Genomic DNA, 69,951 nt, shown 5'->3' on the forward strand with positions numbered 1-69,951 from the left:
CTCCAGCTGATATAAAGCCATTCAGTTTCCTCGGTCAGACAAACAAATCTTCAGTGAGCCAGCTGATGAGTGCAGCAGATGACATAAACATTCCAATGTCCAATGAAAATACTCCACAAATCATACTCCAGCCAACAGGAGGCATAAGCACAAGGAACTGACAGATTCATCCACAACTGTCCCAAAGTAATGTTATTTAACAAAACAAGCTCCAACCACTAGGCGGAACCAGCACAAAAGGAAACGAAACACGCATCCCGGTTCCTCGGATAGTCAAGAGTCAATTCACTCGGAGGCCGTATAAACTTTTATGATTTACACAGTCCGCCAACTTTATAAAAGACATCCTTTGTGTGGGCATGTAGATATTTTGCGGTCATCCATTCATTGTAAAAGTGATCTTCCGTCAATGCAAACATTTCTTTAAGGAAAAGTGTTAATCCTCAAAACAAAACAAACTCCAACCACTTGGCGGAGCCAACGCAAAAGGAAACAAAAATGGCACCCAGCTTCCTCCGAAAGCCAGAGTATGTACAGTGAGTCAATCCACTCACAAGAAAAACAACCAATGGTTACTCACCCATTGTTTCAATAAAAGACATTGCCTGATTGGGACATGTAAATACTTTGCTGCCATCCTTGGTGTTTATTCTCAGTCTGACAACATCTGTCACTCTCGTGACTAGCTCAGAGAATTTTTTTTCCATCACCATAATCGATCGACGTATTACAGCGAGATCCTCCAAGTCCGCAAGTACCTTCGTCAACATCACCGACATGTTGGACAGTTGACACTGGATTCCTTCTCCCGCCGCGCCATCAGAATCGAGTCCCCGGTCCACAGGCCTGTCTGGGCTTTCATCTTGAACCCGTAAGTGTCTTTTAATGTCTCCAGAGCCCGAGGATTTTGACTTCTTTGCCATGTTTACCTCAAACAGTAAATGTGTAACTGGGTATATCGAATTTCACTGGATTATATCATGAAAATAATGTAAAAAATTAGCAAAGTGTGCAGAGCTGTCTCTCACATGTCTGCCCTTCACACGGTGTCGCCCATATATGTACCATTTTTAAAGAAAACATGAGTGAGCAGGCAAAACACATTTCTTTTATTTCTTATGGGATTCATATTCAACTGTAGGTTATAACAGAATGGCACAATCATAAAACAAATCATGGCAACAAAGAAAAAAATTAAATGACCCCTGTTCAAAAGTCTACATACCCTTAGTTCTTAATACTGTGTATTGCCCCCTTTAGCATAAATGACAGCGTGCAGTCTTTTGTAATAGTTGTCTATGAGGCCCCAAATTCTTGCAGGTGTTATAGCTGCCCATTCGTCTTGGCAAAACGCCTCCAGGTCATGCAAAGTCTTTGGTCATCTTGCATGAACCGCACATTTGAGATCTCCCCAGAGTGGCTCGATGATATTAAGGTCAGGAGACTGTGATGGCCACTCCAGAACCTTCACCTTTTTCTGCTGTAACCACTGGAGGGTCAACTTGGCCTTGTGCTTAGGGTCACTGTCATGCTGGAAAGTCCAAGAATGTCCCATGAGCAGCTTTCATGCAGAAAAATGCAAATTGTCTGCCAGTATTTTCTGATAACTTGCTGCATTCATCTTGCCATCAATTTTCACAAGATTCCCCATGCCTTTAGAGCTCACACACCCCCAAAACATCAGTGAGCCACCACCATGCTTCACAGTGGGGATGGTATTCTTTTCACTATAGGCCTTGTTGACCCCTCTCCAAACATAGCGCTTATGGTTGTGACCATAAAGCTCTATTTTGGTCTTGTCACTCCAAATTACAGTGTGCCAGAAGCTGTGAGGCATGTCAGGGTGTTGTCATTTGTGGCATTGGCACAGTTAAGGCTTCTTTCTGGCAACTCGACCATGCAGCTCATTTTTGTTCAAGTATCATCATATTGTGCTCCTTGAAACAACCACACCGTCTTTTTCCAGAGCAGCCTGTATTTCTCCTGAGGTTACCTGTGGGTTTTTCTTTGTATCCCGAACAATTCTTCTGCCAGTTGTGGCTGAAATCTTTCTTGGTCTACCTGACCTTGGCTTGGTATCAAGAGATCCCTGAATTTTCCACTAAGTGATTGAACAGTACTGACTGGCATTTTCAAGGCTTTGGATATCTTTTTATATCCTTTTCCATCTTTATAATGTTCCATTACCTTGTTACGCAGGTCTTTTGACAGTCCTTTTCTGCTCCCCATGGCTCAGTATCTAGCCTGCTCAGTGCATCCATGTGAGAGCTAACAAAAAAAGGAGCCAAACAACTATGTGATGATAAATGGCTACATATGATCACTATCCTTAAATAAAAGGAATAAATTTTTTTTGCATGATCAGTCATTTTTCAAAATCAATGCCAAAATTTCACAATTTCTGCCAGGGTATGCAAACTTTTGAGCAAAACTGTATATATACACCGATCAGCCACAACATTAAAACCACCTGCCTTTGTGTAGGTCCCCCTCGTGCCGCCAAAACAGCGCCAACCCGCATCTCAGAATAGCATTCTGAGATACTATTCTTCTCACCACAATTGTACAGAGCAGTTATCTGAGTTACCGTAGTAACCGTAGTAGTACCATAGTTCAAACCAGTCTGGCCATTCTCTGCTGACCTCTCTCATGAACAAGGTGTTTCCATCCACAGAACTGCCGCTCGCTGGATGTTTTTTTGTTTTTGGCACCATTCGGAGTAAATTCTAGAGACTGTTGTGTGTGAAAATCCCAGGAGATCAGCAGTTACAGAAATACTCAAACCAGCCCATCTGGCTCCAACATGTTAGAGACCCCTGCAGTTTTTTTAGATTTATGTATGGTTTGAGTAAAATGAACATTTTTGTTTTATTCTATAAAATACTGACAACGTTTCTCCCAAATTCCAAATAAAATATTGTCATATAGAGCATTTATTTGCAGAAAATGACAACTAGTCAAAATAACAAAAAAGATGCAGTGTTTTCAGACCTCGAATAATGCAAAGAAAACAAGTTCATATTCATTTTTAAACAACACAACACAAATATTTTTAACTTAGGAAGAGTTCAGAAATCAATATTTGGTGGAATAACCCTGATTTCAAATCACAGCTTTCATGTGTCTTGGAATGCTCTCTACCAGTCTGTCACATTGCTGTTGGGTGACTTCATGCCACTCCTGGCACAAAAATTCAAGAAGCTCGGCTTTGTTTGATGGCTTGTGGCAGGGGAGATTCTAGGATTTCAATCTTAGAGGGGCTCAGTCCCCAAGGACACGATGTGCACATTTAATGTATTTCACCCTTTAAAATAGATTGTGCTTTTTGTGTTTACATCATTCAAAATATCCATCTAATATTAATACAAATATTTCCATTTTCTATAATAAGCACATTTAAAGTAAAAAAATTATAAGAATAACTGAAGCCGTTTAAAGAACCATTCAAATAATGAAATTAAATGTATTTTCCATTTATTAACAAAAACATTTTCTTTAAATCGTTTATATAGATTCAAGTTCAATCAAATTCCACAAAAACCTTTTAATACAATAAATGTCACTTTTAGCTTGGTCATTCTTTAGTAGAGTGAATTAACTCCAGATGATGTTTCTCTAGATGTCATTATTTCCTGACTCGAGTCTTTTGAATTTGTTCAAAAGAGAAAATCACACCGAAATGAGAAATGCTGTCCTTTTCTGCATATCACTGCCCCCTTCCGCATATCGCGGCGGCTCATTTTTGGCCGGCCCACCCGGTTCTCCCAATGGCCAGTCCGCCACTGAGCCTTGCTGAAGCACCCACAGATCATCACCGATAAGAGAAAGAGCAAGAGTTGTCCTTCCGCATCGCTGTTCCACACTCCAGTTCAGTTGGTGGCGGTAATGCACCAAAAGCTGGTTTGCCAACCGTCAAAATTCAGAAGAAGAAGGTGATCCTTTTTTACGGACTGTGATGACACGTTTCCGCCTTATATAGCATCGTAAATCTAACAACCTTTTTTTTATTATTTTTTTATAATAGCCATTTTTTAAATATTGATTGTAAATTGTATTATTATTATTATTATTTTATATAGTTACCACAGCTGCGAGGGGGGTTCTTATACAGCTGCTGAGAGAATGACAGTACACGCATTGCATTTTCTCTCATCTGACTGTCTCATCTGACTGACCTCCCCTTTCTGTAGTAATTGAAAAGTAATAGTGGATTTTTTCGTTTGCTGTTGGAGCAAATGGGTAAGTTAAAATAATATTTGCTGTGGTCTCCCATTCACCGCTGTCGAAGTTTACCCTGCAAACGTTTATTTCCGCGTTTCAAAACCCGGATGGTGAAAAGGGTCTGTTATTGTATAAACTCTGACGTTCGGCGCTTCTCTCTTCGCTGTTGTTCAGTGTTGTAGTTGGTCTTAAAAATGCAGCTGAAGAGAGTTGTGATCCTGCCGGGGAACGGCGCAGGGAATATCGAGCACTGTAACTGGTACGGATGGTTAAAGAAACGAATAAATGAGGTATGATGATTCAACCAAAGTATGAAATCATACTGATACGTTTGGGCTTTTATTATGTCGGAGACGATTCATTTCACCTTACTGTTTGGCGTCTATTGTCATATCTAGATATCCGACGTGTCTTGTGTGCTGAAGAACATGCCAGATCCTGGTAGGCAGAATTTACATTACTCTAGATTAAATGAGGTCTGAATCATATATTTCTCTGCTGTAGTGTATTTTGTTTGAACAAACAGTGACGGCCAGAGAGAGCATTTGGCTTCCGTTTATGGAGAAGGATCTGAATTGTGATGAAGAGACAGTAATTATCGGACACAGTTCAGGGGCTGCTGCAGCCATGAGGTATTGAACGATTCATCAGCGATAAATTATTCAGATGAATCTTTATTCAGTGATCTTATCAATCTGAATAATTGTAAATAATTCTTCTGAGGACATTTCTAACCTAAACTGGAGTAATGTGTTAAAGTGATGTTGGTGTTTTGTGCTGATGTTCAGGTATGCAGAAACACACAGAGTGTATGCCCTTATTCTGGTGGGTGCTTACACCACAGATCTGGGAGATGAGAATGAGCGTGAAAGTGGTAAGTGTAAATATCAGTTTATATGTGATTTAAAGTGTTAATGTGCTACTGACACACATTTTTCTCATCTCAGGATATTTCAGTCGGCCATGGGAATGGGAAAAGATTCGAGCAAACGTGAAACACATCCTTCAATTTGGATCCACAGACGACCCCTTCCTGCCTTGGGAAGAGCAACAGGAAGTGGCTGATGGATTGAAGACCGATTTAAAAAAATACTCGGACCGTGGACACTTCCAGAAAACAATCTTCCCAGAACTCATTGATGCAATAAAAAGACTCAAAACTGACAGTTAAAGTGATAGTTAACCCAAAAATAAAACTTCTCCCATCATTTACTCACCCTCACGCATCCTAGATGTGAATGGCTTTCTTTCTTCTGCAGAACACAAAGATTTTTAGAAGAATAGCTCAGCTCTGTAGGTCCACAATGCAAGTGAATGTGATTTTTTTTTGGAGCTTGAAAGGTCTGATCACCAAAGGCAGCATAAAATTAATCCATTAAGACTCAAGTGGTTTAATTCATGGCAGCAGAAGTGATATAAGTGTTGGTGAGAAACTGAAACTGGAAAATGTATGGTAAATAAAAAAAAGAAAGAAAAAAAAAGACTTCAATATTGATCTTTTTCTCACCCACACCTATAATATCGCTTCTGAAGATATGGATTTAACCGGAGTTGTATGGATTACTTTTATGTGACATTTATGCGCTAAACATTCCCTTAAATACAAAACACAGGAATGAGACCACAATGATCATGGATCTTACATTTGAGAAAGAAACAAAGTAACAATGCCATTTTAGTGGCAGATGTTGGGTTATAAAAGACACTGATGTTTCAGAATGTGTAACAAGACTTTTCTATCTTTTATTTTAGATTCATAAAAAAACATCATGTAAATCCTCAAAACTCAAGTTTTATATATAGTATTATGTAGAAATCCAAACTTCTAAAATAAAATGCCCATAGTGTGTAAACTTGGACAAAATTTCAACAATCAGTGCAAAAAGTTCCAACAATAAGTGCAAAATCTGAGATGTACAAGATAACACTTAGAGCAGTCTAAACATACACAACATATAAACTGCTAGCACATCTTTGCAAACATACGTTTGACTCGGTTCAAGTTATTTTTTTATAATTATAATTGTCAATCATAGTCATGATTTCCACTTGTGAGGTTTTGTGTCTTGCATGTACATAGCAAGTTACAATGTAAAGTATGATATTAATTTGTTATAGCACCAAAATTAAAGGTCACAATAAAAATTTCTTTTTGAAATATTCTTATTTGGCAAAGGAGCAATAACTCTAATAGTGGATTACATTTAAATGACTGCATTAAGCATACATTTTTACTCAATCCAGTAACACTGACTTGTTGTAAACAACTTTATTCTCAAAAGGAACAGTTCACCCAAAAATGTCAATTAAAAAATAAATAAATCTACATTTCCTCTGTGGAACACAAAAGATGTTAAGCACAATGTTCATGCTGCTCCTTTAAATTCAGTGACAAAGCTCCAAAAAAAGACAAAACAAACACATTTCAAGCACCATAAATGTAGTCCATACATTTCGTACAATATATTCCACGTCTTCAGAAGTCAAACAATAGCTTTGCGTGTTGAACAGACCCACATTTTTGATATTCACTTAAAAACTTCCTATCTGCTGCAGCTCTAATATCTCTTTCCCATGTGTATATTATTTTTATAAATACTTTTACAAGATATGTGCAAACTAATGGTTTTTGCTGTCAGTGATGTCAAAAATTTGGGAAAGATTATTAGTGAATAATGGCCTAAATTTGGATCTGTTTCTCACAGGAAGCAATCAGAAGACTTAAAATATAGTGCATGATTCATATGGACTACTTTTATGGTGCTATAATACTATTTCTGGAGCTCAAGATCCCCAGTCACCATTATGTAAGGAAAGAGCATTCTAGACATTCTGCTTAACATCTCTAATTGTGTACCATAGAAGAAAGTCCTACGGTTTTGCAAGAATATGAGGGTTATCAAATTATGTCAATAATAATTTTTGGGTAAACCATTATAACCAGGCATTTAAAATAGCAAAAAAATAAAAATAATTAAAAAAAACTTTAGTCTGCTGATCTCAGCAATGTGGTGTTCAACTGCTGTCATGAGAATCATATATTGATTACTGTAAAAACCTGAGAGCTGAGTTAAAGTGCACCTAGCAAATTAAACCATCATTGTAAACCTGCCAAACTGCTTACAGATAAACCTCTTCCCGAGTCCACTGAAGAGGTCTTGCTCTGCTACAAGTTTTCCTTTTCAGGAAAGCAGCTACACTTGGCCCATGTAGTTGTAACAACACATTTAGATCTGTAATGGCCTATCAAAAACATTTAGCCAGAGCTGTTAAGAATGCTTTGTCTTAAGCAAACATATAACAGTGTTTGAGCAACTGTGTGCCAAGAGGTTTTAGGAACATGTCCTGCTTTTCAGCTTTATTACATTGCTTTCTTTTTTTTCCTTGCTTTGGAGTATCCTCTTCCAAACCAGCCACCTTGAACCACTACAATGTCATCTTGGACCTGTGGGTCTTGTGAAACATCCTCCAGAGCAGGAGGTGCTATCTCTTTACGACTATGACTGTCCTTCTCCTCTGCACAGAGTGGCGTGGCCAAGCTGAAGATGGGGTCTTTTGATCTGTTATTTATGAAAAATACAGGGACACAATGTTAATTATGCAACGGATAGTTCCAATCCTGCTGATTGGCCAATACAGTGATTAAGTCATGTTAAAACATACAATAACCTTTATTTGTCAGGTACTATATCTTCTAGCAGAAGGATGACACTTTTTGAATTTGCTTAAATATTCAATGTATACTTTAAATGTTTTATTAAAATGAACAAGGCACTCTACTGCATTTCGTGCCAAACAACACCCTTAAACTGTAACTATATTCATAATACAGCACAGCTTCTCGTCCCTTAAAGCTTAATTAACAGTATCTTAGGTAAATATATTAGTGATGCAAAGCAAACTCATGAGGTGAAAAAGGTGAGATAATCATAGCGGGAGTTTCTGATGTATATTTTCAGTTAATTTGTTGTATTCCAAGACTTAACCAAACAATTTTGGCAAATTAGCTTCAGAAAAGGTAACTAGCTGAAAGGTGAGTAGTCTGCATCCTTGATATATTCTATTTCTAAAGACATGGTCTTGCCTGTTGTAGACTGGAATCTCAAAGCCCAGCTCCTTCATGAGTAGACCCATCACAGCATCACACTTCCCATGAATCTTCAGAGTAGCGAAGTTATCTTTCGGTGTCCACTATGATAAAAAAGAAAACTGTATCAAGCTGCTGGATAATGTTAAAAGTCTCCTTTGACTTGATGAAAAACAGAAGAATAAATAGGTTTTATGAACGGAGACGTCACCTGTAGATTTACAATGTACAACTTTGGTCTTTTATTTGCTGGTCTGTTCATGCACCATAAGCAGGAATATTTCTTCAACACCTAACAGAGAAACACATAACACATATTACCAGCACAATAAAAAAATACATATACACTGTTGAGATAATTTTGTGATTTGAACTGTGATATAAATAAATGAAACTGTGACGTCAATGAGCAGTGCTGCAGTTCTAATGATCTGTTATACATTATATAAAGTAATAATGTTCATTCTTGTTAATGAGCGTTATTATCTGGTTGGTTTATAATTAAAACAAACATACGTAGGTTCTTTATTGAAAAGTGGACAAAATACGTTTCAGCCTTTTCTCAGTGTTTGAATTTGTCAGATGTGTAATAAGTTTTTCAAAAACAAATCCTCACATGTATAACGTAACACTTATTAAGTCTGAGAATTGTGCCCTATAGAAATATAAATATTTAACTGCTTAAATACACATTTCACATAAATAACAGTATTTGGCATTGATCAGAAATATTAGCAGCTGCTTTTGATTGTACAAGTTACCTACTACATTAAAAATAAATGACAAACTGTACAGGACAAAATTGATCAGTTTTAGATCACATATCTTTTCACAAAGAGCCAATACCCACTGCAGAAAGGAGATGTTGGTCCCATGTGATCAGGGGTATTGAATTAAAGTTCCAAGAAGTCCAGTCTCGATATTTCCTTCCCACCAAAGGTCCAAACAATAACAACATATTTCGTAGCCATACTGACTACTGACAATGTGTAAGAAAAGCAAATTTTTGGGGGGGAATAGTTATAAATTCCAAGTTGGCAGCAATAGTACTTTGTAAAATAAGAAAAAAATTCCACCAAAACAGTCAAAAACATCTCTTAACTGTTCAAGGATTTGGACATTGGAGGCCCAGAGACAACCAAAGTAGTGGGGATCTTCTATATGTTTACATTCAGGCCTTGTAACTGATGAAAGAATGAGGGTTCAGGGGTAACCCCCAAGAGAATATTTAGGCAATGTAAAAGTCTGAATGGACCATTTTTATATTTTCCTTAAAATGCAAATCTACAAAAAACAAAGTACAATATGAAAAGTACAGTAAGTACAGTATCAAAATAGTGCAGTTTTAAAAAACTGTTTGCTATAGTTAAGTATACAGTATAAGGTCTGACTATCAAATAATGGAAATGTTTTTCATCACAAGCAGAGAACAAAGTTTTGGTTGTCTTTCCCTTGCCATCCATGCCAGAGATGATGACATAAATAATAAATCTTTCAAACATAAATCTCTTTGATTATTATCAAAAGGTTCTAGACATGTTGATTAATACAGCTAATTTTAGACAGAAGATAATTATTACAATCTAAAGGCGCTCTGGAGCAACGATGAATTGTCCTGTCACAAACTTGGCTTAACTGAACCGTCGGAGTCATATCAGACACATGAAGATTATTTCACTTTGCTACATTCTCGTTTTCTGCAGTGCGTTTTAGCGAAGGGTGCTGGTATCCATCTATGCAGTTGCTCACTGTATTCCTCCACTAGAAAAATATTAGAGGATAAAGCACTGAAAGATCAGTTCTATATTTGCCCTGGAGCGATTGCAGTGTACAAAACTCTATTGTTTTGTTGGGCTGCTAACTTAGTGTAGAAACGGTGAGATGGGACAACCATTATCATGATGTCTCGATGCCCAGATGGAACCAATCGTGGTCCGCTAATTGGCGACCACTGCATTAGATCATCAATAATTGTGTATTTATCGTTAAATCTGTCACCGCTATTATGTGTTATAAGTTTAAAATCAGCCGTTTGGGACTTCAGGGTTTGTACGATGCCTTAGTAAAATGCAAATCTACCGATGCCAGCCGCGGAACAATTGGATCACATTAGAGCAGGATGAGTTTGTCCTAATGCACCAATAATGACGGGAATTTACAGCTCAAACTTACACCAATCTTTTGAAATCAGCATGTTTTACCATCTTACCTTCAAACTGGATCCTAAACAGAGGATCACGTCAGCCTGTTTTGCCGCTTCAGCCGCTCCCTTCCAGTTGAGTGGTTGTTCCAGGGTGCCACGTTCACCGAAATGCACAATGGTGTCTCTGAGCTCCAGTCTGCAGTCTGGACACAGACGACTGGTACCGTGTCTATGCAGAGCTGTATGCTCGGTCACGTCAAACAATCTGATGAACTCTCGTGCTGGAGTGCAGGAAACACACACCTGTGTGACAGATGGAGATTACAGAGGGTCAGAACGTGAACGTATTACACTGTTACACGCAGATGTCATCCTTTTATAACATTTATAAACATCTATAAATACTTTCTGCTGAACAGCATGAATCAGTATTCTCTTTGGTTAGGGTAATACTAGGATTTCAGGATGATGTTCCTTGTAAACTGTATGAAAGAGCAGACTGTTTTCCTAAAAGTTGTCATTGAGAGCGGGTAGCATTCCTAAAATTTGTTGGCGGGAGCTGGAGGTATTCTTAAGAGTTGTCGGAAGGCGGAATTCCTAATTATTTTCTGTGGGAGTTGCGGGCATTCCATAAACTTGTTTGTGGGAGCGGGCTTTATTCTTAGACTTTTATAGACTTGAAGTAGGGGGCAAGCGGCGTTCCTAAGAGTTGTTTGCGGGAGCAGGCAGAATTTCTAAGCACTGTCTGCTGGAGCAGGCAATATTCCAAAGAGTTGTCGGTGGGAGTGGACGCCATTCCTAAGAGTTGTCTACAGGAACAAGCTGTATTCCTAAGGGTTGTCTGCGGGAGTGCCGGGTATTCTTTAGAATTGTTGGTGTAAGCAGATGTTATTCCAAAAAGCCCTGTACACGCTGTCAGCAATATTGTCTCTAAATGTCGCTAGTCTCTGTACTCGGTGTCGCTAGTAGCCATTCCTACTGCAGTCGCTCTAACATTATTGGTCGGCTGTACAAATGGCCATATCTTTAGAAAATATGATCACAGATTAGATTTAATGCTGGTAAAACTAAGATATCATTGTTACCTCTAATAATAAACATTCTGCAGGGGAGAGTGTTTTTACATAAACTGCAGCTGTGCTCAATGCATCATATCATGAACAAGACAAGACAAACAATCTATTACTGTATGAATGAAACTCACAATGCCGACAATTTCTGGTACATGATCCAATTTGATAAGAAATCAGTTTACTTGCCGCTAAAAATGAGAATTCTGGAGGGAAAAGTGTTGGAAACTGCAGCAATGCTCAATCATATCAATGAATGATCTTTCAGTGTATCAAACTCACTCAGAATGCTGTCAATTTCGAACACGGTTTTCCACGCATCGTTTTATTACATCCATGTATGTGGATACAGACAAATGATATAGAACAGTGAAATCGATGACAACAACAACTCCATGACGTGAGCTCCACTGTCTTCTCTTATTTGTAGTCGCTAAGAAATACCTACGCTTACACTGTAAGCTGACGTTTACCTCTTAAAAAACGTCATTGCGCGTCGCATCGACAAAGACCACAACAGCTGTGACTGGTGCACTTTGTAACCAGAGACTGCCTCCCAGGATGACAACAAGGATGTTTATTTAGTTTTAACGCCATGTCAGCAACTAGGCTATTCACATGGCAAACAAAGGTTCGTCAATACATATTTGCAATATTAGATAAGACACTAAGTTTATACAAGATAAAAACTGTAAAAATCTGTTCAGATGGTACTTTTCCATATTGGTTTAATCCATATTCCAAAAGGTTTGATCGCTTTAGGTCTAGTTTCATACAGATGAGAACATTCTTGTTGGAATACTGGTGTAGAGGCAGGATTACTTAAATTTGCTTCGAGTTTGACTGCGTATTGTAAGGCCAGTTTCAGACGCCTATTCTGGAGGGAAGGTTCATCGGCTTCTTTATAAAGGCTTTGAATGGGACTTGTTCTGAAGGCTCCAAGAGCTAGACATATTCCCTGGTGGTGTATTGTGTCAAGTGTTCGAATGTATGACTTCTTTGCCTGACCATACACAGTACTCCCATAATCCAGTCGGGATCTATTTAATGTTCTGTAGAGACGTAAAAGAATAGTAGTGTCCGCAACCCCATTTTGTATTGGCCAGGACTTTTAAAATATTGATTGTATTAAAACTTTTTTCCTCAACATCTTCATATGTTGGATAAAGGTGAATTTATCATAGACAAGGCCTAAGAATTTGAAGTCATTCACTACTTTGTTGGGTTCTCCCTCCATACTCAACTCTGGGTCAGGGTGTAAGGATCAGAGAAGGCAACAATGCATACATACTGACTTTGTTTTGGAAAATCTGAATCCGTTCTTTATTGACCAGTTGTTTATTTTATTTATGCATAGTTGTAGCTGTCGTACAATTATATTAATATTTTTCCCCCATAGCATATGCATAGGTCATCAATGTATAGGCTCCGAAAAATAACTGTAAATAACTGGGTCAATAACTTTACTATTTACTATTGACTGTTGTCGGAGAGGGACTCCGATTGCGGGGTTCTCAGATCTCCGCCATATCTATATCTTTTATATGATCAGAAATACTATTGATTTTGATGCTGAATAAAGTCACTGAATGGATGCTCCCTTGTGGAACTCCCAGCTCTTGTACATGTGGGTTTGATAGTGTAGTTCCTTCTCGAATGCGAAAACGTCTGTTTGTCAAGAAATTGGAGATAAAGATGGGTAGGTTGCCTCTGAGCCCAAGTTCGTACAAGTCTTTGAGTATTCCATATCTCCAGGTGGTATCATAGGCCTTCTCAAGGTCAAAGAAGACAGCTACAAGAAATTCAGGAGTTTCTGTTCCTGTTGTGTACGTATCCTATTGAATTTTGGTCGGCAGTTGTCTAATGAAAGATTTTGCTAGAATGTTGGTTATTTCTTGGATCGTAGTTACGAGAGTGCCTTGATGCTTGATGTGTCGAATTTGAGTTTCTTCATCTTTGTTTTTCATCTTACGAATCAGGTTCCAGATTTTTGGTGATGGTGTATTTGCTGTTAGGTTAGATACATATTTTCTCCAACTCTGCCTTTTTGCATCATTTATAATCCATCGTGCTTGTGCTCAGCATATCTTAAATCTTACCAGATTTTCTACTGGTGGATGTCTGTTGAAGATTCTCTCCGCTTTTTTCCGAGCTTTTATGGCTTTTTTGCAGTTGTCATCAAACCATGTGTTATGTCTGCTACTTGGTTTTGGTGATGTCTTAGGGATGGTATCATTTGCTATTTCTATCAACTTGTCTGTGAAACTTGTAACTGGGTCTTGGCTGTCTAGGGTTGCTGAATTTAGTTTATCATAACATTGGGTCTGGAACAGGTACCAGTTGGCTTTCTTGAGATACCATCTTGGAAAATTATGTTGGATATTTAATATTCGTTACTTGCAGATGTAATGGTTAGGGGAAAATGATCACTTCCGCATAGATCATCCCAGGTGTGCCATGAGAAATCAAGCAAGAGATCAGGTTTGCATATTGTTAAATAAATTTTTGCATATGTTCCATGTCCTGGGTGCAGGTAAGTGTCTGAGTCGTCGTTGAGGATACATAGTTCATTGTTACTAAAGAAGTCTTCAAGTATTTTTCCCTTCCTATTTGTGTGACGTCCTCCCCATAAAGGGCTGTGACCGTTGAAGTCGCCTGCAAGTATGTAGGGTCTTGGGAGTTGATCAGCAAGATTGCTCAGATCTTGAAGTGTGACAGGTGTATCTAGATGCAAGTAAATGGAACACAATGTGATGGCCCTATGGAGGGTTAAATGTACAGCTATTGCTTGGAGATTAGTGTCTATTTTGACATGACTGTGAATTACGTTGCGGTGAACTAAGATGCTTACTCCTCCTGAAGGACGTTGTATGTTTGGTCCATTTGTTTTAAAACTTAAACTTTTTAGGGATATATGACTATTTGGTGATAAATGTGTTTCTTGGAGACAAAATGCAAGAGGGCTGAGTAACATAGCTAGTTGTTGAAGTTCTGCAAAATTTGCTTTGACACCTCGACAGTTCCATTGAATGATACTGTTGCTTGTCAAGTTGGTAGCACCGGAACTTGGACTCTACTCCTACTCTTAGTAGAGGGACTCCGACTGCGGGGTTCTCAGATCTCTGCCATATCTATATCTTTTATATGATTAACTTTCTGTGGCCTGTTCTCCTGACTAGCCTTTTGTGGCTGTGCTTTTGTGTGGCTTCTTTCCTTTTGATATTAGGGAATGTTCCATTGTCGGATTTGGTTCTTCGCCAACACTAGGATGTGTGTTTGACTGGTAGAGGTTTGAGTGCTTTGCGCTTTCTTTTTTGACGAAGGTGGGTTTTTGTTGCTGATTAACTGAGGTTTGTCTTTTGTTAGCCAGGTCACAGATTACCAACCAAACATACAGTTGAGTGCCAGACAGTGCCAGACTCAACTGTATGTTTGGTTGGTAATGTTACAGATGCAAAGGATTCCTCAAATTTAAATTTGGGAGCTTTTCCACCCCTTTGCATGCTTCTACATAGTTAACTTTTTTTTTTTGACAATTTACTCTTTGAATTTCTTTTTCTTTAATCCATACAGGACAGTGTTTTGATGAGGCCAGGTGATCCCCTGAGCAATTTCGGCATTTTGATGGTTTTAAACAGGTTTCTTCATACCTGTCCTCTCCGCAATTGTAACGGAGCACCCAGTGGAGCAATGACCAAACCTCTGACAACTGAAGCATCTTAGGGGGTTAGGGACGTATATGTCAACAGGGAGCCTCAAGTACCCTAACCAGATCCATTCAGGTAATTGAGATTTGTTGAATGTCATAATATACGTACCGGAAATGAACAAATGAACTTTTCATTTGGTCTCCTTTTTTTATTATAATCCTCTTTACACTTGTAACACCTTGTTGTGCTAGTTCTGAAGCTATTTCAGTCTCATCTATGTCATGTAGTTCTCTGGTTCTTATTATGCCTTTGCTGGAGTTTAGGTATGGTGTAAAGATGCCTTCATAGGGACATGACAACAAGGATATCTGAGGTAGCATCGCATTTTACCAAGATTATTATAATATCTATGCTTTACATCACTGTAATTGTCTCAATCGGGAGCATCTTCTGTTTTTATGTTTAAAGTTACAAGCGAAACATGACAAAGATATCTGTTTACAGTTTATAAACTTTAAAACGTTTACTTATTAATTTGATATGTAAGTGAAATAATATATGTTGTATTCTATTTGCGAACTTTCCGATCTGCACAATGATTTGACCATATGTTTGACAGTATTTTGCAAAGTTAGTAATCATATTTCATAAGTTATGGAAATGGAACACTTCTAAATTTGTCAGCTAATTAAAAAGCACCTGACAGGAGTTGTTTATATTGCCTATATGCATTGTAAAGTCTTTAAAAAGACATCTATTTAGTGTTCGCCAAGCGAGGTATAGTTAATAAACTTGATAATTTCTTTTTCAGCACGGAACATCAAAAGTATGCCAAAATATTTATTATAAAGCTACTAATTAAAGAGCAAGCATACAGTATTTTTCACATTTATTTGCTCCCTGCAATACAGGCAACATGTAGCCTATAATAAATAATATGTAGCCTACCTAAATTTCAACATGTTCACATACTTTGTAATTTTTAATGCTACAATATTTAATAAATTCTTCTGAATCCACGGATTACATTGCTTTTGTTTATAAATACATAATTAGCATTTTGGCTGTGTAATCGCAGAACTATGCAGAAGCCAATGCAGAATTATAAATGCAAACCAACGCGTTGGCCACTACACAGAGCCTATACCGTAGGTTGAATGATAAAGTATAAATCAGCCTTAAGAGTTGTCTGTGGGAGCAGTGGATAATACTTGTTGGCGGGAGTGGGCAAAATTCCTAGTTGTTGTCGTCTGTGGGAGCGGCAGGTATTCCTAAAATTTGTCGGCAGTTGCGTTGGAAGTTTGACAGATTTCTGCAAACAAGTTCTTGTAAACTTTATTTAAATAAATCAGTTCATATTCAGTGATTCGGCAGGAATGGGCAGGCAGGAAGAAAATTATTTTACTAAACTTGCTTATTACACAGGTCTCTGGAATAACTCTATTCTGATTGGTCAATGGTGCCATCTAGTGGTCTGATATTCCTAAGTAACAACCGCACATCCGGGGATTAAGACATACCAGATCGGTCATCCAGGTATGGTGAGTCATCTTTCCTACTTCTCGGATCACTATATGATTTATACAAGTAATCTAATAAAATAATTTAAACTCAAACCAATGTTTCATGTCCATTTATTTATTTACACCTACTTATTCATGTGATTATCTAATCAGCCAACTGTTTGGCAGCAGTGCAATGCATAAAATAATTCAGATACAGGTCATAAGATTCAGTGAATGTTCTCATCATCTATCAGAATGAGAAAAAAAGTGTGATCTCAGTGATTTAGACTGTGGCATGATTGTTGGTGCTAGTATTTCTGTAGACAACGATCTCTAGAGTTCATTAAGAATGGTGCCAAAGGGGGCCTGGGTAGCTCAGTGGTAAAATACGCTGGCTACCACCCCTGGAGTTTGCTAGCTCGCTAGTTCGACTCCAGCCAGGTCTCCTAAGCAACCAAATTGGCCCGGTTGCTAGGGAGGGTAGAGTCACATGGGGTAAATCTCCTCGTGGTTGCTATGTGGTTCATTCTCGGTGGGGCGCGTGGTGAGTTGAGCGTGGTTGCTGCGGTGGATGGCGTGAAGCCTCCACATGCGCTATGTCTCCGTGGCAACGTGCTCAGCAAGCCACATGATAAGATGCACGGCTTGACGGTCTCAGACGCAGAGGCAACTGGGATTCGTCCTCCGCCACCCAGACTGAGGCGAATCACTACGCAACCACGAGGACTTAAAAGCACATTGGGAATTGGGCATTCCAAATTGGGAGAAAAAGGGGAAAAATAAAAAAAAATAAGAATGGTGCCAAAAAAAAAGAAAAAAAAAACATCCACTGAGCAGCAGTTCTGCAAACAGAAATGTTTTGATGAGAGACAGAGAATGGCCAGACTGGTTTGAGCTGACAGAAAGGCTACAGTAACTCAGATAACCACTCTGTACAATTGTAGTGAGCAGAATATAATCTCAGAATGCACAACACATTGAACCTCACACTGGGTCTATGCCACTCTGCTCAAATTTTTCTCTGTCCACTCTTACTCCCACCAGTCCTCCTGTTGTTAGTGATCTGATAAAGTCTAACTCTACATCCTGTCAACTTGACCCTGCTCCCACCTCTCTTCTCAAAACTTGTGTTTCAGATATCTTAGCTACTAAAACTGCATATGCTGCAGCAAGAGTTCTCACCTTCACTAAGCGTTTCGATCACATTACTCCTCTTCTATATAATCTTCCTGTTTCATCCCAAATTAAATTAAAAATAATCCATCTAACATTTAAGGCTTTGAATGGTCTTGCCCCAACTTATATGTCTGATTTACTCAACATATATCTCCTAACTTGGTCTTAGATCCTCTTAACTTGTCCTCTGTGGATGGTAGGTCTTTCAGATGTAATAGTTACCTGTAAATGTAAAAAAATAAAAAATAAATAAAAATGCATTATTGTATTGTATGTATTGCACTTAAATGTATCAATGAAGCTCTTTATAAAGCGACCAAGTTTGGGAAAGGCAATATAGTATAAATTAGTGCTGTCGAAATTAACATGTTAATAACGAGTTAAATTTTGTGTGACAGCACTAATTTCTTTAATGCCGTTAACACGTAATATGACCCATTTGATAAACTGTAGTGCATGAGAAGCGAGTCAATTCGTGCAAACGCCACTAATGTCACATGCATTGACCGTTGGGAAAACAGACGTTGGGAGATATTATGCTGATACCTGCGCCAAGCATTTTATTAATGTAGCACAGCAGTAGAACATGCCCGCAAAGCACATATAGAGCTTGGAACTTTGTAACATGATTGCAGCGGCAAGACAGCTGCCATCTGAACACCTGCCTTGCACTGTGAGGCGCGGTACGAGCGCAAAGTGAAAATGCGAGCGCGAGGCAAGGCGAGGCTGTTCCGTGATTGCTACCGGGTCCTTGACTAACATATAACGTGCCCTACGCAGACTGCGTAATATGCGTATAGGGAGCGGCGGTACTGATTACTGACTAACGGAAACCCTGCTGCTCTCTCCAAGGTTCTGTCACAGCATCTCTGTTTGATAGTGCATTAGCCAATGCAGAAGCTGAAGACATTGCTGTAACTCTGCAGGTGATCTACACTGTCACATTTATTCCCACCGGTTCGAACTGTGACCGGGGTCTAAAAGGAGTTTTTGATGTATTTTGCACAGAGTTGTCAATTGTAAATGACAGTGCAGACTTTTTTGCACAAGTGGTGCAAATAGTCACATGACCAGAGCAATTTAATTCCACTGTGCTCCTGGAAAGATTGTCTGTCAAAACTCCATAAAAAGAAGCGAATAAATTCTGTCATAATACACTTACAACTACCATATTTTGAAAACAACTCGATTCAAATTATGTACATTTTCTGTTATTCAACTCTGTTGGTGGGGTAGGTTTTGTGTGGATGACTGAAAAATACATCTGGATGAAGCATATTTTGTCCACTCATATTTATAAAGATAATGAGATTAATCACGATTAACTACATAAAATTATGCGATGAATCGCAATTAAATATTTTAATCGTTTGACAGCCCTAGTATAAATACAACTTCTTCTTGAGTGTTGGGTAGATAATTTATTAAATGTAATCTGTTACAGATTACACTATTACACAAATTACACATTTAAAATTTTAATCAGTAAGGTAATCTTTTAGACTACACTTTTTAGGTAATCTAATTATAAAGTGTATCGAGTACCAATCTGCACTCCTTTCATTAAACATTAGTAAACATGAATCTTTATTTGACACCCCCTACCTTTTTGAAAGATAATTTAATCCATATGTAATCTGTCAAAAATAACTGTAATCAGATTACATATATTTTTTTAAAACACATTTGGCACATTTTTTAAAATTCCTCAATTTTGTTATCTAAATACATAGATAAATGTAGTCCATTACTACCCAAAACTGACCATATTTTTGTGACTAATTGAAAATGCTACAAATCTCATCAGCAAACCTCGATGAGCATGTTTCCATGGAGTTCAGAGAGAGCTTGTCTGGGCAGTCCACTACGCAGGTGAAGACCGTCACAGTTCTGTGAAACAACATGCTGGACCTGCAACAATGCAAACTGTTATTCTAATTCTAGAACTGATCATTTATGTCACGTGTTTGAACTGTGTGCGACATCACTCACCATTTTCATTTTGTGTAGCATCCAGATGCACATGTGTGTGAGAGTGGGCTCAGCTCGACTCAAGTCTGATGTACTGACACACATACACACACACATTAGCATGTGGCAACAGAACACAAACAATAGTGCTGAAAAAATTAAAAAATACAACCCACATTCCAAAAAAGTTGGGACAGTATGAAAAATGGAAATAAAAACAAAAAGGAGTGATTTGTAAATTCACCCTTTGTTATATTGAAAACACTAAACATTATATGATGTTTTACCTTGTGAATTTCATTGTTTTTTTAAATGTACAGTAATTTAAAATCAGATGATTACAACACACTCCAAAAAAGTTGGGACAGTCGAGTGTTTACCACTGTGAAACATCACCATTTTTTTTAATAATAACACTTAAGCATTTAGGCACTGAAGATATACGTTTGTTGAGTTTAGAAAGTGGAATTTACTCCATTCATCCATTATGCAGGTCTTCAGCTACACAATTGTATGGGGTCTTCATTGCCGTATTGAGCACTTCATAATGCACCACACACTTTCAACTGGAGATGGTCAGGACTGCAGGCAGGCCAATCTAGCACCCGCACTCTCTGCTTATTCGGCCAGTATGTGGTTTGTCCTGCTGAAAATCCCGGGATGTCCCTGGAAAAGATGGTGCTGGATGGCAGTATATGCTGCTCCAAAATTTTTACATATCTGTCTGCATTAATGGTCCCCTCACAGATGTGCGAGTTACCCATGCCATGGGCACTGACACACTGCTGGCCCATACAGACACTGGCTTTTGGAACTGATGCTGATAACAGCTTGGTTGGTCCTTTTCCTCATTGGCCAGAGAACATGATGGCTGTGTTTTTCAAAAACTATTTGAAATGTGGGAGGGCCTGGGTAGCTCAGCGAGTAAAGATGCTGACTACCACCGCTGGAGTCACGAGTTCGAATCCAGGGCATGCTGAGTGACTCCAGCCAGGTCTCCTAAGCAACCAAATTGGCCTGGTTGCTAGGGAGGGTAGAGTCACATGGGGTAACCTCCTCATGGTCGCTATAATGTGGTTCGCTCTAATGTGGTGAGTTGTGCGTGGATGCTGTGGAGAGTAGCGTGACACCTCCACACATGCTGTCTCCGTGGTAAACAAGCCACATAAGATGCGCGGGTCGACGGTCTCAGATGCGGAGGCAACTGAGATTCGTCCTCTGCCACCCGGATTGAGGTGAGTCACTATGCCACCACGAGGACTTGGGGAGAAAAAAATATATATATTTGAAATGTGGACTTGTCGGACCAAAAAGCACAGTTCCTTTGTTCTACTATCCATCTAAGATGAGACCGAGCCCAGAGAAGTCGGCAGTGCTTCTGGACAGTGTTGATGTAGGGCTTCTGCTTTGCATAGTAAAGTCTTAACTTGCATCTGTGGATGCAGTGGTGAGTGGTGTTGACTAACAAAGGTTTACTAAAGTAATCCCAAGCCCATGTTCATGATATCCATTACAGATGAATGATGTTTTTAAGACAGTGATGTCTGAGGGATCAGAGATCACACGCATTCAGAAATGGTTTTTGTCTTGCCCTTTATGCACTGAGATTTGCCCAGATTCCTTAAAACTATATAGTGCTCTGTACTGTAGAGGGTGAAATGGCCAAAATACTTTTGGGGAACATTGTTCTCAAAATGCTGGATGATTTGCTGAAGCATCTGTTGGCATATTGACAAGTCTTGAATGATCCTTGCTCTTGAAGGACTAGGCAGTTTCTGGAGGCTCCTTATGTGCTATGACACGACTGCCTCACCTATTTAACATCTCCAGTTTCACATTGCCTTGTTATTTTTACTCGTCAAATTTGTATTAGTCTTAAAACGCCACTGTCTCAACTTTTTTGGCGCGTGTCGCAATCATCTGATTTGAAATTACTGTACATAAAAAAAATAAAATAATAATAAAAAAAAGGAAATTCACAAGGTAAAACATCAAATAATGTGTAGTTGTAGTGCTTTCAATTTAGCAAAGGGTGAATATAATTTACAAATCACTCCTTTTTGTTTTTATTAGCATTTTTCATACTGTCCCAACTTTTTCGGAATTGGGGTTGTAATACAAAAACAGCACATAAACCACTTATCTATTAAACATTTATATTTCTTGACACAGGAAGTTAATGTCATGTTCAAACAAACTGGACCCCTCACCTCACAGATCGGCCCTTCTGCAGCTGAGTCCAAACCCCATTGGGCCCCCGATAATCTGGGATGGAGGCGGCCTGAAGATGACATGAGAAAACACAAACTTGATAAATGATGACCATAAACTTACTATACATGTCAGATGTGTAGATATATAGAAACTGAAAACTTTTTTTTTTCTTTTTCTTTTTTATTAATTGGAGTGGATAGTGGAGAAAAAGCAGTCAAAAGGTGTCCAGCATACATGGGAACTCCTTCAATGCTATTTAAAATGTATCTCAAGATGCACCTCATGATGTTGCTTGAGAAAATGATCAGACTGTGCGGAGCTGGAATCTAGACAAAGAAGCTCAAATAAAACATAGTTTTGATTTGTTTAACATTTTTTGGTCACTACATAATTCCCATACTTCCACTTGAGTTATTTCATAGATTTGATGACTTTATTATTATTCTAAATGTGGAAAATATCAATACTATAGAATGAGTAGGTGTGCTGAAACATGTGACTGGTAGTCTATTTTATAATGGGTAATATTTAGGATTCACTCAGTATAATTTTTTTGGCAAAATAAATTTAACCAGTATCATGAATATTAAAAATGATTTTGATGCGTTTCGTATTTGGCCATTGAGTTTCTAAAAGAACGTCACCAGTAGACCAGTTTTAATTCCACTCCTTATGTTCACGACTCTTTGTAGCTTCTCTGATTCTTTTTTTTCTTTTTCTTTTTTTTTTTTTTTACATATATCAGCAGCCCTACAGAGATGAAAGATCCAACACATACAGTGCTGATTCCTGCTCCAGTGTAGATGACAACATGCTTGGCCTGTTGTATCGCCTCTGCCAGCTGCTTCACTTTAGTCTTCAGATTATCAACATCATCAAACACCTGTGACCATCAGAACCACATTCACACTATCAGTGACAGTGAAAGAGAGTGCAAGACAATATGAACAGGGTGAGTATCTTTATCTTCAGCTATAAAGGAGTCTACTATAGCAATCATAGTAATACTATCTGTATTAGTGGTCGAATTATGTTTTTTTTTCCAATTGCCAATGTAGGGTCCTATGAAATCCTTTTTTTTTCCCTTCAAATTCTGTTTTATTTTTTTCTTAAATTCTGTGTTTTCCATTTTATTTCCTCTGAATTACAGGCTTTTAATTACACTTTATCAATAAAAAAAACAACAACTGTCTAATCAAATTAATTGATAGAATTTTAATCAAATGAAAACAGAACAATTACTTTCAACATACAAGTATTTGCGCTAGAAGGACGTCACGCAAAGTCTTGATGTTTTTACAGTGTCTTGTGCAGGAGCGCTGCATTTTTAGATGCTTTTAGAGGTTGCGCTACAAATAATTATTATCCGTCATTTTGACAGAAGGGGAAGATTAAACTAAAATCATGGAAGACTGACAAGCATAAGTTTGGAGCAACAGAAAAGTTCTATTCATTAATTTGGTCGAGAAATTTGAAAAGTCAAAAGTTTAAATCATCGCATCTATAATAAACAACTGTTATTGTTCAATACAATTTTTAGTATCCATCTGATTTACTCATTCTGTAATGGAGCAATTTTGAAAGCACTTTTTAGATTTTATTTTTTTGTATTTTTTTCCCCCAACAATTTTCTGGTAGGTGGAAATATTTCTCATGCTAAAAAATTTTAAGCTATAAAACACAGATTATTTATATAATAAACAAATATTATAGGTCAACTATAACACAATATCTGTAGATAAAAGCTTTTCGATAACAAAATATCCTGGCTTGGCCTGCGTACCCCGAAAAACTTTCCTATCTGGCCCACTTGTCGATGAAGTTAAATAGCCCTGCCCTAAAGGCTAAGATTTAATTATATAAATATATGGTCTGCATGAGCTACATGCTTCACAGTGAATAAAATAATCTGCTCTTTGTCATTAATACCCACACAGCACACGTGATGTTAATGATGCTGTTAGTGTATAAGCAGTGGCTTCTTGCATTCACTTACTGTTGAAGCACGCAGCTCATGTAGGCTATTTAATTAAATCTCAGCCTTTTATGGTTTAATCATAACACTAGGACATACCATGATTTTAATTTGATTAATCGTGCATTTATACATTAATTTCATCCCAAATTCGTCAAATTCCATGACATTTCACGTTTTATAGTTAATTCCATTTTTATGACTGGATTCCATCCGTGTTTTCTGCAACGCGGAAATCATAGGGCTCTACCAATGTACACGCCGATATCTAGAGAGCAGGGTCACAGATGGCTTATATAATGCTAATATACACTATATCTACATTGTATATCATAAAACATTAAATTATGTATTACAGAACAAATATATACAGTATATCACATATAACATACACTACAGGGTATATATACAATTATACATGTTAAATGTACCCAACATTTATTAAACTACATTTACTTAAAATGTACTCAAATATTTATAACTGAAAATGTATAATCAGCTCGGGCTTCTGTTAATCTGTTAAGTAGGTACAGTTATAGACTAGTGCACTAATCTCAAAAAGACTATTTATTTACAGCTGATTAATTTGCCTGGCCGATACATCTGTATAAAATGTACCTCCTCTTGTTTTCTCTTTAGCAGAATCCTGCGCGTCTGTCGCCTGCTTAGCTCCTGTACGGTGTCCTGATGCAGCTGCAGCAGTGCACGTTCCTCCTTCGTCCGCTCACCCATACACTTCAGCAGAATCCTGGAGATCTGTGATCACACACACAAAAACTGTGATTTTTAACCTGGAGGGCCTTGAGCATGCATTAACTGTGCCAATGGAGCTAGCACAGCCTTAGCCAGCGGGTTGGCATGTATGGTCGCATGAGGGGTTAAATGCTGCACAGTGAGTATGGTATAGTATGTGCAGCAGACATCCACATAGCAGAGGCCATAGGATGATTTCTCGTCCACATGTTATGACCTATAAAGAAAGAATGTCTTAATGGGAAGGCAAGAATAAGAGGAAATGGAAAAGATCCGATGTCCAGCTGTGGGGGGAGGCATGGAGATGACCCTGACCACTGGCCCACTACCAGGTGTGAGATTTAATTGGACAAAACATCTATGATGGGTGGCTCCTGGCTGATGACCCCGCAACTGGACTGAAGGCACTGGTGGAGGTACGGCAGGCAATAATGCCAATCAGGTTTTGACAGCTACCTGTTCACCTGTCAACTGTTCCTAGTGGTCGACCGATATGGGTTTTTTAATGGCCGAAGCTGATATCCAGAGAGCAGGGTGGCCGATACAATGCTGATATATCACACAATTTAATACAGTAAATAACAAACATAAAATTGTTCAAAAAAATTAATTTTTTGTAATTTATTTGCACATGAAGAAATTGTTAATATATTTCGAAGAAGGAAATAACAGTACACACAGCAGTCCAGCAACCATGATAAATACAAAATAAATACTGAATCAAACCAACTGTACATACAGTTCATAGTGAATATGACATTTATCTACAGTACACGTGAAGCGCCTTTTACCTTTACGTAGGCAGCTGACTTTCTACCTTGCTGTCTAATCAGTTCATGGCTTAACTGACATCTGCTGTAAATGAATGGAACTCTTAAGGAAACTGGTCTCCAAACAGTTTGAAAAGCACCTTATTTTCATCGTACCACCGTATACAGCCTCCGGAAGCAGCATTTTCCTGGTTTCGGACGCAGCCTTAAAGTTGCACTTACACGTTCGTGCAAATCCAGTGCAAGCAGCACCAATCTCCTGACAGTTTAAACGGCCTGGGTCACTTGCTTGGATTGTCACAGGTCAGACCGTCATGATTTGTGAATGAGAGGAACTTTTGATCCTGAAGTTTTTGATTCTGGCAAATAGAATATGCGGTTCAGAGGAATATATTATATGAGCGCTCGACGGAAAGAAAACGCTAGATTTTCGTGAGGTTCGTGAATTACATCCATTTAAACAAAGTTTCTTTATATTTGCAAACGGTACATAATAAATGTATTGATATTTGCCATTTATCATTAGAAAATAAAGTTAAAGGTGACAGGGATCTGCTGAGGAGAGACTATTAGAATATGTGCTTCAGAGGAAGATTTATGAGTGCTCCACAGGATGCTGAAGCTGTGTGAGGTTTATTATATCTGTTTAAACGAGATATGCGCATATTTGCAGACGGTATATATTAGTTTTATTGATATTTGCCTTTTATCATTAGACAAGACTGTTAAAAGTTACAGGGAACTGTTGAGGAGAGAGAGGGAGAATGAAACAGGCGAGCACTTGAACACTGAGCTCAAACGCGTCTGCCACAGCTCTGATATGTGGACCATTTAAATATCAATGTGTTGCACACCGGTCTATGATTGTAGTAACACGATGGCACGTAACAAAACGAACCGTGACTGGTCGTTTACATGTTCACATGCAAGCAGGTGATTTTCGGCACCCTCAAAAAACTGACTCAGGACTCAGTTTGGCCGGTGCAGCGGGAGAAATTCCATGTCAACTGTCCAGCATGTCCAGGGTTGGTTACAAGAATCGGGGACGTCGAGAAATGGATCGATTATCTGGAATCATCGGAGAGGGATTTAGCTGCTAACCTGCTAGAGACCAAAGTAGATATGGAGCGCGTTTGGGAAAAGTTGGAAGACCTTGAGAATTGTAATCGGCGAAACAACTTCCGAATTGTTGGAATTCCTGAACATGAGCAAGGCCGAGATATGGTAAAATTCCTAGACGAGCTCTTTCCGAGCCTGCTCGACATCACAGGCCATAAGCTGGAAATCGAGCGAGCTCACAGAGTGCCGGTTTGGAGATCCGCGGAAGGAGACAGGCCCGATCAATTCTGGCCAAATTTCTGAGATCATCTGATAAAGATCTCGTGTTATGTGAGGCGAAGTGTAAAGGAAGGCTTTCTTGGAAGAACCACATAATTTCCTTGTTCCCAGATTTAGCAATTTCGACAAGAGAGAAACTTGATAGATTCAACGAATGTAAGAAACTCTTACATCAATGGAATGTCGTGTTTGCACTGAATACTAAATTGAAAATAGATACTAAGCATGGCCATAAAATATTTACATGCCCATAGCAAGCATTGTTCTTCATAGAGACAATGGGGTGAGTAAGCCATTTGGTGATTTTTATGTTGCTGCCTAGTGGACCTGACTCACTGAACATTCACTTGACTGTCTGAGGAAGCTGGGCACGTTTTTGTTTCTTTTTGTGTTGGTTCCACCTAGCGGCTGGAGTTTGTTTTGTGGAATAACGCTCCTTCAAGAAACTTCTGCATCAATGAAATGCAAGAAACTCTTACATCAATGGAAGGTCGCTTTTGCACTGATGTTCCCAGCCAAATTGAGAACAGATACTAAGGATGGCCGCAAAATATTTACATGCCCACAACAAGCGATGTCTTTCATAAAATCAATGGACTGAGGAGTGGTGTGTTTCTTACGTTGCAGTCAAGTGAGCTTGACTCAATGAACATTCACTTGACCGTCCGAGGAAACTGGGCACCTGTTTTGTTTATTTTTGTGCTGGTTCCGCCTAGTGGCTGGAGTTTGTTTTGTGGAATAACACTCCTTCGGGACAGTTGTAGATGAATCTGCATGTGCCTTGTGTTTATGCTTCCTATTGGCTGGAGTTTGTTTTGTGGATTATTTTTTGCAGGACATTGGAAGGATTAGGTCATCTTCTGCACTCATGAACAGCCGGCTCACTGAACATTCATTTGACTGTCCGAGGAAACTGAACTGATTTTTTTTTTGTGCTGGTTCCGCTAGCGACTGGAGCTTGTTTTGTCTCTCTCCACGTGGAATGCGAATGGGTTTGGGGCACCCCATAAAAAGAAGGAAGGTTATTTCTTTTGTTAATCGTAAGAAATATGATATAGTGTTTCTTCAAGAAATGCATCTTTTCCCGCAGGAAGCTGAAAAATTTGGGAAGATATGGAATGGACATGTTTTCTTTAGTGCTGGCTCAAGTAAGAGCAGGGGAGTCATTACATTAAGTAAACATCTACAATTCAAATGTCTCAAACAGATTAAAGATGAGTCATTATTGTTTTAGCAGAAATTCAGGGGCAAAGGTTGATTTTTGCTAATATTTACACACCTAACGCTGATGATCAGGGCTTTTTTATAGATCTTGAAGAGATGTTGCAAGCCATTGGCACCCCTCATGATATAATATTGGGAGGAGACTGTAATATTTTGATGAATTCAATCCTTGATCATAGTGAAGCAAAAGTGTGTAAGCCCCCTAGAGCAACAGTGACGCTTCACAGGATTTGTAAAAAATCTTGGTCTTACAGATATTTGGAGACTTTTAAACCCATCTGGTAGGGACTACACATTTTTTTCATCAGTCCATAAGATTTATTTTAGAATAGATTTTTAAAAAATATCTAAGTCCCTCATTTCATCTGTTGTTGAAATTTTGCCTGTTGCTGATGGCACGCTGCACGAGTCTGCTTAGCATTGCTTATTCTCATTGTCATCAGTTCATCGTTTTATCCTTTGTCATTTTACCGCGTTTCGGGTTTTTTACGCGTTTCATCTGTGTGTATTTTACCTGTTGCTGCTGGCACCTAGCTCGAGTCCGTGTTTGTAGCCTGCTAGCTTTTTTTTTTTTTTAAGCATCGCTTATCTATCTGTTTTCAGCTTTTAATCCTTTTTTGGGGGGGGGGGGGGTTTTCCCCTTTTTCTCCCAATTTGGAATGCCCAATTCCCAATGCGCTGTAAGTCCTCGTGGTCGCATAGTGATTCGCCTCAGTCCGGGTGGCGGAGGACGAATCCCAGTTGCCTCCGCATCTGAGACAGTCAACCCGCGGATCTTGTCACGTGGCTTGTTGAGCGCGTTGCCACGGAGACACATGTGGAGGCTTCACGCCATCCACCGCGGCAACCACGCTCAATTCACCATGCGCCCCACCGAGAACAAACCACATTATAGCGACCACGAGGAGGTTACCCCATGTGACTCTACCCTCCCTAGCAACCGGGCCAATTTGGTTGCTTAGGAGACCTGGCTGGAGTCACTCAGCACGCCCTGGGATTCGATCTAGCGAACTAGCGAACTCCAGGGGTGGTAGCCAGCGTATTTTACCACTGAGCTACCCAGGCCCCCGTCAGCTTTTAATCCTTAACATCTGCCATTTTCCAGCACGCATCGGGTTTTCCCCCGCATTATTCTCTTATCGCAATTAAACTGCGTGCATTTTACAGCACGCACACGTTTTTTTCCTCCGTGTTACACGGATTATTGCATCGATCTCAAAGCACCGCTTATCAAGAACAACCATAACAACAAACAATTGCGTGAGGGATTCACATCGATCTCAAACCCTCACCGCTCAGGAACAACCAACAACAATCAATTGCGGTAAGTCATGGCATCCGCTCATGTTATTTCTTCCTGCATTGCATGTCACATGTTTACAATGGCTTCTTCCATCAGCAGTGAGGGACTCACATGTGATATATGTAAGGAATTAGTCAGGCTGACGGAGAAGGTTAATGAGTTAGAGACACGCATCCAAACGCTAGTGGAGGTCAGTGAGAAAGAGAAGTCGGTAGATACTGTTTCGGATGCGAGTAGAACAGCGAGCAACACACACACTTTGGTTCAGGCTGTAGAGCCCCCGCAGCAGGATGTTTGGGTGACGTCTCGGCGGCATACTCGCTCAGCAAAGCGACACCACTCTTCTGTTCCTGTTAGGGTTTCCAATCGATTCTCTCCACTCAGTGATGCACCCACTGAGAATCATGTTGAAAGAGCCTTAATATTTGGTGATTCTATTGTAAGGAACGTGGAAATAGAGACTCCAGCCACTACTGTTAAATGCATTTCGGGTGCCAGAGCATCTGACATCAGATCAAATTTAAAAGTGCTGGCTAATGCTAAACGTAGATTTTCTAAAATTGTTATATATGTCGGCACCAATTATGTCCGGCTTTGCCAGTCAGAAATCACTAGAGATAATGTGTGTGAACTTGCAAAAATTATGTCAGACACTGTAATATGCTCTAGCACCCTCCTTGCTCGTCATGGTGACGAGGTTTATAGTAGATTAGCGTCACTGAATGGCTGGATGTCTGAGTGGTGTCTGGAGAATAGCATAGGATTTATAGACAATTGGAAGAGTTTTTGGGGTAGACCTGACCTGCTAACGAGAGAATGACTCCATCCCTCCAGGGAAGGTGCCTTTCTCCTCTCTAGTAATTTGGCTCATAGTCTTAATAATGATAGTATTTGACTAACTGGGGCCCAGGTCAGGAAGCAGACAAACTGGTTAATCCGAACGCCTGCTAGCTGCCTTGAGACGTCACACAAGTCACATAAACTACAACACATAGAGACTGTATCACTTAGATATCACATAGAGACTGTGTCTGCTCATTTAGAAAAAATCTGATTAAGGTCAAACGTACATTTTTTTGTTCAAGATAAACATCATATGAAGGTAGGGCTACTAATCATTAGATCTATTTCTACCAAAGCACTATTTGTAAATGAAATTATTACAGATCATAATTTGGATGTGCTCTCTTTGACTGAAACCTGGCTTAAACTGGATGAATATATTAGTTTAAGCGAATCTACTCCCCCAGGTTATTGTTATAAACATGAGTCTCATCTGAAGGGTAGAGGAGGAGGTGTTGCTGCAATTTACAGTGAAGTTTTTGGTGTTACTCAGAGGACAGGATAGAAGTTTAAGTCTTTTGAACTAATAATGCTTAATATGACACCGTCAAATATAAATAAAAAACTCTGTCGTCTTTTGCCCTTGCTACTGTATATAGATCACCCAGGGCCTTATTCTTATTTCCTTGGTGAATTTGCTAATCAGATCTTGTAGTTACTGTAGATAGGGCTTTAATTGTTGGTGACTTCAATATTCACATAGATAATGAAAATTACACATTGGGATTAGCATTTATCGATATTCTCAACTCTCTTGGAGTCAGACAAAATGTGACAGGACCAATTCATCGCCATAATCATACGCTAGATTTAATTCTGTCCTATGGATTTCATGATACTATAGAAATTCTACCGCAGAGCGATGACATATCAGATCATTACCTCGTCTCTTGTATGCTGCGATCAGCTAATGTTACTCAATCTACACCACGCTATCATTCAGGTAGAACTATTCTTTCGACCACTAAAGATAGCTTCACTAATAATCTTCCAGATCTATTTCATACACTCAGTAAGCCACAAAGCCTAGAAGAACTTGATGAAATAACAGAAAATATAAATACAGTCATCTCTTGCTCTCTTGATAGTGTCGCCCCTTCGATTAAAGAAAATTAAACTAAGCCATACTGTGGCTAAATTGGTTAGGAATAAAGCCTCAACTGAACCAGATATTCCATCGCAGCACAAGAGTACTGACTTCATGAATTTCTTTGTTGATAAAATTTAAATAATCAGAAATAAAATTGGAATTATGCAATCATCTGTGCAACTTCAAACCTTCGCTGTCATAGCTCACAAAGAGCTAACAATACTTATCGAAACATCAAAAGCCACAACATGTATGTAAGATCCAATACCAACTAAGCTCTTAAAAGAGGTACTCCCTGTAATCTCAGAACCTCTTCTTAATATTATTAACTCCTCACTATCCTTAGGACATGTCCCAAGAAACTTTAAAATGGCAGTTATCAAACTGCTTATTAAGAAGCCACAACTTGATCCAGGAGAAATGGCTAATTAGACAGATTTCAAATCTCCTGTTTATGTCGAAAATACTAGAAAAGGTAGTATCCTCCCAACTATGTTCATTTCTACAGAGAAATAGTATACATGAACAATTTCAGTCAGGATTTAGGCCCCATCACAGTGCAGAGACTGCACTTATCAGAGTTACAAATGACTTGCTCTTATCATCTAATCGCGGCTGCATTTCACTTCTAGTGCTTTTAGATCTTAGTGCTGCATTCGACACGATAGATCACAACATTCTCTTGAATAGGCTAGAGAATTATGTTGGCATTTGTGGACTTGCATTAGCATGGTTTAGGTCCTATTTAGCAGACCGCTACCACTTTGTCTACGTAAATGTGGAATTGTCAAACCAAACAAAAGTATGGAGAGCCACAGGGATCAGTTTTAGGGCCTCTGCTTTTCTCCTTGTATATGCTTCCCCTGGGAGATATTACCAGGAACCGTGGAATAAGTTTCCACTGTTATGCCGACAATACCCAAGTTTATATTTCTTCAAAACCTGACGAAATTTCACAATTCTCCAAATTAGCAGAGTGTATCAATGAAATAAAAGATTGGATGGCCAGACATTTCCTTCTACTCAATTCTGACAAAACAGAGGAACTAATTATTGGACCAAAAACCTCAAAAAACAAGCCGCTAAAATATAATTTGACTCTCGATAAATATACTGTTACATCGTCTTCAACAGCGAAGAACTTAGGTGTTATATCTGATACCAATCTGTCCTTTGAAAATCAAATTACCAATGTTTGTAGAACAGCATTCTTCCACCTAAGAAATATTGCTAAATTATGACACATGCTCTCTGTTTCTGATGTTGAAAAACTAATTCATACGTTCATGACCTCAAGACTAGATTATTGAAATGCATTACTGGGAGGATGTCCAGCAAGATCAATAAATAAACTTCAATTGGTTAAAAATGCAGCAGCCAGAGTGCTGATTAGAACCAAGAAATATGATCATATTAGCCCCATTTTATCGTCATTACATTGGCTACCTGTTAAATTTCGTATTCATTTAAAAATGTTGTTAACTACGTACAAAGCTTTGAATGGTCTAACTCCGCAGTACTTGAGTGACATTCTACCAAGCTATATTCCATCACGTTCATTATGATCGCAAAATTCTGGCCTGTTAATAGTTCCTAGAATATAAAAATCCACAAAAGGAGGTAGATCCTTTTCATATTTGGCTCATAAACTATGGAATAGTCTCCCTAACGCTGTTCGGGATGCAGACACACTCAGTTTAAGTCTAGACTAAAGACTCATCTATTTAGCCAGGCATACACCTAATTTATCCTTCAACTCACAATTAGGCTGCTTTAGTTAGGTCTGCTGGAACCAGAAACATTGATCATGATCTATAACTCTGCAATAAACTGGCATCTATGCTAATATTATTCTATTTGTTTCCCTGTCTCAACCTCGGGACTCCTATCCTGAGGTCACCAGAACCAGCTGGATCCAGCTCCATTCCTGCTATGTCTCTGGGTGATGACGACTAATAGCAGCCGGTGCCAGCCAAACATCACTTCAGTCTAATACGATGGACTTCAGAGGATGAACTGATGCCAACTCCAACCATAAGACATGGGATGCATCATATGCCATTGCCTAAACCTTGGATTTAGGACAGACCTCACCAAAATTACCGGCCGGTTGAACTGCGATGCACCTCACTGATCTCTGCCTGCATCACCTCGGTTTAATGATGGACTACACTCTTATGATTTTCTGTAAAGCTGCTTTGAAACTATGTGTGTTGTGAAAGGCGCTCTACAAATAAAAATGACCTGACTTGTTGATTGTTCAATTGGAAACATCTTAGTCTCAGATCACGCCCTGGTGAATTTAGAGGTGTTGCCACATATGGAGAAAAAGAAATCATATAGTTGGTGCTTTAACATTTGTTGGAAATCAGGATTTTGCAAAAGGGATACATTAAAGGCTGAAATCAATCCTCTGTGGGCGTGGCTTGGGAGGCACTTAAGGTAATTCTTAGGGGTCGCATCATACAGTATGCCTCATTCTTCAAAAACTCCAAAGCACGAGAATATTAAAAGTGCAGAGGCAGAGCTGAAGCACCGAAAGTCGTCTGATGGCCTCAGAGAATTGACCCGACTGAAATACAGATATAATACTATTTTGTCGTAGAAGGGGGAGTTTTGGTTATTCAGGGCAAGACAGTCATACTTTGAGTTGGGGGACAAAGCAGGGAAGCTTTTGGCTATATATATATAAATATATATAGAGAGTCTTTTTCTACCATTCCCTCAGTGAAATCTGCTGGTGGTGAAACTTTTACCTCGGCCATTGATATCAATAATGCTTTTAAAGAATTCTATCTTGATCTCTATGGTTCCACGTCTTCGTCTACAGATGAAAATATTAGAAACTTTGTGGAACCATTAGAACTTCCTAAACTGATGAATGAGAAAAACAAATTTCTTGATTCTGAGATAACCTTGGAGGAGTTGGCGAGGTAATTAAGGCCTTGCCTACAGACAAGACTCTGGGGCCAGATGGCTTTGCCGCTGAGTTTTTTAGATCTTATGCTACAGAACTCGCTCCACTTATCATTAAAGAATGGAAAGCTTCTGCCAACCATGACACAAGCCTGGATCAGTCTGATTATTTAAAAAGACAAAGATCCAAGTGAGTGTGAGAGTTATCGTCCAATTTCCCTGATCCAGCTAGACATTAAAATATTGTCAAAAACTTTGGCTAACCGATTAAATTATGGCATCCCTTATGCTGTACATACAGATCAGGTGGGGTTTATTCGGGGCTGCAGCTCTTCTGATAACATTAGGCGTTTCATCAATATTATGTGGTCAGTGGCGAATGATCAGAATCCGGTCGCGGCCATCTCACTTGACGCCGAAAAGGCATTTGATATGGTAGAATGGGATTATCTTTTTAAGATTTTGGAAATATACGGGTTCGGGAATACCTTTATTGGATGGATTAAGTTACTTTATAGACACCCGGTAGTGGAGGTACAAACAAATGGATTAATTTCAGATTATTTTACTCTGGATAGGGGCACCAGGCAGGGTTGCCCTCTTTCCCCATTATTGTTCTGTCTTGCCCTGGAACCATTAGCAGCCGCGATAAGAAGGGAAGATGATTTTCCAGGGGTGGTGGTCAGAGCATGTGAGCGAAGCGGAGCGGTGTGACACTCTGCTCAATAACCCGCTCCAAGCGTGTGCGCTCCGCTCAGCCGCTCACAGCCCAAGCAGATGCTCCGCTCAAGTACCGCTCACGCTCACCGGTAAAAAAGCGTTCGCTCAAATCCCGCTCCGACACTTGGTTCCAAGCACATACACAGGGGGTAGCTACAGTGCCCAAGCAACTGCCCCTTTGCTCACATGGGCTGAGGTGCCCCTCTGGGTGAAATATAGACTATATGCCAACATTTATTAAATTATAAAATGATTAGTAATGTACACATCTGAAATTATGTGATTGTATTGTTGTGTTTTAATATATAAAATCTCGTTGTTTATTTTGGACTGGTTTACAACGGCTATTAGATAATTAGGTGAACCAGGCCTTCCTTATCATTTGTAATCAGTCAAATATTTCTCTGTCACCACATATGTCATCAACATCTTCAAATAATACCTTAAAAAAAATTCAGTTCTAAATTACCATTATTTACTTTAAACAAGTCATCAAACATGCCTCTACAAGTGATAAAACATACGTGCGTTGGCACGGAAACTCGCATACACGCAAATTTGTGCTTTTCAGTTTAAACTGGACCCGAGTGATACAACCGACCCAGAAAACCACAATCTTTTCAACTTTAAAGTTTGTTCGAGTCGTTTATGTCAATAATGAAAACATGGACTGTATATTGCAGGTAAAAGTGAAATTCATAATTGTTTTCGGTTGCATTGTCTTCACAGAATGATTATAGATTAATAATTATAGAAAATCATATGTTTCTGATTTAATGCTATCAGACTTTGGGTCTGTAAATTAAAATGAGCAATTTCTCATCCTAATTTCGTTTATTTTTCCTCTTTTGTAAGTAGCTTTGGATAAAAGCGTCTGCCAAATGAATAAATGTAAATTTAATTTTGTGTTCAGTTTTAAAGGGTGTATTGTGTTATCCAGAAAAGAGCAGTGAATGTTTTTCTTTTTCAGTGTTGTTGCTTTATTAATATTCCCTACAATTTTATATGTACGAATCATATGCAATCTAAAGGACTGTGGTTATTTATATAATAATTATTATATTATTAGATAGCATGTGCCCAGTTTGTTTTTTCTTGATATTTTTAAAGCATTATAAAGTGAATCTGGACTTTATATGCATCAAACGATCATGTCTTGTGCATGCGCTCTTTATATGTACAGCAGGGTTTAATCATGAATTTAACAAATGAAAAATATTTGTCCTGCATAAAGTGAGATTTTGTCCAATATATATATTAGATGAAATGTTTTCATGTTTCATGTTTAATGATCCTAAAACAGATAAAAAATATTTAATTCACAAATTACACTGCCTTCATTTAAGAAAAGTTGTTTTTTTCTAATGTACAATTGTTAATAGATTTTTTTCTCTGCGCATGAATGCAGCAAGCGATATCGAAGATGTTATCTGCAACCACTAATCTAGAATAATTTTTTTTTTACGTTTCACTTCTCGTTAAGGTGGATTTGGCTTCGGGAAACTGACCAGCAGTTATGTGCCACTTTATCCCAAAGCAGAAATCGAAAGCAACAGGCGGTCGATTAAGTGAGATAATTCCGCTATGAAATTCTCTATGCGAGAGCAGAAATCTTTACCAATCATATGCTCAATTGTACAATAGAGGCATGAAAGCAGAATGCTGCACCAGCAAATTAGGACACACTGATCTGCAAGATCATACGTTTATTGGTTTTGATGCAGGAATTTTTTGTTTGTGGTCACCTGGATTCAAGGAAAAATGCTTTGCCAATATACAGTATTATTAAGCTTACATATTCAATTGAGGGTGCTCTAATGTTCGCAACCCCACAGAACCAGGCCTGCATCTAGCTGGCAGCTGCACTGACATGATGGCAAAACAACAAGATGCCTTACTATCTACTTATCTATTAATTTATTATCGAATAGTAGTGTAGTCTACTAGCTCAACTTTTGCTGCACTACATCGCTTAGCACATCCTTGTGCTCTCTGGTGTTGGGCCTCATGTATTCAGATAGAAAACAAAGGCAGGCCTAACACAGTCGTAAAACCTAACTCAGGCCCCCACATAAGTCATAAATCTTACTGATAAAAACCGCGCCAAAATCAAACAAAGGGAGTCCAAAACAGACTACAAATCCCATGAAGCCTTGCTCACTAAAGGATCGAACTCTCAACTCCTATTGGATGAGGCACACAACAGAACGTCCCTCAACCATGACATCATCAGGAGCAGAAATACCTCTGAAATGCTTCCGGGATTTGCTTCCAGCAACTTTGCTCACCGTGTGTAGATGCAGCTCATCGCTGCTCTCAGGTGCAGCCTTGTGGCACAAGGAAGTAACGTCCGACTTGAAACTGTGGCCATACAATCTCCATCTCGCTGGACGAGTTGAGATTACTCTGTGTTCCACCGAACACTCTAACGGATCCGAAGGAGACCGCCGAGCAATCCGCATCTTCATCCGTTTGCCTGCAGAACTGAAGAATAAAAGATTTCTCTTCCCTCTACAATCAAGTCAACGTCGCTGATTTCTCCGCCAGCCCGCCGAGAATCAGCAGCCGTACCGCCCGCCGACAGAGCGAGGAAATGACCTCCCGTCATCACCCGAGCCTCGAGGAACCGAGTCTGAGTTAAAGGACGGATGAACACACATTCTGCATCCTCATGCGATTCAAGTAAGAGGTTTACGTCTGGGCAGAGATAGAATATTATAGTGTGTTATTCTTGTGTACCAAGGTTATTGCTTGTACAGTTTACGGACCGCCATGTCCGCTCATTTAATTAATTATCACGAATTTGATTTGCTGTATTGTGGTCCAACCACATTGGACTGTTGTGCATTTCCGCCATCGCGGGTGAGACCGGCAAACTGAGTTTACCCATTAGAGAATCAAAGACCGCTGGATGGTTTACGAGCCGTCCACCACGTCTCTGAGTATAAACTCCCACGATCGTGAAACCGGCTTTGGGGCCGTCACTTTATTCTCTCTCTCTCTCTCGTACTAACCACACGCGCGCACGCACGCAACATTCTCGGACACATTTTTGGCTAGTAGATAGCTTCGTGATAAAGCTCAGCTTTGTCCCTAAGCTATCATACAAGCGGATACACGCGGTAACTGTTAGACACATTCGCGGCCATATTCTCTGGCCAGAAGTCTCACATGACATACTCTCCACAAGAGTCACGTCTGCCATTTGTGCACGTCCCTCCTTACGCACACACACACACACACACACACACACACACACACACCCTCATGTGTTATAGGATTATTTTGATTTCCATATCTAATCATATCACTGATTAGTTTGTAGTTCTAAGTCGGAAGTTTATTGACTGCATTGTATTAATTATTAATTGATATTACTGCATAAATAAACTTTGTTTATATTACAAAGAGAACTGTTTTGGTTTGTTTTGCATACACCTGTGTCATGCTGACGGGATGTCAGTGCTCGAATTCAAGCCATCATTCATTGTTTTTTCCCGAAAATCGATATTCTTCAGATGTCGATTTTCCTAAGAAAACAATCTAATATTGAGACTGTTATACTATCTGGTTATTAGTCCCTGATTCCAGGGTGGTGCCCTGTCAAAATTAATCCTTACTAATATTCTATTGATTTTTGATAATTATCTTTGATGATTGTTGAATTTGAATTATCAATAAGCTAGTGTTAATTTTAATTAATGTTTCATCGATGTTAACAATTAATGATTATCTTTGATAATTGTTGATTTAAAGGATTAGAAAAAGCTAACATTGATTCTCATCAATGTTCTATTGATTTTAATAATTAATAATTATCTTTGATCATTATTAATTATTGCTAATAACCAAACCCGCTCCTAAACATAGCGCACTACATTTACTGGAGCCCCATATGTGGTTTTAGTGAGTTAGATTAAATTAATTAATTTAAATATTAATTAATAACTAAAGAAATAATTAATTATTTCTGATAGTAACACTGATCTAAACAACCAGTAAAGCCCTACACTGGCAATGTGACACGTACAACTCCAAAAGGAACATTTGCTCATTCTCGCGGTCTCTCCACACTCCCTTTCGATTTCCTTGTTCTTAGCTTTGATTAATACTATGCATTTAAGTTATAAGGTTTGCAAATTCACTAAAACAATGTTAGAGCTCCATAACATCAGGCCTATTGCTTATTTCGCTGATTCCCAAACCAGCATATCACGAAGTGCATTCTGGGTTGAGTGGCACTGAGCGGCCTGAGCGAGCGGAGCGGAATCTTCAAAAAGGCGCTCTCCGCTCAGGTGCAATTATCACCGCTCCGCTCAATGCTCTGCTAACATGCTCTGGTGGTGGTTGGAGGTATGGCGCATAAGCTTTTGCTTTACGCAGATGATATTTTATTATTCGTCTCCAACCCAACTAGATCTATGCCTTGCCTCCACAGAATTATTAATTCCTTTTTCTAAGATCTCGGGATACAGAGTAAATCCGAAGCTTTGGCTGTGACAGCGTACTGCCCAGTAACGGCTTTCCAGCTGGGTGCCTTCCAGTGGCCCAAACAGGGCATTAAGTATTTGGGCATTTTATTCCCTGCAAATCTGGCTGATTTAGTTAGTTAATTTTGACTCCTTAATAAAAAGGTTTGAGCTATGTGGGCAGGTGGGCTTAATAACATTTATCTATGATTGGGAAGGTTAATGTTATTAAAATGAATTGTATTCCAAAATTCAACTACCTGCTACAATCTCTCCCTGTTGATGTCCCCCTCTCTTATTTTAAGCAATTTGATAGCATAGTGAAGTCCTTCATTTGGAATGGTAAGCGTCCTAGAGTGCATTTTAATAAGTTATATAGGCCGATTGACAAAGTTGGGCTAGGCCTACGCAAGATTTTGTTTTATTATTATGCATTCGGTCTCAGACATTTGGCTAATTGGTCGCTTCCACCAGAAAGAGCTCCTTCCTGGTTCTGTATCGAACAGAAAGTTATTGCCCCTATTTTGCCATTGCAAAGCCTTTCTATTAAACTAATTGGAGAAGTTACACCCTGTTATCTCTCATTTGCACTCAGTATGGACAAAAGTGTCCAGAGTGTTTAATTCAGACATTTATTTAAATGTTGCCTTGAGCATATGGCTAAACCCAAAATTAAGTTTTAATAAGTCCCCTTTCTGCTGGTTAGAGTTGATTGAGAGGGAGGTTAATACACTCAGTGACCTATATTAGAGTGGAGTGTTGAGATCTTTTGAGAATTCGGTTCAACATTTTTGGATTCCCAGATCTCAGTTTTATAGGTATTTACAGCTGCGCCACCTGCTCTGTATTGTTTTTGGGAGTAGCACACATGCCCCTAAAGCGGCAGATACTCTTGGAGAGGTGATTACTGCTTTTGGAAAAGGTCATGAGGCATCAGCGTATTACTCCCTGCTTATTCAGAGTCTGAGGGATGGAGCTTCAACTTCTCTCAAGAGATTATGGGAGAAAGATTTAAACTTGGTATTTGAGGAGGGAGTGTGGGCTAGAATTCTACAAAACATCAAGTCTGCATCAAGAGATGCAAGGGTGCGCCTTATGCAATTCAAGATTTTACATAGAGTCTATTGGACCCCCTCTAGGTTGTATAGGCTTGGTCTTAAAGACACACCCACCTGCTGGTGATGCCAATCAGAAGTTAGAGACACAACCCATGTCTTTTGGGCGTGTGTTAAGATCCAATAATTTTGGTTGAAGGTTCATAACAGTATGTGTGACGTTTTGGGCACTCAAATTTTACTTTGCCCCAGACTTTGTATTTTGGGCGATGGGGTGGTCATAAATTTGGGGGATAAACATATAAAAAATTGGGTTCTGACCAGTATCATGATTGGCAGACAAATTATTTTAAGGGGTTGGTAGTTGGACAGAGCGCCATAATTTCCAGAGTGGTGTGCGGAGATGGGGAGGGTGGCAGCTTTCGAGGAGGTGGCAAATAGAAGGCTGGGGTTTGGGGACCTGTTTGTCAGAAAATGGGGTAATTATTTAGCGTTTTTGGGGGACTCTCGGGGAGGGGATGGGGAGAGAGAAGTTCAGTTTAATTATGTATGTTTATTATATATTTAATTTTAATTTATTTTTTGTGTGTGTGTATTATTATATGTGACCACAGGGGTGTTCTTTGGGGGTTAGGGTGGGGTTGGTGATTGAGGAGGAATATTAGTGGTGGTTAAATTTTAAATGTTGATTCAATGTTTATGTGTTGTGTTTTTCTTTGTTGTGTACTTTTGAATCAATAAAAAAATATTTAATTATAAAAAAAAAAATATATCGCTTTTTCACATTGTGGTAGTAGGAATATCATAATTACCTTTTTATCTTTTTTTCAAATTACATAAATTTCCGTAACTGTCATGAAAATAATGTCATAAAAAATCTTAATGGCCCTAAAAAACAGGTTTCATTTTCTTTATACAAAATATAATTTATAATTTGTTTCTTTTGATTTTTGAAGTAAAATAGGACAAGGAAATTTTTTGACTGGTTTTGTGAGAATCACCCATTTGTCACCACATACATAAAAAATAAAAAAAAAGTAATGAAACAAAATGACAGAAAGATTCTGAAAATTTTAGTTCTTATTTTATTAAATTAAGCCATATTTATGCTATATTTACACATCATGGCAGGGCCAAAACATGAGTGCTAGGATGGAACTTGGGAGGGGTGGGGGCATTTTGACCTTAAGGGTGGGCAATAGGTTCTCTCGTTTTGCAGTCCGACCAAGCCCCCCTTAAGGCCCAAACATACTCTACGCAAGTACATGAACGCAGACGCACCTTGCTTCGCAAGCTCTGTTTCATGCATCCTTGCGTTGTGAAATGTGTCAGCGCTCAATTCATAACACAACACAAGTACGCGCTGCATTCTCAGCGTTGCCGCAAGGGGCGCTAGAGCGGATTTTCTTTTTCAATCAACAACTGTCATGGCGGATTCGAGCAGCCTAGTTTCCATCCACTTTGTGCTATTTGAAAAATTGATACAGTGTAATGTCAGGGTTTACATATATGACACATTCCTGATATTCAATAGGCTATTTTGAACAATCATCTAATCTAAAACATCGCCATCACAACTGCATTATGTCCCGCATATTTGTCCAGCAACTTCTGACGACCAACTGAACTTGATTGTCATCTAAAATTTATTTTAGCATCATAATGCAATTTACATTTTCTGAAGAAGCTCAGCAAATGTGATCCAAGGTAAACAGGGTTAGATTTAAAATATTGAAAAGTTTTAAAATATTCAAAAGCTCGTTTTCTGAAAGTGAACTCAGCATTGGACAAATAGTTCTGATAGTTTATAGTCTTGAAAAAACTGTAGAACATTCAGAGAATGTCATTCAGATGGCTTTTTTTTATCTACAGAACAGGGTAAGGCTAATTTAAGTTTGTGTAAAGAAAAGGCATATATAGGTCTAAAACACTGTTTTATTTTTTTGGGTAATTATTTTATTTAATGCTTTATTAATTTTGCCAGCATTTTTTCAAAAGTAAGCTAAACAATAATTTTATAGAATTGGGCTATGTTAGTGTTCCAAAAAAGCACAGAGATGTTTTTATCCTAGTATTGTCCAATTTATTTTATTTAAAACATCTTTGTGCACAGAAATGATATGTTTTTTGTATTGTGGGCTAATTCCATGACTGCCCTCTATTATTTTGAATGGTGTGGAAAAGCAACTTTAATAAATAAACGGATGGTTACCGCAATTAAATTAATCACAAACAATGGCCAATAATTTGTTCTCTGTGCACTTGTCGATGTGCATGATACAAGATATTTGTGTTGGCAGTGGCACTCCTGGAAGTGTCATATTTGCAGCATCAGATCTGTGCTATGCCAAGATCAATCCATAATCACATACAATAAATTGGCTTTCAAGGTATACCTTGTCGTCATGATTAACGCAGGCTAATGATTGGGGAAAATTCTGTCATGTGAGACTACATTTTTTGCATTAATGGCAATTTTCTCAACGAAACGTGTTTCCAAACCAGTTTTTCATGACATTTGAAGTATCGACATAGAGTTTATGTGCTAGTGTGTTAAACGGAAAAATATTACGTTGACACTTGTGAAATTTTAGCGATAATTTGCATTTCCATCAGCTTTATTTTGATGCGCTAAAACTCTTTTCGCAAAACAAAAATAAAAAAAAATTCTTGAATGGAAACGTAGGTTGAATATTTTCGAATATATATATATATATATATATATATATATATATATATATATATATATATATGTGTGTGTGTATATATATATATATATATATATATATATATACAACTTTTTGTCCCCAGTCCATTCAAACGAACTTGTTTTTTTTCCGTGTCTCTTCCCCACTCCTCAACTATCGGCTCATCTACCACATCTACCACATCTAGGTTGCATCCGAAAACGTAGACAGCTGACCTGCAGCTGGCCGTGTGTCCACCAAAGCGTTTTTTGCCAGCTGAAAAATGCCAGGCGCTCTTCTGAAAACGCCCAGCTGAGAGCGCTTGAGAGCCCTTTGGGGGCGCAGCGTTTTTTCAGCTGACACGCTTTGGTTGTTATGATACGGAATATGCGCGGAAGTAATGTGTTGCAAGTACCTAATTTCGCAGATAGTTTGTGTTAACAGCAAGTACTGAATGTAAAAATGACAGCACAAGGAAGAATACTTGCTTTGGCCCTTGCTCTTAATGAAGGGAAGGCTAAAGCATTATTTTTCATATTAATATTGTGGTAGTCCGTGAATGTCATCTGGTACACACATGAATACTCAGACACCAGCAAACTTCTCCATTGTTGTTAGTTATTATACAAGCAGGATGTGACGTTTGAACGGTGTGGTATTTGTCCCGCCCCTCCTCAACTGTGATTGGACGGCTGGGTAAAACGTGACATTGACGAGCTCTGCGTTTTACCCAAAGTTGAACATTTTTCAACTCTCGGCGACCAGAAAAAAAAAACAAACAAACAAACAAACAAAAAAACGCTAAGCGCGCAGCGTGGAATAGACACTGCGCCTCGTTACGCTGCTGTTTTTTTTTTTATTATTTATTTATTTATTTTAAATACGCGGCGCTCCCATTGCAAGCAATTGAAAAAATACGCTGGCCTCAGGAAAAAATGCTTTGGTGGACAGACGGCCGTACTGTATTGCAGTAATGAGAATCGCCACTGAGAATAATGAAAGGTGCAAACAATATTACATAAAAATAAAAAGTACATCATCTGGACACATTACAGTAATGAGAGTTTATACTTAGTTCCCATGAATATAATGTCACAATGAAATCTAGATTGCCCTAAAAATAGGCTTCATTTTTACTGAATTATAATATCTTGTTTTTAACGAGATTCGGCGTCACTGTTTTGGCTAAGCAATACTAGCTGTGCTTTAATTGTATGTATTCGCCTAAAGTTGGTAGCAATGTGTTATAAGTGTAATGTTAAGTGTTCATACCGTCTTCACTGTTTGTCTCTGGGCCTCGCGCTGGATTATTTTAGCCTTTTCTTGCGCTTTTCTCTCCGCTCGCGAAGAGCAGCCTCTGCCTGTTCTCGCGTCCATGTTTCTTCTTCTTTTAGTTTCCTGGCGGTTTACATATCAAAGTAAACGGTGCATACCGCCACCTACTATGTTGGAATGTGTAGCACCATGGCTGAATCGTCAATTCTCTTGCAAAAAAAAAAAAAAAAAAAAAAAAGCCCTGTCAACTTCCATCTGAATATTTCCTACTTCTAGTTACCCTTAATATCCCACTCCCCTCCATTTTTAGATATAACTTCTTTCAATTCAATTCTGCATCAACTTTATTATTATTGTTATTATTATTAATAATTTTTACATTTAATTAGCATATGCTCCACATTTTCTTTAAATTGAAATACCTCACATTTATCTGTTTTACTCATGAGGAATTTTTAATAGCGTAGCCTATGTCCTAACCGTAGCGTAGTGAATATTATATCATCTCTTCTGTTTCTACATCTGAAGGGTTTAACTTTTACTGATTTTTTGAATATTGTAATATTCTCGACCTTTTTTTTATTTTTATTTTTTTATCTGTATCCCAAGTCTTTTGCCAATGTTTATCTATATTGCATTTAAATAGGGATTTCCCTTCATTTTTCCAAGAGCAATCTCTATTTTGTCATTAATTTTCAAAGCTGTTACATCTGCTACTTCATTCCTTTAATCCCTACATGTGCGTGTATTCAAAACAATGTAACATCTATTCCAAGTATTTGTCATTTTAAAAGTGTTTTGTATGTTTCTATTAAAACATTTTCTCTAGTTGATTTACTTAGTGCATACAAAGCTGCTGCTGAATCTGAATACATCACTTTGTGTGGTTTAACATCCTCCACCCAATGTAAACTCAGATTTATTGCCATAGATATATACACTATATTGCCAAAAGTATTCGCTCACCCATCCAAATAATTGAATTCAGGTGTTCCAATCACTTCCATGGCCACAGGTGTATAAAATGAAGCACCTAGGCATGCAGACTGCTTCTACAAACATTTGTGAAAGAATGGGCTGCTCTCAGGAGCTCAGTGAATTCCAGCGTGGTACTGTGATAGGATGCCACCTGTGCAACAAGTCCAGTCGTGAAATTTCCTCGCTACTAAATATTCCACAGTCAACTGTCAGTGGTATTATAACAAAGTGGAAGCGATTGGGAATGACAGCAACTCAGCCACGAAGTGGTAGGCCACGTAAAATGACAGAGCGGGGTCAGCGGATGCTGAGGCGCATAGTGTGCAGAGGTCGCCAACTTTCTGCAGAATCAATCGCTACAGACCTCCAAAGTTCACGTGGCCTTCAGATTAGCTCAAGAACAGTGCGTAGAGAGCTTCATGGAATGGGTTTCCATGGCCGAGCAGCTGCATCCAAGCCATACATCACCAAGTGCAATGCAAAGCGTCGGATGCAGTGGTGTAAAGCACGCCGCCACTGGACTCTAGAGCAGTGGAGACGCGTTCTCTGGAGTGACGAATCACGCTTCTCCATCTGGCAGTCTGATGGACGAGTCTGGGTTTGGCGGTTGCCAGGAGAACGGTACTTGTCTGACTGCATTGTGCTAACTGTGAAGTTTGGTGGAGGGGGATTATGGTGTGGGGTTGTTTTTCAGGAGCTGGGCTTGGCCCCTTAGTTCCAGTGAAAGGAACTCTGAATGCTTCAGCATACCAAGAGATTTTGGACAATTCCATGCTCCCAACTTTGTGGGAACAGTTTGGGGATGGCCCCTTCCTGTTCCAACCTGACTGCGCACCAGTGCACAAAGCAAGGTCCATAAAGACATGGATGAGCGAGTTTGGTGTGGAAGAACTTGACTGGCCTGCACAGAGCCCTGACCTCAACCCAATAGAGCACCTTTGGGATGAATTAGAGTGAAGACTGCGAGCCAGGCCTTCTTGTCCAACATCAGTGTCTGACCTCACAAATGCGCTTCTGGAAGAATGGTCAAAAATTCCCATAAACACACTCCTAAACCTTTTGGAAAGCCTTCCCAGAAGAGTTGAAGCTGTTATAGCTGCAAAGGGTGGGCCGATGTCATATTAAACCCTGTGGATTAAGAATGGGATGTCACTTAAGTTCATATGCATCTAAAGGCAGATGAGCGAATACTTTTGGCAATATAGTGTATATCTGACAATAGGTGGCGGTAATGCACTATTAAAGTTTGCGAACAGCCGTTATAAAGAAGAAAAAAAAGACACGTTTGCGCCTCCGTTAAATTAATTCTGAATTGACAAACATATTCAGTTTTTGTAGTTCTGAATACCTATGCAATCAACTCAATTCTTTGCGACAGAAATGTAAACTGCACTGGGTAGGGGAGGAGGCTGTTGTCCTATGATAATTATTTTATGTTGCATATGGTAGTCAAATAAAGAAAAGCCTCCATCGCCACCAGCAGGGATGCTCATAGTTCTATGGAATGAGACCTACTTTTTCATCATGTTATTGCAGCAAGATCTACCATGTACAATAAAGGCTATACATTATCACATAGAGATGAAACGGTATGAAAATTTAATATATGGATTATAGTGACCAAAATTATCGAGGTTATCAGTTTTATCGCAGTATTGTTAAAATGTGCTGGAAATGTTCAAAAAGTACTGATACACACACTGAAATCATTTCACCAAGTTTTATATTGAAAACCAACAAACAACAAATACAGTTAGCAGCACTATGCACTTTTTGTGTGCATAAACTTTAAAATAATAACATTAACATTAAAGATGCCACCATGTGACCATGAGATGTAAAAGTTTCCATAGTGCAGGTTTTAATGAACACAACCTTAAGCAAATCAAATATGCATATAAAAGCAACACAAGTAAAGCAATGTGCATGTAAGAACAATACAACCATATATTGCATTTGAGTATATGCAATGACCCCATGCAAAATTTACATAAATACAAATTAGTCTTAAGAAGACAGTGATAGTAATTGCAACTAGATAGCAAAGTTTGAAGACAAACTTTATGTTGGCTTGACAAAGCCTTGTCTGAAAGTTTGAAGTAGTTGTAAAAGCTTGAAGTTTGAAGGTTTGAAGTTTGAAGTAGTTACAAGTTTTAGTAGTTTTACAAGTTCAAAGTTTAAATATTATAAAACCATTCAGTCTAGCAGATTGATAGATAGATAGCTCATTTGGTTGCTAGGCAGTTACCAAGGTGATACTCAAAAGGCTCCTTGCTACCCTGAGTCCAATGAATGAAACCAGAAGTCTTTATGTTGTTCTGGTGCAGAGATATATGATTTGTTACTTGTTTGCTAGGGTAACCCCATCTGGTTGCTATGCAGTTACCATGGTGCTACTCACAAGGCTTCTTGCTACCCTGAGTCAAATGAACAAAACCGGAAGTGTCTACAATGTTCGGTGCAGAGATATGTGATTTGCTACTTGGTTGCTAGGGTAACACCATCTGGTTGCTAAGCAGTTACCAGGGTGATACTTATCAAGGCTCCTTGCCATTCTGAGTGAAATAAGTCAACCCGGAAGTCTCTACGATTTTCTGGTGCAGAGATTTGTGATTTGTTACTTGGTTGTTAGGCAGTTACCAGGATGATACTTATCAAGCCTCCTTTCCATCCTGAGTGAAATAAGTCAACCCGGAAGTCTCTACGATGTTCTGGTGCAGAGATATCTGATTTGTTACTTGTTTGCTAGGGTAACCCCATCTGGTTGTTATACAGTTACCACGGTGCTACTCACAAGGCTTCTTGCTACCCTGAGTCAAATCAACGAAACCGGAAGTGTCTACAAAGTTCTGGTGCAGAGATATGTGATTTGCTACTTGGTTGCTAGGGTAATAACATCTGGTTGCTAAGCAGTTGCCAGGGTGATACTTATCAAGGCTACTTGCCATCCTGAGTGAAATAAGTCAACCTGGAAATCTCTACGATGTTCTGGTGCAGAGATATGTGATTTGTTACTTGGTTGCTAGGGTAACCCCATCTGGTTAATAGGCAGTTACCAAGGTGATACTTAATGAGGCTCCTTGCTATCCTGAGTGAAATAAGTCAACCCTGAAATCTTTACGATGTTCTGGTGCAGAGATATGTGATTTGTTACTTGGTTGCTAGGATAGTGGTTTCTAGGCAGTTACGAAGGTGATACTTAACATGGCTCCTTGCTATCCTGAGTGAAATAAGTCAACCCAGAAGTCTCTACGATGTTCTGGGGCAGAGATATTTGATTTGTTACTTGGTTCCTAGGGTATCCACATCTGGTTGCTTTGCAGTTAAAAGGGTGATACTTATCAAGCCTCCTTTCCATCCTGAGTGAAATAAGTCAACCTGGAACTCTCTACGATGTTCTGGTGTAGAGATGTGTGATTTGTTACTTGGTTGGTAGGGTAACCCCATGTGGTTGCTAGGCAGTTACCAGAGTGATTCATAATAAGGCTCCTTGCTATTATGAGTGAAATAAGTCAATCCGGAAGTCTCTACGATGTTCTGGTGTGGAGATGTGTGATTTGTTACTTGGTTGCTAGGGTAACCCCATCTGGTTGCTAGGCAGTTACCAGGATGATAATTAACAAGGCTCCTTGCCTTCTTGAATGAAATATGTCAACCCGGAACTCTCTTCAATGTTCTGGTGCAGAGATATGTGATTTGTTACTTGGTTGCTATGGTAACTCCATCTGGTTGCTATGCAGTTACGAAGGTGATACTTAGCATGGCTCCTTGCTATCCTGAGTGAAATAAGTCAACCCTGAAGTCTCTACGATGTTCTGGTGCAGCGATATGTCATTTGTTACTTGGTTGCTAGGGTAACCCCATCTGGTTGCTAGGCAGTTACCAAGGTGATACTTGACATGGCTCCTTGCCATCCTGAGTGAGATATGTCAACCCGGAAGTCTCTATGATGATGTGGTGCAGAGATATGTGATTTGATACTTGGTTGCTAGGGTAACCCCATCTGGTTGCTCGGCAGTTACCAGGATGAATATTAACAGGGCTGCTTGCCTTCCTGAATGAAATATGTCAACCCGGAACACTCTACAATATTCTGGTGCATAGATATGTGATTTGTTACTTGGTTGCTATGGTATCCCCATCTGGTTGCTAGGCAGTTACGAAGGTGATACTTAACATGGCTCCTTGCTATCCTGAGTGAAATATGTCAACCCGGATGTCCCTACAATGTTCTGGTGCAGATATATGTAATTTGTTACTTGGTTGCTAGGCAGTTAACAAGGTGATACTTATCAAGCCTCCTTTATATCCTGAGTGAAATCAGTCAACCCGGAAGTCTCAACGATGTTCTGGTGCAGAGATATGTGATTTGTTACTTGGTTGCTAGGGTAACCCCATCTGGTTGCTAGGCAGTTACCAAGGTGATACTTAACATGGCTCCTTGCTATCCTGAGTGAAGTAAGTCAATCCGGAAGTCTCTACAATGTTCTGGTGTGGAGATGTGTGATTTGTTAATTGGTTGCTAGGGTAACCCCATCTGGTTGCTAGGCAGTTACCAAGGTGATACTTGACATGGGTCCTTGCCATCCTGAGTGAAATAAGTCAACTTGGAAGTCTCTATGCTGTTCTGATGCAGAGATATGTGATTTGTTACTTGATTGCTAGGGTCACCCCATCTGATTGCTAGGCAGTTACCAAGGTGATACTTGACATGGCTCCTTGCCATCCTGAGTGAAATAAGTCAACTTGGAAGTCTGTATGCTGTTCTGATGCAGAGATATGTGATTTGTTACTTGGTTGCTAGGGTCACCCCATCTGGTTGCTAGGCAGTTACCAAGGTGATACTTAACATGGCTCCTTGCCATCCTGAGTGAAATAAGTCAACTCGGAAGTCTCTACGATGTTCTGATGCAGAGATATGTGATTTGTTACTTTGTTGCTAGGGAACCCCATCTGGTTGCTAGTTAGATACCAGGGTGATACTTATCAAGGCTACTTGCCATCCTGAGTGAAATAAGTCACCCCAGAAGTCTCTACAATGTTCTGGTGCAGAGATATACGATTTCTAACTTGGTTGCTAGGGTAAGCCCATGTGGTTACTAGGCAGTTACCAGAGTGATACTTAATAAGGCTCCTTGCTATCCTGAGTGAAATAAGTCAACCCAGAAGTCTCTACGATGTTCTTGTGTGGAGATGTGTGATTTGTTACTTGGTTGCTAGGGTAACCTCATCTGGTTGCTATGCAGTTACCAGGGTGATACTTAACAAGGCTCCTTGCCATCCTGAGTGAGATATGTCAACCCGAAGTCTCTACGATGATGTGGTACAGAGATATGTGATTTGTTACTTGGTTGCTAGGGTAACCTCATCTGGTTGCTATGCAGTTACCAGGGTGATACTTAACAAGGCTCCTTGCCATCCTGAGTGAGATATGTCAACCCGAAGTCTCTACGATGATGTGGTACAGAGATATGTGATTTGTTACTTGGTTGCTATGGTAACCCCATCTGGTTGCTAGGCAGTTACGAAGATTATACTTAACATGGCTCGTTGCTATCCTGAATGAAATAAGTCAACCCAGAAGTCTCTAAGATATTCTGGTGCAGAGATATTTGATTTGTTACTTGGTTGCTAGGGTATCCACATCTGGTTGCTATGCAGTTAAAAGGGTGATACCTATCAAGCCTCCTTTCCATCCTGAGTGAAATAAGTCAACCCGGAAGTCTCTACGATGTTCTGGTGCAGAGATATGTGATTTCATGCTTGGTTGCTAGCGTAACCCCATGTGGTTGCTAGGCAGTTACCAGAGTGATACTTCACATGGCTCCTTGCTATCCTGATTGAAATAAGTCAATCCAGAAGAGTCTACGATGTCCTGGTGTGGAGGTATGTGATTTGTTACTTGGTTGATAGGGTAACCCAAACTGGTTGCTATGCAATTAACAGGGTGATACTTATCAAGCCTCCTTTCCATCCTGAGTGAAATAAGTGAATCCAGAAGTCTCTACTATGTTCTGGTGTGGAGATGTGTGATTTGTTAATTGGTTGCTAGGGTAACCCCATCTGATTGCTAGACAGTTACCAAGGTGATACTTCACATGGCTCCTTGCTATCCTGAGTGAAATAAGTCAATCCGGAAGTCTCTACGATGATTTGGTGTAGAGATGTGTGATTTGCTACTTAGTTGCTAGGGTAACCCCATGTGGTTGCTAGGCAGTTACCAGAGTGATTCATAATAAGGCTCCTTACTATTATGAGTGAAATAAGTCAACCCGGAAGTCTCTACGATGTTATGGTGCAGCGATATGTCATTTGTTTCTTGGTTGCTAGGGTAACCCCATCTGGTTGCTAGGCAGTTACCAAGGTGATACTTGACATGGCTCCTTGCCATCCTGAATGAAAAAAGTCAAACCGGAAGTCTCTATGCTGTTCTGATGCAGAGATATGTGATTTGTTACTTTGTTGCTAGGGTCCCCCCATCTGGTTGCTAGGCAGTTACCAAGGTGATACTTCACATGGCTCCTTGCTATCCTGAGTGAAATAAGTCAATCCGGAAGTCTCTACGATATTCTGGTGTGGAGATGTGTGATTTGTTACTTGGTTGCTAGGGTAACCCCATCTGGTTGCTAGGCAGTTACCAGGGTAATACTTAACAAGGCTCCTTGCCATCCTGAGTGAGATATGTCAACCCGGAAGTCTCTACGATGATGTGGGGCAGAGATATGTGATTTGTTACTTGGTTGCTATGGTAACCCCATTTGGTTGCTAGGCAGTTACCAAATTGATACTTAACATGGCTCCTTGCCATCCTGAGTGAAATAATTCAACTTGGAAGTCTCTACGATGTTCTGGTGCAGAGATATGTGATTTGTTACTTGGTTGCTAGGGTACCCCATCTGGTTGCTAAGCAGATACCAGGGTGATACTTATCAAGGCAACTTGCCATCCTGTGCTTAATAAGTCAACCCAGAAGTCTCTACGATGTTCTGGTGCAGAGTTATGTGATTTTTAACTTGGTTGCAAGGGTAACCCCATGTGGTTGCTAGGCAGTTACCAGAGGTATTCTTAAAGAGGCTCCTTGCTATCCAGAGTGAAATATGTCAACCCGGAAGTCTCTATGATGTTCTTGTGCAGAGATATGTGATTTGTTACTTGGTTGCTTGAGTAAACCCATCTGGTTGCTAGGCAGTTACCAGAGGTATTCTTAAAGAGGCTCCTTGCTATCCTGAGTGAAATAAGTCAACCCATAAGTCTCTACGATATTCTGGTGCAGAGATATTTGATTTGTTACTTGGTTGCTAGGGTATCCACATTTGGTTGCTATGCAGTTAAAAGGGTGATACGTATCAAGCCTCCTTTCATCCTGAGTGAAATAAGTCAACCCAGAAGTCTCTACTATGTTCTGGTGCAGAGATATGTGTTTTGTTACTTGGTTTCTAGGGTAACTCCATGTGGTTGCTAGGCAGTTACCAGAGTGATACTTCACATGGCTCCTTGCTATCCTGAGTGAAATAAGTCAATCCAGAAGTCTCTACGATGTTCTGGTGTGGAGATGTGTGATTTGTTACTTGGTTGCTAGGGTAACCCCATCTGGTTGCTATGCAGTTAACAGGGTGATACTTATCAAGCCTCCTTTCCATCCTGAGTAAAATAAGTCAAACCGGAAGTCTCTACGATGTTCTGGTGCAGAGATACAGGTGCATCTCAATAAATTAGAATGTCGTGGAAAAGTTCATTTATTTCAGTAATTCAACTCAAATTGTGAAACTCGTGTATTAAATAAATTCAGTGCACAAAAACTGAAGTAGTTTAAGTCTTTGGTTCTTTTAATTGTGATGATTTTGGCTCACATTTAACAAAAACCCACCAATTCACTATCTCAAAAAATTAGAATACATCATAAGACCAATAAAAAAAACATTTTTAGTGAATTGTTGGCCTTCTGGAAAGTATGTTTATTTACTGTATATGTACTCAATACTTGGTAGGGGCTCATTTTGCTTTAATTACTGCCTCAATTCGGCGTGGCATGGAGGTGATCAGTTTGTGGCACTGCTGAGGTGGTATGGAAGCCCAGGTTTCTTTGACAGTGGCCTTCAGCTCATCTGCATTTTTTGGTCTCTTGTTTCTCATTTTCTCTTGACAATACCCCATAGATTCTCTATGGGGTTCAGGTCTGGTGAGTTTGCTGGCCAGTCAAGCACACCAACACCATGGTCATTTAACCAACTTTTGGTGCTTTTGGCAGTGTGGGCAGGTGCCAAATCCTGCTGGAAAATGAAATCAGCATCTTTAAAAAGCTGGTCAGCAGAAGGAAGCATGAAGTGCTCCAAAATTTCTTGGTAAACGGGTGCAGTGACTTTGGTTTTCAAAAAACACAATGGACCAACACCAGCAGATGACATTGCACCCCAAATCATCACAGACTGTGGAAACTTAACACTGGACTTCAAGCAACTTGGGCTATGAGCTTCTCCACCCTTCCTCCAGACTCTAGGACCTTGGTTTCCAAATGAAATACAAAACTTGCTCTCATCTGAAAAGAGAACTTTGGACCACTGGGCAACAGTCCAGTTCTTCTTCTCCTTAGCACAGGTAAGACGCCTCTGACGTTGTCTGTGATTTAGGAGTGGCTTAAAAAGAGGAATACGACAACTGTAGCCAAATTCCTTGACATGTCTGTGTGTGGTGGCTCTTGATGCCTTGACCGCAGCCTCAGTCCATTCCTTGTGAAGTTCACCCAAATTCTTGAATCGATTTTGCTTGACAATCCTCATAAGGCTGCGGTTCTCTCGGTTGGTTGTGCATCTTTTTCTTCCACACTTTTTCCTTCCACTCAACTTTCTGTTAACATGCTTGGATACAGCACTCTGTGTACAGCCAGCTTCTTTGGCAATGAATGTTTGTGGCTTACCCTCCTTGTGAAGGGTGTCAATGATTGTCTCCTGGACAACTGTCAGATCAGCAGTCTTCCCCATGATTGTGTAGCCTAGTGAACCAAACTGAGAGACCATTTTGAAGGCTCAGGAAACCTTTGCAGGTGTTTTGAGTTGATTAGCTGATTGGCATGTCACCATATTCTAATTTTTTGAGATAGTGAATTGGTGGGTTTTTGTTAAATGTGAGCCAAAATCATCACAATTAAAAGAACCAAAGACTTAAACTACTTCAGTCTGTGTGCATTGAATTTATTTAATACACGAGTTTCACAATTTGAGTTGAATTACTGAAATAAATGAACTTTTCTATGACATTCTAATTTATTGAGATGCACCTGTATGTGATTTGTTACTTGGTTGCTAGGGTCACCCCATCTGGTTGCTAGGCAGTTACCAAGGTGATACTTAACATGGCTCCTTGCCATTCTGAGTGAAATAAGTCAACTTGGAAGTCTCTATGCTGTTCTGATGCAGAAATATGTGATTTGTTACTTAGTTGCTAGGGTCACCCCATCTGGTTGCTAGGCAGTTACCAAGGTGATACTTAACATGGCTCCTTGCCATCCTGAGTGAAATAAGTCAACCTGGAAGTCTCTACGATGATCTTGTGCAGATATATGTGATTTGTTACTTGATTGCTAGGGTAACCCCATCTGATTGCTAGACAGTTACCAAGTGATACTTAACATGGCTCCTTGCCATCCTGAGTGAAATAATTCAACCTGGAAGTTTCTATGATTTTCTGGTGCAGAGATATGTGATTTGTTACTTGGTTGCTAGGGTAACCCCATCTGGTTGCTAGGCAGTTACCAGGGTGATATTTAACAAGGCTTCTTGCCATCCTGAGTGAGATATGTCAACCTGGATGTCTCTATGATGATCTGGTGCAGAGATATGTGATTTGTTACTTGGTTGCTAGGGTAACCCCATCTGGTTGCTAGGCAGTTACCAGGGTGATATTTAACAAGGCTTCTTGCCATCCTGAGTGAGATATGTCAACCTGGAAGTCTCTATGATGATCTGGTGCAGAGATATGTGATTTGTTACTTGGTTGCTAGGGTAACCCCATCTGGTTGCTAGGCAGTTACCAAGTGATACTTAACATGGCTCCTTGCCATCCTGAGTGAAATAAGTCAACTCGGAAGTCTCTACGATGTTCTGGTGCAGAGATATGTGATTTGTTACTTGGTTGCTAGGGTACCCCATCTCGTTGCTAGGCAGATACCTGGGTGATACTTCTCAGGGCTACTTGCCATCCTGAGTGAAATATGTCAACCCAGAAGTCTCTACTATGTTCTGGTGCAGAGATATGCTATTTGTAACTTGGTTGCTAGGGTAACCCCATGTGGTTGCTAGGCAGTTACCAGAGTGATACTTCACATGGCTCCTTGCTGTCTTGAGTGAAATAAGTCAATCCAGAAGTCTCTACGATGTTCTGGTGTGGAGATGTGTGATTTGTTACTCGGTTGCTAGGGTAACCCCATCTTGTTGCTATGCAGTTAACAGGGTGATATTTATCAAGCCTCCTCTCCATCCTGTTTAAAAAAGTCAACCCGGAAGTCTCTACGATGTTCTGGTGCAGAGATGTGTGATTTGTTACTTGGTTGCTAGGGTAACCCAATCTGGTTGCTATGCAGTTAACAGGTTGATAATTAACAAGGCTCCTTGCTCCATGATGATAGTTATAGACTGATTGCTCACCCAATTAAAACAAGCCAACTGTCATGTTTCTAGTACATTCTGATCCGAAGATATCACACTCTAAGTGAAAGCAATAATGTTGGTTGCTAACGTGTGGTTAGCCAGTGAACAGAGAGATTCTTATTGGCTGCTTACTAACCTGACTCATAAGAGCCAATCCCCAAGTGTTTACGACATTCTGTTCTGAAGATATCCTTCTGAGACATTTTGAATGGAAGTTAATGGGGGGTGGTTTCTAGGGTCCCATAAATGGTTGTTAGGGCGTGGCTATGCCATTTCCAAGGTGATACTTAAAGAGTGATTGGTATTCTGATTGAAATGAGTCTGCCCCCATGTATCTGTGTCATTCTGATAGGGAGATATGATCTGGCAACTTTCTTTCATTGACTGCAATAGTAGGAACAAAATTCTCTTCCCATAGTACCCTATGGGACTTTTTGGTACGGTTTTTTGCCCCCCTTTTTAACCCCTGGGGTACATTTTACCCCCAAACACAAGGTATGTTCAAACATGGCTTGCTAGCCCGAATCAAATGAGAGCACCCACATGTGTCTAAGACATTCTGATCAGAAGATATCACACTCAGCCATTTTGAATGGATGTCAGTGGGGATGGTTGCTAGGGTGCTCTAAATGGTTGTTAGGGTGTGGCTAAGTAGTTTTTCAAATGGATACATGAAGACTGATTGCTCACCCACGTCAAATAAGCCAACTGCCATGTCTGTAGTATGTTCTGAGCCAAAGATATCCCTCTCAGCCATTTTTAATGGAAGTCAATAGGGCTGGTTGCTAGGGTGCTCTAAATTGTTGCTAGGGTGTTGCTAGTCAGTGACCAGAGAGATTCTTATTGGCTGATTACTAATCTGACTGAAAAGAGCCAATCCCCAAGTGTCTACGACATTCTGTTCTGAAGATATCCTTCTGAGCCATTTTGAATGGAAGTCTATGGAGGCGGTTGCTAGGGTGCCGTAAATGGTTGCTAGGGCGTGGCTACACCATTTCCAATATGATCCTTAAAGACTGATTGGTAGCCTGATTGAAATGAGCCCGCCCCCATGTCTCTATGTCATTCTGATTGGGAGATATGATTTGACAACTTTCTTGCACTGACTGCCATAGTAGGGAAAAAAAAAATGTTTTCATGGGCTAGACCCTTGCCATAGTATGCCTATGGGAAATTTTTGGGATGTTTTTTGCCCCCCAGGGGTGCACCGTATCCCCAATCCCTTAGAAAAGTCATAGCACAGGTGTCATCAATAGGCCGGTCGATTTGACACCTAATTCATGGGTCTACTACAAACGGTGCGGGACGAGTTAGGTGCCGAAGTTTTGTACAGAATAAGAAGAATAATAAGTATGTGAGATTACAATAGTGATGCTTTGCTTCGCAAGGATCACTAATAATAATAATAATAATATGTGAGATTACAATAGTGATGCTTTGCTCCACAAGCATCACTAATAATAATAAAAATCTTAACAATTTCAATAGAGTTTCAGCGCTAAGTGCTTGAACCCCTAATAATAATAATAAAAATCTTAACAATTACAATAGGGTTTCAGCACTAAGCGTTTGAACCCCTAATAAAAATCTTAACAATTACAATAGGGTTTCAGCGCTAAGCGCTTGAACCCCTAATAATAATAATAATAATAATAATAATAATAATAATAATAATAATACAAATCTTATCAATTACAATAGGGTTTCAGCGCTAAGCGCTTGAACCCCTAATAATCATTAGCCTAGGGGTTCATATACATTTTTTTTTCCAACCTACACTGTGAAAGTTTGAAATGTGTATTAAATATGTATAAGAACAATAGAATAAATGGAAGTGTAGCGGTAGTTCTGTCAGGAAGACAGTAGCATACTCCATTAATTCAATTCAAGCATCTTGTCCAATCATAATCCAGCATGATATAAATCTGCAGCTGTTGATTATCGCATTGTGTGTTGTTTTTACTTGCTCGTGAGCCAAACACACAATCATAATTCATGCTATGACTTTCTTTTCAAGCAAACAATCACTTCATATTTGGATTATACATCGCTGGTTTACTCACCTCAACAGCGCAGCTGCACTCTAAGAAGAAAAGGTTCCATATAGAACCCTAAAGGGATCTATCGCACGCTTCATATCTGGAACCCCTAAACGTTTCTATGTATAACCCTTTTTAATGGTTCTATTAAAAGAACCCTAAAGTGTTCTTTGATCCAGGTGGAAAGGTTCTATATAGAACCTTTTATGGGTTCCCAAAATGCTACCGTAACATTTGGTTTTTGTTTAGTTTTTAATTTTTAATTATTATTTTTTTTATTACCAGAAAGAAGTTTAATGGATATGCAAATTGAATAGTTAATATACTATATCAAAAAGAAAGTGAAATAACCATATAAAAGGCATTTAAGTATTATTAAGTAAAGCAGTTTTAATAGTTTGTATTTACAACAACACAAGTAATAATTAACACAATTCATAATGCAATAGATTTGAGAATTGACTTAAATATCCACAGGTTTGTAATAAGCTAAAAGTTCATTTGTATTAAGATTATCTATATAGAAATCATAAACATTAAATCACTTAACATTAACTATAAGTTAACATTATAACCATATATAACGATTTGTATTTAGATTTGCACTACGTTTGTGTCTGTGTGTGTATATACTGTATGTATATACACTATATTGCCAAAAGTATTCGCTCATCTGCCTTTAGATGCATATGAACTTAAGTGACATCCCATTCTTAATCCATAGGGTTTAATATGACGTCAGCCCACCCTTTGCAGCTATAACAGCTTCAACTCTTCTGGGAAGGCTTTCCACAATGTTTAGGAGTGTGTTTATGGGAATTTTTGACCATTCTTCCAGAAGCGCATTTGTGAGGTCAGACACTGATGTTGGACGAGAAGGCCTGGCTCGCAGTCTTCGCTCTAATTCATCCCAAAGGTGCTCTGTCGGGTTGAGGTCAGGACTCTGTGCAGGCCAGTCAAGTTCTTCCACACCAAACTCGCTCATCCATGTCTTTATGGACCTTGCTTTGTGCACTGGTGCACAGTCATGTTGGAACAGGAAGGGGCCATCCCCAAACTGTTCCCACAAAGTTGGGAGCATGGAATTGTCCAAAATCTCTTGGTATGCTGAAGCATTCAGAGTTCCTTTCACTGGAACTAAGGGGCCAAGCCCAGCTCCTGAAAAACAACCCCACACCGTAATCCCCCTCCACCAAACTTCACAGTTGGCACAATGCAGTCAGACAAGTACCGTTCTCCTGGCAACCGCCAAACCCAGACTCGTCCATCAGATTGCCAGATGGAGAAGCGTGATTCGTCACTCCAGAGAACGCGTCTCCACTGCTCTAGAGTCCAGTGGCGGCGTGCTTTACACCACTGCATCCGACGCTTTGCATTGCACTTGGTGATGTATGGCTTGGATGCAGCTGCTCGGCCATGGAAACCCATTCCATGAAGCTCTCTACGCACTGTTCTTGAGCTAATCTGAAAGCCACATGAACTTTGGAGGTCTGTAGCGATTGACTCTGCAGAAAGTTGGCGACCTCTGTGCACTATGCGCCTTAGCATCTGCTGACCCCACTCTGTCATTTTACGTGGCCTACCACTTCGTGGCTGAGTTGCTGTCAATCCCAGTCGCTTCCACTTTGTTATAATACCACTGACAGTTGACTGTGGAATATTTAGTAGCGAGGAAATTTCACGACTGGACTTGTTGCACAGGTGGCATCCTATCACAGTACCACGCTGGAATTCACTGAGCTCCTGAGAGCGGCCCATTCTTTCACAAATGTTTGTAGAAGCAGTCTGCATGCCTAGGTGCTTCATTTTATACACCTGTGGCCATGGAAGTGATTGGAACACCTGAATTCAATTATTTGGATGGGTGAGCGAATACTTTTGGCAATATAGTGTATGTGTGTATATGTATGTGTGTATAATATATATATATATATATATATATATATATATATATATATATATATATATATATATATATATATATATAGTCTATTGCGTATTCTATATATAATTTTTTCTTTTCAATATTTATTATTTTTTTATTCAATTTTTTATTATTTTTTAAAAGTCTTGTTGCTGTTTTGTATTGTTGTGTACTGGAAGCTCCTGTCACCAAGACAAATTCCTTGTATGTGTAAGCATACTTGGCAATAAAGCTCATTCTGATTCTGATAAGTAAGATTAATAAACAAGTAAAAAAAAAAAGACCTATGAAAAGCTGTTAAACAATTTTAGCACTGGGGCAGATACAGAATCATTTTGTTGCCACTGGTCTGACACACTGGGTGAGGTCTTTTGGAAACAACAAATTAAACAAAACTTCTTCAGCCATCTCCATGTCATCAGTTTGATGCCAACTCTCTGCACTCTCTTAGGGGTCTGGACACCATATGAAAGATCAGGTTGTGGATGGATGTGCTGATCCCTGTAAGTATGTGATTAATTAATGGACCTGCTGTCAGTATGCAGAGTAATTAAAAACAAAGAAATTGGAATCTCTCTAAATTACATTTTAAAATTACATGAATAGGAGTGTTGTGTTTTATCTGTATGAAGATGGTCAAACTAGTAATGCTGCACTCCTGAGCCACTGCAAACAGAAATGAACCATTATTTAGTATCATAAAAACCTTTATGCAATGCAAAATAATAGAAAAATATGTACCTTTTATTACATTGTTTGTCACTGTTTTGAAGTCAAATGTCCCCTTTTGATTTTTGTGAAATTAATATGGCATCTTCTATATATATATATATCCATCACTTCCTCTCTTTGACTTTGGACATTTGACATTTACACTCTTGATTAATCTCTTTATATCAGTGCAGCTTGCTTAATCCAGTGCTGTGATGTGCTCTTGGAAACTTAAATTTTCTTTGCTTCTAGAAAAAAAATGGGGAAAAACTTAATTATAACATAATCTGGTATCAGGATTATTAGTTAATCCACAACAAAGATTTTAGTGATTCAAGTTTGAAATTACTTGCCTCCTGGCGGAGAATATCGGAGAATATGTTTTGTCTACATTTATTCATTGTGCTTGCTGAAATAAATGTGTAAGTCATAAAGGAGTTAGGTCAAAATAAATAAAAACAATATAAAATTAATCAACAAATTAATGTATTTATTTAAACTCACTTACCAGGGGAACGTCGCCCTCAAGCTTTCAGCTCAACCGACTTTCTGTGACCGTTAACATTTGAAATAGGATGCTCGCATGTTTTGATCACTCATGTGAGGCATCTGCAAGCGCGCGGCTTAAATGCGCTTTTGCGCTATGTAGATTGGAGGGGAAAGAGCAGCGCTACATACTCAAGAGATAGCTCTGCTAGTTTCGCAAGCTAGTAACCAAACTCAGCCAGTTTAGCTACCAACTCTGCCTAGTGACCAACGCTTACCTAGCAACCAACTCTCTGCTCATTCAGAGACCTTTTTGTCTAAAGCCGTTTCGTTTGAGGCCTTTTTGCCTGACGTTGGATAATGAAATTCCATAGACTTACTTGACAGAGGTTTTCCTGAGACCTGATGCCTTTTCGTCTGATGTCTGAGACCCTGCAGGTGGAGGAGGAGGAGAGATGGAGCTGGATGAACAGTCAGAGGCGCTGCAAAGCGAGAGAGTGGAGAAGGACAGGCGAAAGACAGGAGAGCCATGGAGAGGAAACTGAGGGAGATATGAACACAGTAGCAGCAGAGAGCATTAGACAGGGGGCAAGGCCAAGGGCAAAAACCACTGGTCACAATGTAGAGGGAAACATTAGTGACCTGGGGGAAAAGCATTGTGGCCCTCTTTAGAGAGCACAGGAAAACACCTGCCCATAAACAAGCACACAGCTTTAAAGCCAGTGCTTCTCATGGCAGTGTAATTGAACAATTGCACTCAGCAAATGAGGCAGAAATAAAAGACAGACAGGAGTACCTCACCCGTATTGTGGCTGTGACACAATTCCTGGCCAAGCAAAATATTCCCTTCCTTGGCCATGATGAGGGAGGCTTCAGCCACAACCAGGGGAATTTTCTGGAGTGCCTGAAATTCCTAAAACAGTTTGACCCTTTTTTGCAATACTATTCATCCCCTTCACACAGCACTTACTTATTACCTGCATCTCAAAATGAGATAATTGAGTGCTGTGCTGAAGAGGTTACAGCAAATATTGTCAGGGAGGTAAAAGAGGCAGGGATGTTTTCAATTATGGCAGATGAAGCCAGAGATGGCAATACTGAACAGCTGGCCATATGTGTCCGCTATGTTATGGAAGATACAGTGAAGGAGTGCTTGCTTGCAGTGACAACACTAAAAGAATTTTATGCATAATGCATTACTGCTGCTATAGAAGAGCAGCTAGTGCATCATGGCATTGATGTGCTTAAGTGTGTAGCACAATCATATGATGGCGCGGCAGTTATGAGTGGGGCTGTAGGTGGTGTACAAGCCAGATTTAAAACAAACCATCCAGAGGCCATTTATTTGCACTGCTATGCACATCAGTTCAACTTAGTTCTATGTCACACCTGTCAGGCCATACCAGAGGCCAGGGATCTCTTTGAAAAATGAGTACACACTCTGTAGCAGGTCAGTGTTTCACGTGTAAACCATCACAAATTCAGAGATGTTCAAAATCGGCTGGGGTTCAGCCATCCGAACTTGTGCATCTTTCAAAGACCCGCTGGTCAAGCCAGTTGCGGTCTGTAAATGCCATCTTAGAGAATCTCCCTGCAGTTATTCAGTGTCTCTCCAGCATAAACAACTCCATGGCAGTAGGACTACATGCCAAACATAGCAGATTCTCCACAGTATACCTATTGATAATGTTCAAGACTTTTCTGTCTGTAACTGAGAACCTGCACAAATATCTGCAAAGTGAAACAGTAGACCTTGCAAAAGGCTGCCGAGTACAAAGGAGCTGTGTGTGACAATCTAAAACAGATGCGCACAGAGATGTTCAGACTAAAATGCTGTATGATACTGTCAGGAACATTTGTGCAGCAAATCAGATCCCAGAGCCATGTGCTGCTACTAGACAAAGGCAGAAGCAGAAACGCATGGAGGTTTATGTAGTGGACTCTAGTTGTGGAGCAGTGAGTGACCTCAGTGAGGCAGAGAAGCTGAAAAGGAACCTGTTTCTGCCTTGCCTTGACAGAATGGTTGCTGAGATGAATCAACATTTTTCATCTCTTAATGGCCAAATTTTGAGAGGTGTTCAGGCCTGTAATCCTGGATCAGATAGCTTTCTTTGTGAGGAGCACCTCCGAGGTCTGGCAGATCATTACAACGTTGATCTAAAATCGGAGCAGGTTTCAGTGGCCAAAAACTATATGGCTCACAAAAAGGAAAGCCTTCCAATTAAGGATATACAATGTGTTTCAACTTGCTGGATAAAGTCATGTTCCCAACCTTGACACAGGTTATGCAGATCTCTCTCTGACAATCCCAGTCAATAGCTGTAGTTGTGAACGGTCATTCAGTGTGCTGAGACGGCTCCACACTTGGCTGAGGTGCACAATGGGACAAGACAGGCTTCACCATCTTGCTGTCTTATCGGTTGAGAGGGAAGAACTTTGTAAATTGAGTCAGAGTCAAGTGACTGACCGTTTTGCCAAAATGAAGAATAGGCGGTACAGTTTAATGCTCAAAAAATGAACCAGCTCAGTTTGGACTTGGCGATAGACAAGACTTTTTAAACTACTGGGGAAAACTTTGTTTACTTTTAGAATATATATTATATTTATTTTTAGAATATTATTTTATATATATATATATATATAAATAATATTCTAAAAATCAGAATAGAACGTCAGAATTATGAATAATTACAGCTTTTTCAATAATTTAAAATTATATTGAAAAAGCTGTAATTATTCATTATTATCATTGTGTAATGTAGAAGAATGCAAATATGCTAGAAAGTTTTCTCTCCGTTTTTGTTATTTGCATATACAGTGTATGCCTTTTATGCCATAAAACATGTTGAGAATGTTCATGTACAGTATGTTGAAGATACTTAAATATTTTCGTAAAGATTAATATCTCTACATGTTTACCTTTTCCCAGTACTTGTTGCAATTGTTGCCGTACCGGCCGCCGACAATCAACAGCCGTGCCCGCCGACAGCGCGAGGAAACGACCTCTCGTCATCACACGAGCCTCAAGGAACCGGGTCAAAGTTAAATGACGGAGGAAAACACATTCTACCTGTGTCCTCATGCGATTCAAGAAAGAGGTTTACGTCTGGACATTTCTGAAGTTCTCCGCCAGCCCGCCGAGAATCAACAGCCGTGCCCGCCAACAGAGCGAGGAAACGGCCTCCCGTCATCACATGAGCCTCAAGGAACCGGGTCGGAATTAAAGGACGGATGAACACACATTCTGCATCCTCTTGCGATTCAAGTAAGAGGTTTACATCTGGGCAGAGATAGAATATTATAGTGTGTTATTCTTGTGTTTCAAGGTTTTTGCTTGTACAGTTTACGGACCGCCATGTCCGCTCATTATTAATACTCAGGGTATTAATTATCACACATTTGTTTTGCTGTATTGTGGTCCAACCAAATTGGACTGTTGTGCATTTTCGCCATCGCGGGTGAGACAGCAACTGAGTTCATCCATTAAAGAGTCAAATAACAAGGGACTTTTACGAGCCCCGCTCGTAAAACCGCGTCTCTGAGTGATGAACACGGCTGTTTTATCTCCAGCTATCGCGAAATCAGCTTTCGGGCTGTCACTTAATAATCTCTCTCTCTCTCTCTCACTAACCACACTGACACACACACACCTTATGTGTTATAGGATTATTTTTATTTCCATATCTAATCATATCACTGTTTAGTTTGTGCCTGTGCCCCAGTAGAGCTTTATATCTAGCAACGCCCCTGGTTCACACGCAGTATCTCACTTGAGAGTTGTACTCAACACTGTGCGAATCTGTCCAATCTCTTGAATAGCTTCATTAGATATATGTACTTGTCATGACAACAGTATTTACAGGGAATAAAAATAAGTTTTGTTTTTTCCTGCAGTGACGGCAGAATTTTATTTTTTTTTTCTGCAGTCATGGCGTACAGATGCCTTCACGTAAATTATTTTTAGTGATCTGAGTAACTTCTACGCAAAACGCTAGGTGGTGAACAAATCTTTATGAATTTTCACTAAATATCGCTCTTGTTATACGTATCTCTGGGGTATGTGATGTTGAACCCTCATGATGTTTGTTAGTTGACAATCACAGTGACAACAGAACTGATCGACATCAGAAAATCGACATTTACACACCTTATGTTTAAAATAATTACTAAAAGGGATAGTTGACACAAAATGAAAATTCTCTCATAATTAACTCACCCTCATGCCATATAAGATGTGTACGACTTTCTTCAGCAGAACAAAAATGAGGATTTTTAGAGAATATTTCAGCTCTGTTGGTCCATACAATGCTAGTGAATGCTGGTCAGAACGTTGAAGCTCCAAAAGCACATAAATGCAGAATAAAATTAATTCATACGACTCCAGTGGTTAAATCCATATAATCAAAAGCAATATGATAGGTGTGGGTGAGAAACAGATCAATATTTAAGACCTTTTTTGCTATAAATCTCGAGATTTATAGTAAAAAAGCCAAGGACTTAAATATTGATCTGTCTCTCATCTACAGAGCTGGGATATTTTTTCTTAAAAAATAAAAAAACAATCATTCAGCAGAAGAAAAAGTTATATACATCTGGGATGGCATGAGGGTGAATAAATGATGAGAGAATTGTCATTATATCTATCTATCTATCTATATATATATATATATATATATATACAGTATACATATACACTATATTGCCAAAAGTATTCGCTCATCTGCCTTTAGACGCATATGAACTTAAGTGACATCCCATTCTTAATCCATAGGGTTTAATATGACGTCGGCCCACCCTTTGCAGCTATAATAGCTTCAACTCTTCTGGGAAGGCTTTCCACAAGGTTTAGGAGTGTGTTTATGGGAATTTTTGACCATTCTTCCAGAAGCCCATTTGTGAGGTCAGACACTGATGTTGGACGAGAAGGCCTGGCTCGCAGTCTTCGCTCTAATTCATCCCAAAGGTGCTCTATCGGGTTGAGGTCAGGACTCTGTGCAGGCCAGTCAAGTTCTTCCACACCAAACTTGCTCATCCATGTCTTTATGGACCTTGCTTTGTGCACTGGTGCGCAGTCATGTTGGAACAGGAAGGGGCCATCCCCAAACTGTTCCCACAAAGTTGGGAGCATGGAATTGTCCAAAATCTCTTGGTATGCTGAAGCATTCAGAGTTCCTTTCACTGGAACTAAGGGGCCAAGCCCAGCTCCTGAAAAACAACCCCACACCATAATCCCCCTCCACCAAACTTCACAGTTGGCACAATGCAGTCAGACAAGTACCGTTCTCCTGGCAACCGCCAAACCCAGACTCATCCATCAGATTGCCAGATGGAGAAGCGTGATTCGTCACTCCAGAGAACGCGTCTCCACTGCTCTAGAGTCCAGTGGCGGCGTGCTTTACACCACTGCATCCGACGCTTTGCATTGCACTTGGTGATGTATGGCTTGGATGCAGCTGCTCGGCCATGGAAACCCATTCCATGAAGCTCTCTATGCACTGTTCTTGAGCTAATCTGAAGGCCACATGAACTTTGGAGGTCTGTAGCGATTGACTCTGCAGAAAGTTGGCGACCTCTGCGCACTATGCGCCTCAGCATCCGCTGACCCCGCTCTGTCATTTTACGTGGCCTACCACTTCGTGGCTGAGTTGCTGTCATTCCCAATCGCTTCTACTTTGTTATAATACCACTGACAGTTGACTGTGGAATATTTAGTAGCGAGGAAATTTCACGACTGGACTTGTTGCACAGGTGGCATCCTATCACAGTACCACGCTGGAATTCACTGAGCTCCTGAGAGCGGCCCATTCTTTCACAAATGTTTGTAGAAGCAGTCTGCATGCCTAGGTGCTTCATTTTATACACCTGTGGCCATGGAAGTGATTGGAACACCTGAATTCAATTATTTGGATGGGTGAGCGAATACTTTTGGCAATATAGTGTATATATATATAAAATCATAAAAATTAAGAGTGCGGCCCTCATAGGTACATTGATCCAGCTTTGCGGCCCCTGACCTTTCCGAAGTTGAGTAGACTGTATATTAATACTAAGATAAACCTGTTGTCTAAAAGAGAAAGGACGTTGGATCTGATTACACTGTGTAACAAATTTTTATTTTATTTTGTTCCTGGGTAGTAAGTGTTATTTCCTAATTGCTTATGCCTCAAAAGTATAGAAAATGGCCATTATTCCCCACAAACTTTGCTTTTGTGACCAGGACAGTGATATTTTTAAATGTACCTATTTCCAATGAGAAAACAGGCGAATTTGTGTTTTTTCGTTCACATAAAGTCAGAAAAAAAACAAAATATGAATCCAAATTAACATGTATTTATACTAAAGTGATATTCAAATCCATGCTGGTCCATAATGGTAACAAGTACCCGTCTCTTCCCCTGGCTCACTGGTGCACCTCAAAGAGGATTACAACAGCATCAAGACCTTGCTGGATGCCTTGAAATATGATGAGGTCATGGGAGACTTCAAAATGGTGGCATTCCTGATGGGTCTCCAAGGCGATTTTACCAAGTTTCCCTGCTATCTTTGCCTTTGGGACAGCGGGGACACCAAGGTGCACTACCACAGGCGGGACTGGCCACAGCGGACAGAGTTCTCTGTGGGGAGGAACAACGTCAAGTGGGAGCCACTGGTGGACCCCCGGAAGGTGCTGATGCCACCACTGCACATCAAATTGGGCCTTATGAAACAATTTGTCAGAGCTCTAGATAAGGAGTTGTCAGCCTTCAAGTACCTTCAAGAATGCTTCCCTAAGCTGTCTGAGGCAAAGGTCAAAGCTGGTGTCTTCGTCAGACCACAAATAAAGAAGAATTTTGGATTCATATGTTGTTTTCTTCACCCATTTTCGCATTGGAAATAAGTAAATTTCAAAATGTCACTGTCCTGGTCACAAAAGCAAAGTTTGTGGGGAATAATAGCCATTTTCTATACTTTTGAGGCATTAGCCATTAGGAAATAACACTTACTACCCAGGAAAAAAAAAATTGTTACATAGTGTTATCTGATATTTATCCTTCTCTAATCAAACCCAAAGCTGTAGAAGTACATTGTAAATGTTTATTTTTTCTGCATGAAATGCAAATGAAAAAGTAGTGTAGTATTCAAAACTATTTATAAACAAAACTTTCAATAGTGTAATTTATGCATAATCATACATGCATACAGACATACGTACATGAAGCAACTGTCAACCCACAGAACCCCTTTTTTATTTTTTTTTTTTTTTGCAAAAGGTAAATCTTTGTAAATAGAACCTTTTTGGCATAAAGTGTTATTTGGAGCTGAATAAAGAATTCTAGGATTCTGTATAGAACCCCAAAGAACCTTTTTTTCTAAGAGTGTGGTTTCATCAGCAAGATACTTAAGTCCTATGTTTATTCTTCTCTTGGGGAAACTTGTCATATAGGCCCGGTTCTACGAGGGTGCTAAGAACACTCAAACGAAACTTAGAGCACCCTCAATTGCAGACCAGGGCAAACTTCTGCCCGTGGGTCGATTTATCATGAATGTTTTTTATTAGTGCTTTCATTTATCTGGCTTTGGGACCTATCGCACATCCACAAGCTTGTAATATGCTCAGGGTTGCCAGATAATAGATGCAACACCCCAAGCAGAGATTTATAAATGCACAAATAGGAAATATTTCACCTTATGTCATAATTAATTTATGCAATCTGGCAACCATGCACGCGAGTGCACACACCCTCTCTCTCCACTTCGAAAAATAATAATAAAATACTTAGCCCTCAATAGTGCAATATTATGCTAAAAGAAAAGTGTGATGCAGCAACTCCGTGTCCATTAGTGAGGCTGCGTGTGCTGTTTAGTGCCAAGTCTGTGAGCAAACCTTTTCAGTGATGAACTTTAGTTAAATCCCAATAGATCTTCGCATCATTTGCACACGGAGGGGACACGCGATTAAAGCCAAGTGAGAGAGAAATACAGGTGCATCTCAATAAATTAGAATGTCGTGGAAAAGTTCATTTATTTCAGTAATTCAACTCAAATTGTGAAACTCGTGTATTAAATAAATTCAATGCACACAGACTGAAGTAGTTTAAGTCTTTGGTTCTTTTAATTGTGATGATTTTGGCTCACATTTAACAAAAACCCACCAATTCACTATCTCAAAAAATTAGAATATGGTGACATGCCAATCAGCTAGTCAACCCAAAACACCTGCAAAGGTTTCCTGAGCCTTCAAAATGGTCTCTCAGTTTGGTTCACTAGGCTACACAATCATGGGGAAGACTGCTGATCTGATAGTTGTCCAGAAGACAATCATTGACACCCTTCACAAGGAGGGTAAGCCACAAACATTCATTGCCAAAGAAGCTGGCTGTTCACAGAGTGCTGTATCCAAGCATGTTAACAGAAAGTTGAGTGGAAGGAAAAAGTGTGGAAGAAAAAGATGCACAACCAACCGAGAGAACCGCAGCCTTATGATTGTCAAGCAAAATTGATTCAAGAATTTGGGTAAACTTCACAAGGAATGGACTGAGGCTGGGGTCAAGGCATCAAGAGCCACCACACACAGACATGTCAAGGAATTTGGCTACAGTTGTTGTATTCCTCTTGTTAAGCCACTCCTGAACCACAGACAACATCAGAGGCGTCTTACCAGGGCTAAGGAGAAGAAGAACTGGATTGTCACCCAGTGTTCCAAAGTCCTCTTTTCAGATGAGAGCAAGTTTTGTA

The 69,951-nt window shown here is 39.6% G+C and overlaps 2 protein-coding genes across 3 annotated transcripts; one reads left to right on the forward strand and one right to left on the reverse strand.

Moving 5' to 3' along the window:
- Positions 1 to 3,653: 3,653 nt before the first annotated feature.
- Positions 3,654 to 5,443, forward strand: rbbp9 (retinoblastoma binding protein 9). 2 transcript variants are annotated; one of them, XM_051693788.1, is made up of 7 exons: positions 3,884 to 3,983; positions 4,080 to 4,239; positions 4,396 to 4,511; positions 4,620 to 4,662; positions 4,748 to 4,853; positions 5,010 to 5,095; positions 5,169 to 5,443. In XM_051693788.1, exons 3-7 carry the CDS (start codon positions 4,416 to 4,418, stop codon positions 5,390 to 5,392), a joined length of 555 nt encoding a protein of 184 aa, XP_051549748.1. In that variant the 5' UTR covers positions 3,884 to 3,983; positions 4,080 to 4,239; positions 4,396 to 4,415; the 3' UTR covers positions 5,393 to 5,443. The 2 variants fall into 2 exon arrangements, with proteins under 2 accessions (XP_051549747.1, XP_051549748.1); XM_051693787.1 differs by having other exon boundaries at positions 3,654 to 4,239.
- Positions 5,444 to 5,942: 499 nt separating this feature from the next.
- On the reverse strand, positions 5,943 to 44,559 carry LOC127438274 (NAD-dependent protein deacetylase sirtuin-7-like). Its single transcript, XM_051693755.1, has 10 exons — positions 44,453 to 44,559; positions 24,631 to 24,768; positions 22,816 to 22,920; positions 22,034 to 22,104; positions 19,845 to 19,917; positions 19,665 to 19,763; positions 10,518 to 10,754; positions 8,520 to 8,600; positions 8,306 to 8,412; positions 5,943 to 7,781 (listed from the first exon to the last, which is right to left on the reverse strand). The coding sequence occupies exons 1-10, from the start codon at positions 44,555 to 44,557 to the stop codon at positions 7,583 to 7,585; spliced, it is 1,215 nt and encodes a 404-aa protein (XP_051549715.1). The 5' UTR covers positions 44,558 to 44,559; the 3' UTR covers positions 5,943 to 7,582.
- Positions 44,560 to 69,951: the final 25,392 nt, after the last annotated feature.

This window comes from Myxocyprinus asiaticus, chromosome 49, assembly GCF_019703515.2.
Source record: "Myxocyprinus asiaticus isolate MX2 ecotype Aquarium Trade chromosome 49, UBuf_Myxa_2, whole genome shotgun sequence".
In the NCBI taxonomy this organism is placed as follows: Eukaryota; Metazoa; Chordata; class Actinopteri; order Cypriniformes; family Catostomidae; genus Myxocyprinus; species Myxocyprinus asiaticus.

Coding starts and splice junctions, on each gene's coding strand:
- rbbp9 (XM_051693787.1), top strand. CDS start 4,416: ATGCAGCTGAAGAGAGTTGTGATCCTGCCGGGGAACGGCGCAGGGAAT. Junction 4,512..4,619: donor TAAAGAAACGAATAAATGAG/GTATGATGATTC, acceptor TGTCATATCTAG/ATATCCGACGTGTCTTGTGT. Junction 4,663..4,747: donor GAAGAACATGCCAGATCCTG/GTAGGCAGAATT, acceptor TTGAACAAACAG/TGACGGCCAGAGAGAGCATT.
- LOC127438274 (XM_051693755.1), bottom strand. CDS start 44,557: ATGGACGCGAGAACAGGCAGAGGCTGCTCTTCGCGAGCGGAGAGAAAA. Junction 22,105..22,815: donor CTGGAGCAGGAATCAGCACT/GTATGTGTTGGA, acceptor TGTCATCTTCAG/GCCGCCTCCATCCCAGATTA. Junction 8,413..8,519: donor TGTACATTGTAAATCTACAG/GTGACGTCTCCG, acceptor TTTTTATCATAG/TGGACACCGAAAGATAACTT.